The 72,089-nt window shown below is 35.3% G+C and overlaps 2 protein-coding genes and 2 non-coding genes across 7 annotated transcripts; 1 reads left to right on the forward strand and 3 right to left on the reverse strand.

Annotated features, from left to right (window-relative positions):
- Nucleotides 1-1,297: 1,297 nt before the first annotated feature.
- Nucleotides 1,298-1,371, reverse strand: TRNAN-GUU (transfer RNA asparagine (anticodon GUU)). The gene has a single exon. It is a non-coding gene; the product is annotated as a tRNA-Asn (tRNA).
- A 3,291-nt stretch (nucleotides 1,372-4,662) lies between these two features.
- LOC136203413 (probable sarcosine oxidase) lies at nucleotides 4,663-8,427 on the reverse strand. The gene is made up of 2 exons (XM_065994566.1): nucleotides 7,421-8,427; nucleotides 4,663-5,123 (listed from the first exon to the last, which is right to left on the reverse strand). The coding sequence occupies exons 1-2, from the start codon at nucleotides 8,349-8,351 to the stop codon at nucleotides 4,801-4,803; spliced, it is 1,254 nt and encodes a 417-aa protein (XP_065850638.1). The 5' UTR covers nucleotides 8,352-8,427; the 3' UTR covers nucleotides 4,663-4,800.
- Nucleotides 8,428-17,020: 8,593 nt separating this feature from the next.
- TRNAD-GUC (transfer RNA aspartic acid (anticodon GUC)) lies at nucleotides 17,021-17,092 on the forward strand. The gene has a single exon. It is a non-coding gene; the product is annotated as a tRNA-Asp (tRNA).
- Nucleotides 17,093-39,979: 22,887 nt separating this feature from the next.
- On the reverse strand, nucleotides 39,980-53,910 carry LOC136202430 (trans-Golgi network-localized SYP41-interacting protein 1). Of its 4 annotated transcripts, none has more exons than XM_065993041.1 (10): nucleotides 53,689-53,910; nucleotides 52,046-52,186; nucleotides 50,960-51,487; nucleotides 44,976-50,780; nucleotides 44,011-44,878; nucleotides 42,989-43,656; nucleotides 42,733-42,874; nucleotides 42,554-42,635; nucleotides 41,985-42,097; nucleotides 39,980-40,418 (listed from the first exon to the last, which is right to left on the reverse strand). In XM_065993041.1, the coding sequence occupies exons 2-9, from the start codon at nucleotides 52,094-52,096 to the stop codon at nucleotides 41,995-41,997; spliced, it is 8,247 nt and encodes a 2,748-aa protein (XP_065849113.1). In that variant the 5' UTR covers nucleotides 52,097-52,186; nucleotides 53,689-53,910; the 3' UTR covers nucleotides 39,980-40,418; nucleotides 41,985-41,994. The 4 variants fall into 4 exon arrangements, with proteins under 4 accessions (XP_065849113.1, XP_065849112.1, XP_065849111.1 ...); XM_065993040.1 differs by having other exon boundaries at nucleotides 50,951-51,487; XM_065993039.1 differs by having other exon boundaries at nucleotides 44,976-50,791; nucleotides 50,947-51,487.
- Between the last annotated feature and the right edge of the window lie 18,179 nt (nucleotides 53,911-72,089).

Raw genomic sequence — 72,089 nt, forward strand, 5'->3', positions numbered from 1 at the left:
TTTAATTTCGTCCTAAATTCCGTCACTAAGATGATTTAGTGACGGAATCAAGCAATTAACGGAAATTTCCGCACAGTTTGATGATTTTCTAGTAGTGTTTGTACGTAAAAATTAAATTTATTCTACGTAGCTAAATTATATATTTTTTTATCCTTCTATATAAGGTTTTGGAAGAATAAATTTTGTTTTATTCTTTTCTTTTTTATTGTAATTTTGTTTTATTCTTAAGTTTAAAATTCGGACTATATTATATGTTTTTTTTCAATTACAGTAAAAGAGAAATTAAAAAATGCATTAAAAATGTTCTTATAAGAATTTGGTAGAATAAATTTTGTTTTATTCTTAAGTTTAAAATTATGACAATATTATATGTTTTTCCCAATTATAAAAAGAAAAAGGATTAAAGTGTAAAAATACCCCTAACATTTTAGGTCAGAAGCAATTTTATTCTTAAGATCTAAAATGGTGCAATTTTACCCCTAACGTTGATAAATTGGGTCAATTTCAGAAATAATTCATCAAACTGTGTTGTCGGTCATGAATCTGGTTATCTACACTTTATATGTGCGTCATTTTATCAGTAACAAATTACAAATATATTTTGGGATGTGAAAAAAATAAAAAAAAATATAATGTATTTTTTTTGTACGAATTAGACAAAAATATTTAAAAAATTCACTGAATTTATAAATATTAATATTTAATCCTATTATTAAATTACAAAAAACAAGAAATCCTTTTTTTAGAACGAACTGATATGCAATTGGTGCAAAATAAAGAGTAAAAATGACTATGTTTTTTAGTAGTGTCTGAAATTGACCAAAATTATCAACGTTATGGGTATTTTTTCACCTTAACAAAAAAAAATGCATTAAAAATGTTTAGAAACAACCGCTATAAATTGGGTCAATTTCAGAAATAATTCATCAAACTGTGTTGTCGGTCTTGAATCTGGTTATCTACACTTCATACGTGCGTCATTTTATCAGTAACAAATTACAAACATATTTTGGGATGTGAAAAATAAAATAAAAAATATAATGTTTTTTTGAACAAATTAGACAAAAAAAATTCAAAAAATTCACTGAATTTATAAATATTAATTTTTAATTCTATTATTAAATTACAAAAAACAAATAATCCATTTTTTAGAACGAACTGATATGCAATTGGTGCAAAATAAAGAGTAAAAATGCCTATATTTTTAATAGTGTCTGAAACTGACCAAAATTATCAACGTTATGGGTAGTTTTTCACCTTAACAAAAAAGAATGCATTAAAAATGTTTAGAAACAACCGCTAGAAGGAGGGGTCGAACCTCCGACCTTGTGGTTAACAGCCACACGCTCTAACCAACTGAGCTATTCCAGCAATTGTTATGCATTTAAACTGTGACTTATTTATACGTTGTAAAGTACTTGATGCAAATTTGAAATTGTATGGTTTAAATAATATTAATTAAATTTTATATTGGCTTGATAAAAACATAAACACATCGTGTTAGAATTATTATTCATGGTCCTTTCGCTAAAGTGTATAACTAGTAATCTTGACCAGTCAACGTGAAATCAACGTATCATGTCAGCAAATTGACCTCTCTAAAAGTCAAAATTAATGATGTGGCGCATTGACTTCGCGTTGACCGGTACAATTACCGGTTGTACACTTTAGTGGGAAGTCACCAAAATGTTGTAGAATTTTATGTGTAAAATTAAAGGTTGTACACCAAATTGTGAAATAGAGCAAATATTGTACACCGCGTATATAATTTACATTTAATTTAAAATTATAAACTATATGTATATACATTACTTGAAAAGTCGAATTATTTTTTCAACAGCAGCCTAATAAGCTCCATGGATTCATCACCACCATATTTCAATCGGATTACAACAATTTTTGTATTCAACTATTAGTATTTGAGAGTTAAGCTTTCTATTATTTAGATAGAAAAAAATTCAGTAAAATTTGTGAAAGTAACGAGACTTAAGATCCAATTTTTTTTTTAAGAATAATAGTTGTTATTTTAATTTATTTTTTTACATTTTTTTGTTAAAAAAAAGCTAAGATCAATCCGATTTTGGTTGGATCGGGCGGTTCCAAGTTGATTCCAATTTTTGAAGGATTGTTGAAAATTAATAACTCAACATGACCAAGATCATAGACCTGGCCGGTTCCCGATCTAATCGGTTGGACCAGCCAATCCGATCCGGATCACATGCACATCCGTTGTGCAAGGCGATCTTATCAGACCGGGAAACTCCAACGCGGGCATCCACGTTACATGCGGATACAGGGGGGTCCGGGTGTGCCCGGGACCCTCCGGCCGCCAGAACCACCATGGTAACGAGTAGTTTCGGCCCCTCTAATATTAATCTATATATACTCTATGTAGTAATATTTCATGGTAACGCTTGCTTTTTTTTTAAAACGCCATAGGTTCAATTCCCTCCAATCTCAATTTATTTTAGAAAGTGTTTATTTATTTAAATTTTATTTTTCAATAATTATAAAACTATGTTACCATTATTTATTTATTTTCATAACACTTTTGAACTTATTTTTATTATGTCTTTTCCATTAAAAAAATTAATTTCTTATTTTTGAGACTCAAACAACTTAATTTCTAAATTAAATTTTAAAATTTTAAAATTAAAAAATTAAAAAATTAAAAAATGTTATAATTTTTTTTAGAAACTAGTATTGAACTAATAAAAAAAATTAATTATATCCCATTATGTGTTAGGCTTGTCCAAAATTCAAAATTTCAATATTTTGGACCTATTAGGTACTCCCTAAATCCAAATTTCTAATTTTTTTAGGCCGGTTAGGCATCTCTAAATCCAAATTTCTAATTTTTTTTTGTTTATTAGGTCTCTATAAATCCAAATTTCTAATTTTTTTGGCCTCTTAGGCTTTCTTAAATCCAAATTATTAATTTTTTTTGCCTTATAAGTCATCTGAAATCAAAAATTTTAATTTTTTTTTACATATTTAACTCTCCATAAATCCAATTTTTTTTTACATGTTAGGACTATAAACGAATCTAGCTTAATTTTGAGAAATTGTATATTAATACTTAAAATTGGTTCTTAACCATTCAAATTATAACACGCATATATCTAAAAAAAATTTAAGCAAATTCGATTTAGCAAAAAAAAAAAAAATTCCGGAACGTAAAATTGACTCCACAACCGAGTATTCCTGTATTGGCCGCTGTTGACGTACCATATATATATATATATATTGCTGACCGTAGCTAGCAAATGTCGGAAACCACAGCCTATAGTAAAATCATCTTCATTCCCTTTCTCTTAATCCTCCAATAGCAAACTGCTGTCTCCAAAGCTTCCACCGGAGGTTCAATTCCGCCGCTGAACTTTTTAACTAACTTTAAATTCTGTTGGATCGAAGGCTCAAGATTATCATAACAAAAATTAATCTAAAAATGTATTGTTCTATCAATCAATTCGTAACGTTTTGGGTGAGGAGTAATTTTACGCCTAACGTTTAAAATTGTGCAATTTTATCCCTAATTTTGGAAGCCAAAAGCAATTTTACCCCCTAACATTGATAAATTGGGTCAATTTGAGAAATAATTTATCAAACTGTCTTCTCGGTAATGAATCTTGTTATCTACACTTTGACTTGCTTTATTTTATCAGTAACAAATCACAAACATATGTTGGGATGTGAATAAAATATTAAAAATAAACTGTCTTTTGTACGAATTAGACAAAAAAATCAAAAAATTCACTGAATTTATAAATATTAATCTTCAATTTTATTATTAAATTACAAAAAACATTATATCTTTTTTTTTAGAACAAATTGATATGCAATTGGTGCAAAATAAAGAAAAAAAAATGATTGTGTTTTATAATAGTGTCTGAAATTGATCCAATTTATCAAAGCTATGGGTAAAATTGCTCTTGGCTACAAACATTAGGGGGTAAAATTGCACCATTTTAGACGTTAGGGGTAAAATTATTCAACGTTAGGGGTATTTTTGCACCTTAACTCTAAAAAAAAGCAGAATAGATAGAGGCAGCAAATCGTTTTCAAGCTATGATAGATCGTAGATGTCAATTGCCACCTCGTAATCGTCGATCTACTTAGCATTAGAAGTTTTTTTTAAGACATTTTGTATCGAATAGCAATTATGTACTAAAATATATTTTTTTCAAAAAAATATTTACACAGAGTTTTGCCCCTTCCTCAAATCCTGGATCCGGCACTGCATCTCACTCAGTTACATTTTATCTTCGTCTATTTTGTTCGATGCGATCAAGTTTATGTTCTGCTCTTCTTTTCATTTTTGCATTGATTGACTAATAGTTAGAATCAATAGCCCCATTAAATCGAGTCAAACTGTTCAAGTTGTAATTGAATTAGTGATCCGGGATGGCATGAACTTTAATCCAAATTCCCTAAATATGTGGATTAATTACATTAAAAATATGAAGATTTGGGAACTTTTTTGTGTTGAGTTCGGCCTTCCATAATTGATCTTACATCATAATATGTAATGTAGCTGCAAAATATTACTACATAGAGTCTATGTAGACTAATATTAGAGGGACCTGTATCCGTCCCTGCGGATGCTGTATTTTGTTCAGCTGTTGGTGTTTACCGACGGCTTATCAAATTTGACTCGAGAACTCATCAAATTAAAGTAACATCAAATTAGTAGAAATCACCATAAACTAATTGATCTTCATAAAACCAGTTCAAGAACTGTGTTAAAGACAAATTTTAATGGGTTTTTATTTTGGATTGAAAAGGAAATTTGATAAAGAGTTAATTATCAACTTGTATTTGATCAGACAAACAGCCAACTTGGTCCTCAAACTCTTTGAGATTTCCTTTAGGATTATGTTGAAACCTCTCTATCTTGAAGTACTTCATATCCACTCCTTTTGCCTCTCCATTCAGGGCCATGTCGGCCAGAATCCGTCCGACGATAGGTGCCATCTTGAACCCGTGACCTGAAAACCCACCGCCAACCACCACATCTTTCCCAAACCCGCTCTCGGAAAGAAAATCCAACACATAATCCTCATCGGGAGTCATGGAATACATACATAATTGAGTAGCTACCGGTCCTGCCTCATCAACAAGTCCTAAATAGGGGTGTCAAAACATTATAATCATGTTATGTAATCTATTGTGATAATACATACATATTTCTAAAAAATATATGAAATACGGGTACGGCAGGGATACGGTAAATTTTATATTATATTTATATATATATATATATTTATATATTATTTATAATGAAAATTCAAAAGATACATAAATATATAAATCACAAGTCACATTCATAGAGTCATTATAAAACCACAAATAATACTCATAAGTCATTATAAAACAAACAAAAATAGAGACGAGTCGCAGTAAAAAAAATAGAACTCGGACAAAATTTGAAGTTGTACGATGATGAATTTGGACAGAAAAAGTCGACCAAGTCGAAGAAGTCAAGTCGACTAGAAGAGCCAGTTATGTGAACCAGGAGATTTTTGATATAGGGTTCGTTCGATAAAAGAGAGAAGAAGACTAATTGATTTAGAAATTTCAATTTTTGTACCCGTATGTACTTAGTGGGGTAGAGTTAATTTAATTGTAATCCTTATACTTTCAGAGTTTTTCTAAAAAAACCCTATACTTTTAAAGTTTTAAAAAGAAACCCCTAAAGTATCTCCGAAATATTCCTGGCGTATCCCCGACATGTCTCCCAATTAAAAAAGAAAAGGAAAAAGGGGATACTTCCCAGTCGTATCCCGTACGTATCCCGCCATGTTCTCGTACTCGGAGTATCGGATACGTGTACGTTGACCTCGCTTCATTTTAGCTTAAATGTTTGTGAAATGGTACTAATTTGACAATAGATAACGGAACTTTAAGCTAAATTGATATCATTTCACAAACGTTGAGACAGGTCAAGTGGTGTTATTAGGACTAAATTGATATAATTTCACAGGCATTGAACGGTTATTTTGTAGCTTTGACTAAATTGACAATTCCCATAAATTCTTGAGATGAAATTTCTATCCTATCCCAAAATTTTCTACCTTAATGGATTTTATCAAGTGAATTAGTGATAATAAATACCTGTAGGAAAATTTTAGGGTACTCTTGGAGTAATACTTCCGAGTAATGAATTCACGGCACATGCATTTAGATCTAATACATCACCAGCTCTATGAACTTGTCCATAATAGTATATTGGCTCTCTGAACTTTGCAAGTGCCTCGCCAGCTCTTTGAACTTGATTATTCCGTATCACCAACTCTCTAATTTTGTCCATAAAAGTAGATTAGCTTCTTGAAATTTATAAATGTCTCACCAACTCCCTAAACTTACTTAGTCGGTAACAATTAAATACAAAAACCATAATACTAATTCTCAATTCTCATCCATTCTATCTCTCAAACCTGCAAAATCAACTCTTATAATAGGTTGAAAGATATGAGAAGATAAAAAAATTACCTCTCGGAATAAGCAAGTTTAGGGAATTTGTGAGACACTTATAAAATTGGCCTAATGCTTCCCCAACCCCCTTTACTTGTCCAAATTGGTCATTTTACCCCCTCAACTCATCGAATGTCCTATTTACCCTCTTAACTCCATAAAAGTGGTATTCCTCACCCCCTTAACTTGTCCATTTATCCCCCAACTCATAGAATGTTCTATTTATCCCCTTAACTCCATAAAAGTGGTATTTTTTACCCCTTACAATCCGTTATCGAAGCCTAAATTGATAATTTTTTTTAAACGTTAAACCAATATTTATGTTATTTTGTAAATGGAACCTAAATTGATACTTCCCCAAAAATCATAGGCCTATTTTGGTACATTATCCCTCCATATAATGTATTTAACTTGTTTATATTAATGTTCTTGTTATTAGTATTTTTATTCGTTCTTTCTCTTTTCAACTTTTTTTACTACTATAAAAGGATAAGAAATACCGTTTTTATGGAGTTAAGAAAGTAAATAGGATCATAAGTGGTGTAAAATACCACTTTTATAGAGTTAAAGGGGGTAAATAGGATATTCGATGAGTTGAGAAGGGGTAAAATGACAAATTTGGACAAGTGAAAGGGGGTGAGAAATACCATTTTTAGGGAGTTAAGGGAGTAAATAGGACACTCGATGAGTTGGAGGGGTAAAATGACCAATTTGGACAAGTTAAGGGGACTGGAGAAGCATTAAGCTTATAAAATTCAATGAACTAATCTACATGGATGAGTTTAGGAAGATGGTGATACGAAATAATCAAATTCAAGAAGCTGATAAAACATTTGCAAAGTTCAGTGAATCAATCTAATAATTTTCATTAGTCGGGAGTATTGTGTCGGACTACTGTAAAATTTCACCTGATTGTATTACTAAAACTGAAAATTATGTTAAATACCTGAAAATCTCTCCTTTATCCATTCCTTCAAGATACTCAATGAAATCCCAGGACTCCAAGGCCTCTTATCCGGATCACAAGAACATCCGCCGTGCACGGCGATCTTCATCAGACCGGGAAACTCCAACGCCGGCGTACCATATATATACGGCTGACCATAGCTAGCAAACGTCGGAAAACCACCGCCGATAGTAAAATCATTTTCATTCCCTTCCTTAATCCTCCAATAACAAACTACCGTCTCCAAAGCTTCCACCGGAAGTTCAACTCCGGCGCCGACCTTTTTAACTAACTTCCTAACCCAAGCTCCGGCTGTAATAACACATTTCTCCGACCAAAATCTCTCTCCACTTTTAGTCTCCACCCAAACTCCCCCCTTCTCTCCGGCATTGACTACGGCGTTGACTTCAGTATTATCCTTCAAAACGGCGCCGTTTCTGAACGCTAATTGTTGATACATTGAAACTGCCTTTGTAGGTTTGATGACTCCACCGAGCTCTGTATAAACCCCAACCCAATTCTCCGGTATGTTAATCTTGCCGGAGAATTTTTCCACCACCTGTTGACGGTTGAGGATTTGGTAGGGGATTGAGTTTTTCCGGCAGCTAGAGATTAGAGATCGGAGACTTTTGTCGTCCGATGGTCCCATATCGAAGTGTGGAGATTTGAAATAAACATTGAATCCGGCTTCTGATTGTGCTTTCTCCCAAAGGTGTGAAGATTTAACGGCCATGGCGGTGTAGTAATCCTCCGGGTAAGTTGATCGGATTGTTCTTGATTCGCCGTGAGATGATCCTCGGTGGTGTAAGAAATCGAATTGCTCTAGAAGAAGTGTTTTTTTCCCTCTTTTTGCTAGTTCATAGGCGGTGGAGCTTCCCATTATGCCGGCTCCGACGACTATGACCTCGTATTCTTCGCCGGAATACTCCATTTTCTGTTGATTTCTGGGTGGGGGAGTTTGAGCAGACTATGGAGCTTTTAAGGTAGAACTCCTTAAAAAATAAATAAATAAATAAATTTCAAATAAAACTCATCTGGTACTATTAATTTTCAAATAAAATACTATTGATTTACTTTTTTTCAAAGTAAGGACTCTGGTTTTCAACTTTAGTAAAATAAGGTCTTTTTCGATTAATACTATTAAAATCATTATTGACGATTTCAAAAATGACATATTTTAAAAACTACTAATATTCTAAGCAAATTTAATTCCTCAACTTTTTTATTTTGAGATTATTTAGATGATGTTTAGTAAAGAGAGAGAAAGTTAATGTTTAGAGAGAGAAAGTTTCAAAAATGATGATTTTCGAAAATCGAAAATGTAGTTCCATAGCAAATATGATATTGAACAACTTTAATTCTTGAAAATTTTTATTTTCAGGTCGTTAAAGATGGTTTTGATAGCATTAATTCAAAAGGTCATTGTTTTATCAAGAGTGTGAAACCTCAATACTCGTTTTGACAAAAAGTAAACCACAGTCCTTTATCTGAAAATTAGTGAAACCACATGGGTTTTATTTGAAATTAAAAAAAAAAAAAAAAAAAAAGACACATGTTGGGATTTAATTCCATGATTGGCCTTCTATTTTTCCAAATTAAGTTTATTTATTTTTATTATTTTTTGTCCAATAAGTTATTGATGATGTTCATGCATATGTATAGATAAGAACAAAAGAATAGTGGTTTGTTGTTGGGCATATTGTTGCTATTGATAATGCCAAATATGATGACCTAATGGTTCACCTTCAATGTGAAGGGAGCAGGGACCGTTTTGAAAAGAAAAAAAAGTTTATATGTAGTGTTTGGGTTACTCAATGGGAATGATAGTGTAGTTTTTAATTGACATAATACTCGTTAGAATCCTTAAACTAAAGTTTCAAAGTCAATTAGGACATTAACTATCAAAATCATCAATCAGAATTTTCAACTAAGCAAAAATCATCAATTAAGGCTTTATCGAAAATCATTCCGTTGAACAGTTTCATGTTCTCTTCCTCAAACCCATTTTGAAACAATACAAAGATTATTACAGTCTATATCAAATAGTCACAGTTTCTGATTTTAGGATAGGATGAGAACTCAATTAATGATTTTTGCTTAGTTCAGGGACTTGATTAGTGATTTTGATAGTTTAGGTTCTCAATTGACTTTGAAACTTTAGTTTGAGACCCAAATGGGTGTAATGCCAATTCAAATACTTGGATTTTTCTTTTGGATAAGGTACAAAAATACCCCTTAACGTTTATAGCCATGAGTAATTTTATCTCTAACGTCTAAAATGTGCAATTTTGCTCTTAACATTATTATTCAAGAGCAATTTTATCCCTAACGCTGGCAAATTTGGTTAATTTCAGACATTATATATATATATATATATATATATATATATATATATATATATAGTTCCTTATTCTGCATCAATTGTATATTCGTTGTTTCTAAAAGAAAAAAGAAATCATTTTTTTTATGATTTAATAATAGAATTGAAGATTAATATTTTTAAATTCGGTGAACTAGTTGAATTTTTTTATCCAATTCGTACAAAATACAATATATTTTTTTCCACGTCTAATTTTATAATTGTAATATGTTACTAATTAGTGATAAAAATAATGCACATATGAAGTCTAAATGACTAGATTCATGACTGAAAAGACAGTTTAGGACTTATTTCTCAAATTGATCTAGCTTATCAATGTTAAGGTTAAAATTACTTTTGCTTCCAATATTAAAGGTGAAATTATATCATTTTAGATATTAGATATAAAATTGCTTTTGAATGTAAACGTCAGAGGTATTTTTGTACTTTATCCCTTTCTTTTTCTCTTTTTTATTTTTCAATTACGATAAAGAAAAAAGTATTGTGATTTAGGCCCCTTTTTTATATAAAAAAAAATGAAAAAGAAAAAAAATTTATGGATAATTGAAAAAACGTGACGTAAAAAAGGATGAAATACGCTAAAAGAGGGGTGAAAAAATAAAAAAAAAAACGTGAAAAATTATGTCTTATGCTTATTTGAAACATAAGTATTTCAATTTAGGATTTGTTTATTAAATTGATGTATGACTTGTTAGATTTTATAGAAAATTTATATATAATATGATTTTTTTTTTAGAAATATGATATAATTGATTTTATTAATTTATGTGTTTGTAATTTATTTTTTATATATAATATAAATTTTTTTTTAATCAAATATAAATTTTTTTAGAAATATAATATGATATAATTGATTTATTTTTTTTTTTTTTTGGTAGAAAAGGAAAAGAAAAACGAATAACAACAAACTACCCAGGAATTTGCCTAGGGAAGCTAACCCCAATCCTATCTTCTAAGAGAAGATGAGAGATGAAACTAGGGGAAACAGGAAGGGTAGTAACGCCTAACGTCCCTTCATGGCCCGCCGCCGCCAAGCGATCAGCAACACGATTCTGCTCCCTAAAAATGTGTCTGAACTCTACGAACTCAAAGGAGGAGCAAAGCCTTATAATAGCTTTGATGAGGTTGCGACTGTTAAGACCCATAGAATGATTCTCAGAAATCATTTTGATTGCTTCCAAATTATCAGACTCCACAGAGAGCCTCTTAACACCCAGCCTTTTAGCAAGATTGATTCCAGTAAGAATAGCCCAGAGCTCCGCAGAAAAGGAAGAACCCAACCCTAAATTCTGGGAGAACCCAGAAAGCCAGACGCCCCCTACATCTCTAAACACACCTCCAGCCGCAATCTTACCGTTACTGAGGCAGGAACCATCAGTATTCAGCTTCACAACCCCCTCTCTTGGCCTGCTCCATCCCACGAGATGGACATCACAACACTGAGAGGCTCTGGCAAGGGACTCTCCTTTGAAACTATCGATAATAGAGAAAAGTTTTTTCGAGAAGAAATCAGCTAAGTTTGTCATAAAAACAGTTTTATCTCCAAAAATCTCCTCGTTTCTCCATTTCCAAACTTGGTGACAGATAATAGCAAAGAAAATGTCACCATGCTCCATGTATGGAAGCAACTTTCCTCTAACACCATCAGAGAACCAGTCGACCTCAGAATGTGCCATGAAGGAAGAGAAAATATGGTGTGGGAGAATTTTCCTCCAAACCTCTTTACTATTAGAGCAATCTCTAAGAGCATGGCACAAAGTCTCAACATGGCCTCTGCATCTACTGCAAGCTCCAGAATCAGCCAAGTGCCTTCTGTGCCTATCCGAATTAGTAAGAAGCCTGTCCTTAACGCCCAGCCACAGGAAACTCCTAATACGGAAAGGAACTTTAAGGGTCCAAATCGACTTCCACACATCCGAGGGAGGATCAGATCTAAAGAGAGAGAAAGCTTCAAAGGCCGATTTGCAAGAATAAACTCCATTGTTAGTCAGCGCCCAACAGTGCCTATCCAAGTCTTCCTCTTGATTACTCACCTTCACTCCCCGCATTCTAAGGAGAGTCTCAAGGCTAAAGAAAGTATCAAACTTTGACCAGATCCAGTCCCCTTCCGAGTCAACCATATCGGCAATCCTCCAGTTGCGTATATCACTAGGCGGGGGGGAAGAACACACCTCAATTAACGGTTTATCCCCAATCCAGTTATCAAACCAGAAACTAATGGACTTACCATTCCCCACCTCCAAGCCAACTCCCAAGCAGAACTCATCAAACACAGCACTAAGTCCTTTCCAGAGGAAGGAACAATTAGCAACTCTCTCTTTCGGGCCCCCGAAGATTTTGTCTTTCCGATACTTACCACAAAGGAGGCGAACCCAAAGAGAGAAAGGGTTTTGCCACATACGCCAAAGGAGTTTCAACTCTCGCATATACCCTGTCGCATTCAGAGTCATGTCGCATTTGCGGTCGCATTTGGTGTAGCATGTCGCATTTGCGGTCGTATTTCGTTGTATCATGTCGCATGTTTGTCGCATTTTGCTGTAGCATGTCGCATTTGAGTCGCATTTACATATGAATTGGCTTTATTATGTTTTTTATCACGTGTCCATTTTACTAAATGTAGAAGTATGTCAACCAAAGAGAGGTGTACGTGTTTTTTATCTTGGAACGGACTACGGGCCACATATATCATGTTGAAATATTTTGTGAGGTTAATTATTTTATTCTATTTTACATTATTATTATTAGAAATTATAATTTTATAATCTTAATATCATTTTTGTTATTATATACTTGAATATATTTTTCAGGTATGTGGAGGAAAAAAAATAGCAAGACATGATTTTAAAAATGGTACTTTTCACATGTGAAACATCAAGTCGCTGTAGTATAGTGGTAAGTATTCCCGCCTGTCACCCGGGTGACCCGGGTTCGATTCCCAGCAACGGTGTTTTTTTCATGATTTTTCTCCTTTTTTCATTTCGTAGATCTTACTATGTCCGAGTTTTTTTTTTTGCTAAATTCTTCAAGATTCGATAGGCTATTACGTAAGTGTTGGATAAAATAAAATGATGTTTAAAATTGATTTTAGTTTTAATTAAATTAAAAACAGTTTGATTTGAGAAGCTGTTTTATAAACTAAATGTTGCAAACTTATGCAACCAATTAGGATGAACAATAATCATTATAAAAGGTCAGATGGACCAGTTGATTTGGAATGACACAAAAAATGGGCATTATTCAGTAAAAAGCGCATATAGACTCGCAATGGATGTACTGGTTGATAACAGGGAGTTGCATATGGAGGGAGAGTGGCGTCTGATGTGGTCAGCAACTGTGCCTCTTAAGGTGCGTTACTTTTGTTGGCATCTGATCCGAAACTGCATTCCTACACGTGTCAGACTGCGTTGTAGGGGATAGACATTGGAGATGGTTGTGTTTTGTGCGCGCAGGACATTGAGGATGTCTGGCACTTGTTCTTGTTATGCCCGAAAGTTCAGGAGGTTTGACGAGTGGCGGGTCTATTCGATCAGATTCAATTGAAGGCGGCACAGGCTTCAAACTTTGCTTCACTATTTTTTTATTTATGCAGGTCTCTGAGTAGCAGCAGCTTTGAACGTTTCCTAGTGTTGATGTGGAGTTGGTGGCGTTCCCGGAACAAGTAGCTTTAGAAGCAGACGGTTAGCTCGGCTGAAACAATTGTGTCGGGTGGGCTATGGTGCTTGATGGAATGGCAGCAAGTGCAGTGCAGTCGGGGCTTTGGAAGGATGAACCTGACATTAACACCGTGCGAGAAATTTTGGCACCACCCGCCTGCTGGTAGCCTGTCGTGCTGTACTGATATGAGTACATTCACGATACTTGGTAAAATGGGCGGTGTTGTTGCTGTTCGTCGCACAGACGGTTCTTTCGTGAAGGCTCAGACATTTCTATTCGACGGGTTGATGGAGGTCTGGGAGGGGGGGCATGGGCTCTCTTGCAGGCTAAGCAATGGATGCAGGATCTAAAGCACGAAGCTGTTAATTTTGAAACCGACTCGCATGAAACCTGGAAGGGGATTCACTCCACTGTGGCCGACATTTCTGAGTTTGGAGACATTATCGACCAAATTCAATCTATCTTGGCCACCAGCAACAGGTTTACTGTCTGTTACATTAGACGACAAGCAAATGGCTTAGCTCATTTCTTGGTACGAGCAGCCTCATAACATGCTAGCCATGTTATTTTTGATGTTTTACCAAGTTTTATTCCCTTATCTGCACTTAATTTTTATCGTTTAACGACCCATTAATGCAATTTCCGTTCAAACAAAATCATTATAAAACAAAAAAAATATTTTCTAATTTAAAAAGAAAAAAATTGTAATATTAAAAAAAGTTGTATACAATTTTTTTTGCGTGTTTTCTTTATTATTAGCTTTAAACTTGTGCAATGCACGAGATTTTTTTTTCCATTTCGTAATTTATATATATATATATATATATATCAAAAAATTAATGAAAATATAAATTGAAATATTATTCGATATTTATGTTAAAGCAATATAATTAGATATAATAAATAATTTACTTTATATTATTAAAATATTATTGAAAATTATATTTTAAGTATAATTATATGTTTTAGTTTTTTTTAACTAAATTGATTATGTATAAAAACCAAATGAACATATATGATTTGACATGTTTTATAATCTTCTTTGGCTATTTTCATGTTGAAACAAATAATCAATAGATATTATTTTCGGTTAAATCTAATAAATAATTTAGTATTCGATTGAGTCAAAATAAATTAATGTTTGAAAACCTTTTATCTAATACTACAATCCATCAGTGTTCGTTTAAATCTTCAATTTAATATTAAATTTATAAGAAATAGATATTTAAACAACAATTTAGAAATGCTTAATATATCATTTGTCTCCTGAACTTGTCCAAAAAGCTTGATTCGTCCCCTGAACTTTTAAAGTGTCCCGATAACACCCTGAACTTGCATAAAATATTTAGTTAGCCCCTTGAACTTACGTAAAATGTAATCAATTAATCACTCGATTGTAAAAAAAAAATAAATTAAATGTGGAAGATATGTTGCACGTATCTTTAAAAAGTAAAACGATCAAAGTTAGGGTATCTTTTAGGGGCTGCACTTTTCAAAGATGGAGCGGTTGTTGTGATGATTGGAGCTAACCTTGAAATGGACAAGGAATTTCCTTTCGTGGAGCTAAACTATGTAGTTCAACAATTCCTGTAAGGTACTCAAAATGTGACGGTGGATGCTATGAAGTGGTAGAACATAGAAAGCATCTAGGGAAAGGTAGATTGCTATGTCCCTGTTCAAGGAACGACAACATTGTACCACTTCAAGACGAAGACATGAAGAGTGAACTTGAATATTAGTCGTTAGCTGAAGGAAGGTAACCATAGTTAACTAAATTAGAGTTAGCTCATGGTTAACAAACACTTAAAATTTGTTAAGATGTTAGGAGTAACATGACACGTGTCAAAAAATAAAAGAGATACACGTAAAGGGACACGTATCATAAATAAAGTTCGTCATATAAAAAAAAGTCAACAAACAAAAAATAAAAAGAGCGTAGGCTACATATCTTTTTATGGATTTGTTTTTGGATTTTGGAAAACAATACGCGCAAGGAGTGTGGCGCGATTTTCAATCGTGATTCTCGTCCAACCACAACGACACATCTTTCTTATTCTCTCTCTCTCGTGTGTGTCTTCACCTCCAACGATTCCAATTTGTCAGGAATGTCGCTCAATCCAACGACTTTCCAAATTTGAGAGAATTTCTAAATTCTCTCTCTAGCGGTTGGATGCATTTTATAAATTACAAATTGGTCCCTATTTGGAGTGAAAAATAGCGATAATAGTCCCTATTTGAGTGACAAATTACAAATTATCTCATTTTAATGGACAAACAACAAGTGGCAAACATGTGTTTTTTTAGAAGAGAAGAGTATGTAATGCATCTCTTAATTCATGTTACTTGTGAAGTCCAAATCTCCTCCCGGCATTGTTCTCTTCTCTGCCTCTTCTAATTTCTAAATAACTCGTCCAATTCGGCGAACTTCTTCAACTTAGCAACTCTCCGACCTTCTCCAGTGGTTGGTCATCTCTCAATTCATGTCAAGCGTGAAGTCCAAATCTCCTCTCGACGTTGTTCTCTTCTTCGCCTATTCTAATTTCCAAATAACTCGTCCAATTCGACGAACTTCTTCAACTTAAGAACTCTCCGACCTTCTTCTCTAGTGGTTAATCATTCCTACTTAATTACAAATTGGTCCATTTTTATCTCCACTAGAATTACTCTTAGAGAAACACTAAGAGCATCTCTAGTGGTTCTCTGGAAGGATTAACCTGCAAATTAAAAAAGTTGAAAGTTTGTATCCAACCCATTAGAGTATAGAAAAATATGTATATCTAAATTTGGTGGGTGATCAAAGTTGGAGGGTGTCCAAAATTTGAAAGTCCGAATTAGTGCGCCCAATAACATATATAGAATTGTATTTTTATTATTTATTACTCACTAAGTTGGATTTTTTTTTTCTCATATTGAATTATATTACTTGTTATTCTGAATTGTGATTTTATTCAATACAATTTTGATTGTTGGGCTCATTAGTCAGACTATAAAGAATATGTATTCTACCTTTTATAGCTAAATACTAAACTTTTTCATTCGCTATGTATATGAACTTAGTTTTAAATGCATTAAGTTTCACCAAAAAAATTAAACGTCTCTAGATTCAAGTAATACTTTAATTGATGTCTTTTGATTTTTGTTACCACATACAATGTATACATTTTACAATGAAAAATTATCTATAAAATAATAAATATTGATTTATCGATAAATGAATAATTTATTGATTTATCGATAACTAAATAATCTCGCTTAATGGATATTTTTTTCCGGTCCCAATGATATGCATTTATCGAGGTTTTACTGTATTGCCAATTTGCGGTCGTGTGAGATTTGAAGAACAAGATGTTACTTTCACATATATCATGTTCGAAATCTTTTTGTGAGGTTAATTATTTTAATTATTTTATTCTATTTTATATTATTATTAGAAATTATAATTTTATAATGTTAATATCATTTTTGTTGCTATATATTTTAATATAATTTTTAGGTATTTGGAGGAAAAAGAAAAGAAAAGCAGAGCATCATTTTAAAAAGGGTACTTTTCGCTTGTGAACCATCAAGTCGTTGTAGTATAGTGGTAAGTATTCCCGCCTGTCACGCGGGTGACCCGGGTTCGATCCCCGGCAGCGGCGTTTTTTTTCATGATTTTTCTCCTTTTTTCATACTATGTCCGTTTTTTTTTAAATTTCGTAGATCATACCTCGTTTTCTTTTCTCCAAATACTAAATTGTTCAAGATTCTATAGGCTATGAAGTGTTGGATAAAATAAAATGATATTTAAAATTAGTTTTAGTTTTAATAAATTAAACTTAATTAAAATTAGAAACAGTTTGATCACAAAAATAATTGTTTAATTTAAAAAGAAAAAAAATGTAATATAAAAAAAGTTGTATACAAAAAAACTTTTTTTTGTGTGTTTCCTTTATTACTAGTTTTAAGCACGTACAATGCACGAGTTTTTTTTTTCATTTTTTAATTAATATATCTATTTATAAAAAAAATAATGAAAATATAAATTGTAAAGGTACAAATATTATTTGATATTTATATTAAAGCAATGTAATTAGATATAATAAATAATTTTCTTTATATTATTAAAATATTACTAAAAATTATATTTTAAGTACAATTATATGTTTAGTTTTTTTTTAACTAAATTGATCATGGTTTAAAACCAAATGAACAAATATGATCTGACATGTTTTTATAATCGTCTTTAGCTATTTTCATGTTGAAACAAATAATCAATAGATATTGCTTCTTTTAAATTTAATATATAATTTAATATCCGATTGAGTCAAAACAAATGAATATCCGAAAACCTTCTATCTAATGCTATAATCCATCAACGTTCATTTAAATCTTCAATTTAATATCCGATTCATAAGAATTAGATATTTAAACAACAATATAGAAAATACACAAACTAACAACAGAATATAAATAATGACATGAATACTATTTGTGAAATTACAAACCAAAACGAAACGCAATTGAGATAAACCCAAACATTAATGAAAAGGAAGAGATGAGGAGGAGAGATTGCATAATGCAAGAAAAAAAAAAGGAAAAACTCTCCATGGGGTGGTTCTAAAGAGATTCAACATAAAAAAAAAAAAAAAGTAAAAAAAGACAACATTACATGAAAATTGAAGGGAATTCATATCGTAGAGCATCACGACATGTGAAATTAGAAATTGTTAGGTTATATTAAAATTTAGTAGAAAGCAAAGATCGAAAAAAGAACTATAGGGATTTACCATTCCTTCTAAGAGCGAATAACAAACTGACAGAAGCACCGGAAACGGAGTACGTGAAATTGAACCTGAAAATTTGAAAATACAAATGAAAAAATGATGCATCCTATTTTTTTTAAGTAAATCTTTGGAGTTCTTCCATGGTTCACTAAATCAATATTACTCAATACTAGTAATTAATGTGGTTTACTGAGTTAAGACAATAATTAATATGATTAACTGAATTAAAGTCAGTAATTAATGATGTTGACAGAGTTAATACTAGAATTATGTATCCGTTGCCACCTGATAGCTAGTACAACTATTTACATGAGGAACCACCATGATCAGCAGTTCCACCCCCATGTCTTTATAAAATTTAAGATTAAGGTGCTAAATTGACGATTTGATTAAACTTTGATTAGATATTTGATAAATTAGGCATTTGACCTAGAACTTTGATTGAGTTTTTGATAAATTGGTCTGATCAAGGGCGGTTTCAACCCACTGTCTCCAAAAAAATATTAATGGTGTGCTGGTTTAGCACCTCCAAAATGGTCCGAGAAGTGTTATAGACTCTTCCTAAATCCAAATTTCTAACTATTATTTTGCTTATTAGACCCCTAAATCCAAATTTCTATTTTTTTTTTACCTGTTAGGCTTCTCAAATCCAAAGTTCTATTTTTTTTATCTGTTAGTCTCTGCCTAAATCCAATTTTTTTTATTGGGCATAATTTTTTTACATGTTAAGAATCTTAGACACAATCTAGCTTTAGTTTGAGAAGTTTTATATTGATATTTAAAATTTGGTTCTTGAGCACTCGCCGTTATGAAATCAATGAATATTGGCTTAATACATCAGTTGGCCGTTAAACTTACATATTGTTTTATTAGTCTCATAAACTTGCTTAAAGTGTTATGATTGAGTCCTAAATCTAGAAAAACGCTCTAAAAACCTAAAAATAGAAAGTTAGTTTGTTTTAAAGATTTAGAATCACGAATTAGACCTTTATTTTTTAAGTTTTGAGTTTTTTTTATAGATTTAAACAAGTTGAAATGTATATCATTTTTTAAAAATTCAGAGGGCTAATAGATCTCTCTAAGTTCCAATAGGTCACTTTAAACAGATTCAGATTGATAATATGTTATTTTAAGCAAGTTGATAGGGCTGAGAGACACTTTATAAGTTTATAGGGTCAATCAAGATTTTGAAACAAGTTTTAAAGGCTCTTAATGTATTAAGCTATGAATATTCTATTTCTTTCTTTCCATCTCTTCTCTCTTTTCTCTCTAAGAGCATCTCCAATAGAGAGTACTTAAAAGAGTGTCAGTTGATGCGGCATTGAGTTTGACAACTTTTAAAGGGTGCTTACTATTGGAGTGATGGTGGGTACCAAGAAGAGTTGACACCCTTGCTTACTATTGGAGTGATGGTGGGTTGCTAAACTTTTTAATATAAAAAAGTGATTTACTTGAATACTATGATGCACTTTTTTAATGACTTTCTCTCTCATTTCACTATTGGTTGACAATATTTATAATTAAAATAAATTATATATTAAGTAATGATTTGTGGGTCATTGTGACAATTTTTAAAATTGCTTAGAGCATCTCCAACAACCTCTTAAATTGACTCTTAAGTTAAAATTCGAGAAGGGAAAATAAAAAATCAGCTCCAATAGCCTCTTAGTGGCTCCTCAAATCACTAAGAGTCTCTCAATCCTCTCTATTAATAGAGAATATCTCTCCACCTCTTAGTGCCTCCTAACTTCATTTTTTATTAATAATTTATTATTAATGAATCTCTCTCCTCACACTATTGGTAAATATAACAATAAGTGATAATCTTAATAATAAAATAATGAATAAGGAGTGATATAGAGAGTATTGTTGGAGATGATATATCTTAGTCACTCTTAAATCACTAAGAGTCAATTATCTATATTATTTTTAGAGAGCGCACTAAGAGTCTCTTGAAAATGCTCTTACTATTGAAGCATTTTTAAACAAAAGTTGCGAAGAGTGATGTGAATTATTAAATTAATAAAATATTATATTTTAGTATGATATGATAAGTTTTGACACTTTTTGAAGTAATCTCTATTGGAGAAGCTCTTCTCGAGGAATGGCAGAAAATGAAGAAGAAGAAAAGTGGGCTTAATACATATTTATCTCTTGCATTTGTTCAAAAAATTTAATTGTTCCTTACACTTTTTATGTGTCATAATAGCCCCTTCAACTTAAGCCGGAGTATTTAGCACTTTATTTGTGATGATAATTTGTAGTTGTTTGATTTTTTTTTTCTACCGAACCGATTGAATTCAGTTTTTCAGTTTGGTTTTTTCGATACTTCAGTTCGATATCGGTTTTAGTTTTAGGTGAATTTCGGTATTCGGCTTGATATAAAATGTAAAAAAACCGAACCGCACCGAATTATACATATTCTACATTATTTTATACATATTACAAGTTTAGTTTTTTTTATAATATTATTTAGATAATAAACCAATATAAATATATTTTGAAAAGATTTCAATTTTTTTGTTGAGATAATTTTAATAAGAAAATATAGTAATTTTATTTGTTATTTTTTATTTTTTAACTAATTCTGTTTGTTCAGTTCGGTTATATTTTGGTTTTATATATTATTCAGTTCGGTATCGTTGTCAATTATTTTAGTTATTTGAGTATTCGGTTATTTCGATTCGGTTCGGTTTTGAGCCGATACATATGTCTCTTTTTCATTATGATGAATAAAGGAATATTTGGAGGCACTCTTCTTGACTTAATACATCATTTGTCCTCTGAACTTGTCAAAAAAACTTGATTGATCCCCTGAACTTTTAAATTATTCCGATAACCCCTTCAACATGCATAAAATATCCAGTTAGCTCACCGAGCTTGCGTAAAATGTAATTAATTAATCACTCAGTTGCAAAAAAAAAAAAGTTAAATGCAGAAGATGTGATGCATGCGTCTTAAAAAAAGTACGACCAAGGTCGGAATATGCAATTCTAATATTAGAGAAGATAAGTTTATAATGGAGCAAGTAAAAGCTCTATTTTTAATATGTCTTAATCTATTTCGTGAATTATGTAATAACATTGTAAGACGTGTGCAACACATCTCCCATATGTACCTTTTTTGTGTGTAACTAAGTGATTAATTGATTACATTTTACGTAAGTTCATGAGACTAAATAAACATTTTATACAAGTTGAGGGGGCTCTCGGGATACTTTAAAAGTTCAGGGATCCAATCAAGCTTTTTGAACAAGTTCATGAGGCAAATGATATATTAAGCCAAGAAGAGTGCCTCCAATTATCATTTATGGTGTACAAAAATTAACCAACTCATTAAATATAACTATTCCAATCCAATCCGTATATATTTATCCATGGTTATAACTATTCTAATCCAAACCGACACGTATATATTTAGGGATAATTACTAATCTAACCCAATGAAGGACCCCACTTTACATATCTAACCCACCTTCCTTCCATTTTACCAAATTAGACAAATAAACCCATTTTGGACAAAACTACCCTTGTTTTAATTTGAAGGTTCATCTCCTACCTCCCGCTGCTTCCACTTCGACTTCCTCACCTGACCTTTCCCATTCAACTTCCTTGTGGTTCATCTTCTTCGGTTTCAGTTCGTTTGAACTGCATTTTACGTTTTAAACTCATTACTATATATAATCCGGGTTGTTCTTCTCTGCATTTTCATTTTTATTTTCATCTCCTACCTCGGCTCATTTCCCGTTTCCATCTACTGCGCGCGGAAGTTATGGCGAGAAAACAGAAGGTGACGGCGGCGGCGGCAAGCGAAGAGGAAGGACGGACGAAGCATAAGGTAAGCATGCATCTTCTTCCCTGTTGTTACCGCCATTAATGAATATTAAATGCGCTCGAATGCGCTCGAATGCGCTCGTATGTTAACTGTATTACATATGGTCGTATTTGTTACCTAAATGCGACAAATGCGATAAGAAATTATACGTGAACCTAGTGTCGCATTTGTTACCTAAATGCGACAAATGCGATAAGGAATTATACGTGAACCTAGTGTCGCATTTGTTACCTAAATGCGACAAATGCGACGAGCCATTTCATTAAACTGTCGCATTTATTACCTAAATGCGCTCAAATGCGACAATCTACACCCTTAAACATTGTCGCATTTGAGCGCATTCACAGACGAATGCGACATGATTGTAAGTGAGACTTATACATAGAATATGTCAGTTTTGTTAGTGAATTTAATGTGTGTATGTTTAAAATTGTTACAGCATGATTCCATTTTCAAATATCCCAAGGCGATTAATTCGGATGCTCAAGTAACAGTGAGGTTTAATGTTGATTCTAGGGTCATGATAAAGAAGTATTTAAGTGAAAAGCAGTTAGAAATGTATAGGAAAACATGTTTTGGTCAATATTTGGATATGAAGGTTGCTGGTTTCTCTTCTGGAATAGTTCATCATGTCCTATCGCGGGAGATTAAACATAAAGAAAGTAAACACAGGGAGATGTGGTTCAGGGTGAGGGGAGTTGATATGCGGTTTGGAGATTGGGAGTTTGGCCTGATAAGTAGTTTAAGGTTTGGGGTAAACATGAGAGAATTCATGGAAAGAATGTATGAATTAGAGATGCCGCATAGGTTGCGAAAAAAGTACTTCAAGCAATACGAGACAATAACGACCATTAACTTCTTTGAAGTTTTGCAAAGTATAGATTGGAAGAAGAACGATGCGACTGACAGATTTAACCAAGATGCGGTGATGATTGCCATGTTGTACTTTGTGCATGGCAATGTACTGGACAATGCTAACGATAGGCATGCAAAGAATTGGGTTTTGGATCTTGCAGATTATCCAAGACTGTTTAATGAGTTTCCATGGGGGACGTTGGCTTGGGAGGAGACATATAGGTCCTTGGACTAGGCCATTAGCAAAAGATTGACGAAATTAGAGGCAAATGCAATGGGGAAGAGGAAACGTGTTGTGTATATGTGTTTGGTGTATGAATGCGCCCGAATGCGATCACCAAACTTACATCTGTGTCGCATTCTGTTTGAATGCGCTCAAATGCGACAAGGTTGGGTTGCTAACCTTGTCGCATTCGAGCGCATTCAAATAGAATGCGACAAGATTGGGTTGCTAACCTTGTCGCATTTGAGCGCATTCAAACAGAATGCGACATGATTGGGTTGCTAACCTTGTCGCATTCGAGCGCATTCAAATGGAATGCGACAATGTTATAATTCTTATCAAGGGATAACTCTTATTTGCAGACTTGGATTCTTGAGTTGTGGAATGTGACTCATGCATATTACACAATGAGAAGTGGCAACCCACTTCCACGTTTGCTGAGATGGACCCAGAGAATAATCCCCTCAAACAACTTAGTCAGAGAAATGTTTTCTGTAAGTGGAATGAGATTTGTATGTTTCTCTTTATTTTGTATTAGTTTACCAATACATTGCTTTTTTTTTTGCAATGTAAGGTTGCTGATCCTCCAGACACGCGTCTTGTGGTTGAGGATGAAGAGAAAGAGTTCGATTGGTACACGTATTTGGTGGACCATGTTGAAGGACGGGAAGCTAATATACATGCAATATTTGCCCCAATAATGAAAGGTAAGGAGAAGGTTGAAGCTGAGGAAGAGGAAGGTGATGGGGAGGAGGAAGGTGATGAGGAGGAGGGGGATGATGAGGAGGGTGATGATGAAGAGGGAGGTGATGGAGGTGATGATGAAGAGGGAGGTGATGGAGGTGATGATGAAGAGGGTGGTGAGGAAGGGGATGATGAAGTTGATAGATATATCATTGCATCACGGTCACAAACGACCGAGATAAAACAACTTCAAAAAGTTCTAACGGATGTGCTTGATAGGCATCATAGGTGGTGCAAGGGACAATTTAGCAAGGTCGACAGTAGGTTGGGAAACCTAGATGAACGGGTATCATTGATTGAGGGGGATATAAAAGAATTAAAGGCGATGGGTCGACCCAATGCTAATGTGGAGAATGAGGAGGCTGAGACCAGTAAAGTTCGGGAGGATGTAGCCATGGTCCAAGAGGAGCCGATGAAAGATGGAAAGGAACAAGAGGCAGCTATGGTTCAAGATGATTTGACCAAGGGCGATGAGGAGGTTGAGAATGTTATTGTCGTACTAGACGATTCTGTGCCCGAGGAAGTTGCGCAAATAGATGAGGTTATCCATCTTGATGATTCTGTGCCTGAGAAAGTGGCACCAAAGTTGCAGTAAGAGGTACAAATTGGTAGAATTTATACATATCGTATCTCTGGGTCGCATTCTGTTGTGGAATGCGCTCCAATGCGACAAGATGTTGCATTATAGCTTATCGCATTGGAGCGCATTTCTCTCTAATGCGACAGGATGTTGCATTACAGCTTGTCGCATTAGAGCGCATTCATCTCCAATGCGACAAAATGTTGCATTACAGCTTGTCGCATTGGAGCGCATTTCTCTCCAATGCGACAGGATGTTGCATTACAGCTTGTCACATTGGAGCGCATTCATCTCCAATGCGACAAGATGTTGAATGCTTCAAGGATGAAGTATTCATTACCATGTTTTTCCTTTGTAGGTGGTTGCTCCAAAAGAAGATAAAGGTAGAGGGACTGGGAAAGATGAAGATAAAGGAAATACTCGAGGAGGTATAGTTCCAACCCGAGGTGGAGGCAAAGTTAGAGGTAGGGGAGCAGCACGTGGAAAAGGTAAACGGGTTCCTAAGGTTAGCAAGTATTTGAATTCGCCGTGGACCGATCCATTAAAGTACACCGATCCAGTAGCATTATATGGTGGCCAAATCATGTCCGGATTTGAGGAAAGACCAGCTATTTGTAATGTTGATGATCAGCGCCACCGAATAGATGCATGTTTGATACAGGAGCTAGAAGCGTGGATCAATGGGCCTGAATCAACTGAGGGAATACGTTTAAAAGGTTTAGAAATGTACAGTTTAGATGCAAAATTTTTCAATACACTTCGGGATGTGGGGACGTATATCTGGAATGAGGTAACATTAATCAATCCAATATATACTATTCATTTGTAATTATGTGACTTTTATTGTATTAATGGTTTACATAATTTTGTTGTAGCATATCAATGGTTGGTTGTATTTACTGAGACGACAGTCAGTACAAACTGATGTGGCTGCAGAATGGACTACTGTTGATACTGACATTGTTGGATTAATGTGCCAAGCCATGTATGTGAGGGGGTTCAATGAACCGGGGTGGGATAGTGAAGACTATTTCGTACGAAGAGTAAAAGGTGATGCAGATAATTTTGTACGCCCTTGGCACACAGTGAAGAGAGTGTTTATTCCAATAAATTACAAGCAAGAGCACTGGATCCTAGGAGTGTTAGAGTTGCAGTCTATGCACTTACATATATATGACAGTCTTATATCAAACATGTCGGAGCAACCTTTGGATGCGGTCCTCCAAACACCCTTGCAAGTCATTGTTAGAGTCATGGAATTGAGTGGCTATTTCGTAGATGGACGGGAAAATGTGCGACGGATGATCACTTGGAGTAGAGTTCCAGGGGTGCCACAACAAATGTCCGGCTCAAATGACTGTGGCGTTTGGACTTGCATAAACACACAATTCTTAAGTGGATTACATGATCTCCCGCATGACGACTCTTATGTATATCCATACAATTCGACGGATGGCACTTTCTTTCGTTTACGACTTACGGTTGAGTTGTTTCATGGACGTTTGTTAGACTTCAAATGATATTGTAATCTGATTCATGATCTTGTTATATATGCAATATTTATGTAATATTTGTTGTAAACCTTGTCGCATTTGTATGGAATGCGCTCAAATGCGACAAGAAGTAATCAACAAGGAATTTGTTGAACCGTATTTGAGCGCATTCAACACTCAAATGCGACTAGGATTGTTGTAAACCTTGTCGCATTTGTATGGAATGCGCTCAAATGCGACAAGAAGTAATCAACAAGGAATTTGCTGAACCGCATTTGAGCGCATTCAACACTCAAATGCGACTAGGATTGTTGTAAACCTTGTCGCATTTGTATGGAATGCGCTCAAATGCGACAAGAAGTAATCAACAAGGAATTTGATGAACCGTATTTGAGCGCATTCAACACTCAAATGCGACTAGGAATTCGCATAAGGACAAATGATATTAATCAACTCGATCATAAATTTGTCTGTCCCCAATAGAATCATACAGTATTAAAACAAGCACATGATAAGGACAAATGATATTAATCAACTTGATCATAAATGCTTCGAGGTAGTAGTGTTGGAACAACTTGCTGAACTTGAGATTACACTAGGAAGCCGAGTAGTGTTTGGAAGCATGGATGGACAATTCAAACGATTATGACCGATGCTTCCGCATCTGCTACACCTTGTGCAAATTACATCTTCACCCACGGATGGCCTTCTTTTTTTACCTTTTGGTCGACCAGCAGACCGCCCCTCCTTCTTAGGAGGAAGCACTTTCATAGGATTCTCATTCACTTTCCATTCTGATTGATGACCAAGTGGATATATCGACTCACCCCATGCCAACTTAAGTGACTCGTTGGTGTAGTAGCGATGCACCCACCTATAGGCGTTATCCATCCTATGTTTGGAAGCAACTTTGCATACGTGTTTACATGGAAATTGGGCTAGTTGCCATTTCCTGCACGTACATGTTCCTACATTTAAATCAACAAGTCCCCCTTTAACCCGATCACCGATTTGAAAGGTGTGATTATCCACAGGGAAATATGAACAACGTATCGCTGCCCCTACACGCTTTATCATCTTTTCTTCCGGCTTTCTTTCCAAATAGCCCACACGTTCTTCTGCAGAAACATATTAATCTCATAAATAATTACGTATGTATAAATAAAATAAAATAAAATAAAATAGAATACACGTTTATAACCTGCTTCTGTACGTCTCTCGTAAAACCATTTTTGTAGTGTCATGCGTATGAACTCAACCAACATTGTGATTGGTAGACGTCTAGCCTCCACCATTAACGCGTTGAATGATTCTGCGACATTCGTCGTGATAATGTTATACCGACGACCACAGAAGAATGCACGGGACCATTTGTCTTTTCCAGGTTGCAGTAAATATTCGGCAGCACCGGAATGTAGTGAACGAAGTGTTGCAAAGGATTCCTCAAAATCAGATACCCGATAGGATTTTGCACATTTCCAAAATGCCTCATCTATCTTACGAATTCCACAAAATTTGGCCTTAACATTTTGTTGCAGATGACGAGCGCACGCCCCGTGAACAGCATTAGGAAAAACCAAATTAACTGCATGTATAATGCTTTGGTTCCGATCTGATATAATGGCTAGATCTTCAACATCATTCAAACACTCTTTCAATTTATAGAAAAACCAGAGCCATGATTCATTACTTTCTTTCGGTCCAACTCCAAATGCAACAGGAAAGATCATTTTGTTCGCATCAATACCAACTGCAATGTATAATATGCCGGGATATTTACCTTTTAGAAAAGTTCCATCAACGGCAATAACAGGTCGAATATGAAGTTTAAAACCTCTCAATGATGCACCCATAGCCATAAAGAAAAATCTAAATTGATCATCATCATATGTCTCGATATGTGTCACGGTACCCGGATTTGTACTTTTCAACATCTCACAGTAGTCCGGCAACAACATGAACGATTCCTCCGGCGAACCACTTTGTGCTTCCAATGCCCAGTGTCTTGCTCTCCAAGCTTGCATATAAGAGAGATTAACAGAAAAATCTCATTCGAAATCGAAAACAATATCCTTTGGTCGATGCACCTGATTTTCCAAATCAAACCTGCTTCGGAGTAGTATCCCTGCAACACGTTTCCCCGCTTGCCTATGGTGCGGACATATCTGATCTCTCCCACAAGCGTGCATGTCCATACCATCTATTCTTGAAAGCCTGAACAAATTGGAACCTGGAATGACGATCCCTCTAGCCCTCCATTTACATTTGCCCACATCCTTACATTTCACCTCAAACAAAGACTTGTTTGATTTGTAAACCTTCCATTCAAACGAATTTTCAATTGCATATTTTCCAAGTGAATCTTGCAATTCAACTTTGTTTGAAAATATATCATTGACCCTCAAAGTAGTACCTCCGTTTGATTGTTTAGGTGCAATCATATTCACGGGCGCATCGCATGGCTTTGGACACCATCGAAATGGATCAGTCATCCTTTTCATTCTATCTTCATCGCCATCCTCATATGGGATACGTTGGACGCATTCAGATTGCTTAACTGTTTCATGAACACTTTTAACAGGAATTTCATTTTGAGTGGTATCTTCATTCTCCACATTGTCACCATTATCGTAACAATAATCATTATCATAATGCTCATCATAATGATCATGATTATCATTATTCATATAATCATCGATACCATTTCCACAATCGTTGTCATCCTTACCATGTATAGGGGCATCCAGTTCGATGGTGGGATCATTACTTACTACTTCCGTTGATTTGCTTTGACCAACATGTCCATCCTTGTTAACATGTCCAGCCTTGTTAGGTCGCAATGCTGAAGCTTCTTTTGTTCGCATGTTTAGAGTAACATACAATGGAATCAAATCGGTCGGATTCATTCGGCAATACTCTCAAAATTTAACTTAAAAGTCAAACTAAGAAACGGTTGAAGATGATCTTAGTTATTAGAAAGGAGATGTATAGAATTAAAAAGATTCCTAAATTTTTCCTTCTCAATTATTCTCTTCTGCAATTGTTTCTTACTTTCCAAACAGAAGAGTATTTCTTACTCTGTTACTTCATTCCTCGATCTTCTCTAAGAAATTTATTGCAAACTAATATTTGACTCACAACAAGTTTGTCAACGCGGATGCTAGATTTTGGTTCCATCTAATTGGTCCTTTTTGTGCAAGTATGATACGAATAGCCGATTCGCGGTCGTGTGAGACTTGAAGGACAGAAAGAATTAAAAATCAACTCCAACAACCTTTTAGTGGCTTCTCAACTCACTAAGAGAATCTCCAATGTAAGAACCTTTCAAAGTTGTCAAAACTTAGCACATTATCTCAAAATATATTATTTTATTTTCTCTGTTATCCATGTCATTTTTTGCAACTTTTTTTATAGGCTGCAATGCTAAGCAATTCTAAAATCATTATGGTCTCACAAATTATTATTTTATATGTAATTTATTTTTATTATAAATATTGTCATACAACTCCACTTATAGTATGCAACTAAATCATTTTTTATATTAAAAAAAGTAAGGGGGCCAACAATTGGCAACATTGTCCTAATCATTTAAGCAACTTTTGCTACTTCAATGCAATGCACTCTTTCAAGCACCATTCACCTCATCAAACACTCTTTCAAACACATTGTATTGGACCTTCATTCATTTTGTATTAATAATTTACTATTGAAAAGTCTCTCTTTTCACTATTGGTAGATAAAACAATAATTAATAATTTTAATGATAAAATAATAAATAATGAGTGAATATAGGAGTATTATTGGAGATGATATGTTTTAACCACTTTTAAATCACTAAGGGTCCGTTTGGTATGACGTAATGCAATGTAATGTAATCAACATTGTAATGGAATGGAATGGTCATTCCATTACTATGTTTGGTTGACAAACTAAAAAAATGATGAAACTTAATTACCGTTACAATACTTAATATTTGCTTAGTTAATATGTAATCATAAAATTTTATTTATACAATTAAAATCATCGAAAAACATGAAAACGTGAAAAATGAGAAAAACGTAAAAAAATAGAAAACATGAAAAAAATGCGATAAAAAAAGACGAAAAAAATCGTGACGGGCAATATTTCGTCACGTTTTTCGAGTTTTTCATTTTTCGTATTTTTGAGTTTTCACGTTTTTTTTTTTCATTTTTTATGTTTTTCTAGTTTTTTGTTTTGTCGTTTAATAAGAATTGTGCATAATAAATATTAATAAAAAATGCAAGAATTAGTCGTAATGGAGATTCATGTTCTATTATTTATGTAATGCTCATTATATAAATTTGTAAAGAAAACTTGAGTGATGTATTTGTGATTCCATTACGAAAAAAATAATATGACCCATCCAAACATAGTAATGAGCCTCCATCGTAATGGGCATTCCATTACGACACTTATTACGGCGTACCAAACGGGACCTAAGAGTCAATTATTTATATTATTTTTAAAGAGTGCACTAACAATCTCTTGGAGATGCTCTAAATACAAACAATTGCCACTCCAACTAATTAAGTATCATACAGTAGTGCTCACCTAGACTCTGAATGACCAAATCACCGTGAGATCTAGATCTCCACCACGAGATTTTTATCACCCTGGATTTAATCTAACGGTGAATGACCAAATTCATTTGGCCATTCAGGGTCTAGATGAGCACTACTGTCATACACTTCTCTAAGCTGCGATTTTATATTAATTGAAATAAAAATGGATAAAGTTTTTAAAAAAAGTTATCCTCTATTAACTCTCCTCCAAAATCAAAATCACTTTTTATGAAATGCTGTTATCCTCATTCTCATAATGAATCATACCACAACAATAGAGTTTGAATTACGGATTACCTAGTAGGAAGTGTACTAAAAGTATTCTAGAGTTCATCTTCAAATCCAGGAATGCCTCTTCATCATTCGATTCCTTGAACTTCGTTGAATACCTTAACTTTTTTACCTCTATCTTCGTCTCTGACTCTGTAAAAAAAATTCACTACTTCGCTAATGCAACTGTCTGTATCTCTCATCCAAAAACACACACACAACCAGTAATAATATTTGATTACTTTTTCAATTTATATTTTCATTAAGGTTTTTATAGGATAATTTTCATTAAGGTTTTTATTACATATATTCGAACCTTGGTGCAACGGTAAACGTTGTTGTCGTGCGACTAAGAGGTTACGGGTTCAAGTCTTAGGAGCGACCTCTTGCCAAATAAATTGGTAGGGGAAGGCTTGCTCCCAGTACACCCTTGTGGTGGGACCCCTCCCTGGACCCTCGCTCAGCGGGGACGCGTAGTGCACCGGGTCACCCTTTACATAGTTGAAAAAATGGAAAAGAAAAATCTTGTACATTTTGCGGACCTAAAGCTAGAGAATTGAGTTTTGGAAAAAACAAAGACTATAAGCCTATTTTAGCACTTTATCCATAAAATTATAATATAGATTAGTTGTTATTCTTGTATATCTAAAAGTTTTGCTAGAAGCGAAGAAACCAATTGAACTAAAAATTCAAGCTAATAGTTAAGGTTCAATTACAGATCTTATATTAATATTTGACATGACAGGAGATATGTGGTATTTGTTGTTGTGTACAAAGGCAAAGGCAGTCTTGCACCATTATTAGAAGCCTACTTATTATTGTTGGAATGTTTGTGTAGTCTGACTATCTCAAACTTTACACGTCAGGATTGCAGTACTTTTCACTTCGTGTCAGTGATTGATTAAGTGAATTTGATTAGTCACTGTTAGATCTAAATTTATTAAAATCTTATAGTATAAGGTTTAAATTTAATAAGTCTAGATCTAATATTGACCGTTCAATTTCATTTTATCAATCACTGACCAGGTGAAATCCACCTGTAAGGATTAAACATGCCAAATATGCATAATAAACTTTACATAACCATGATCAATATATGTGGCAATTATATAATTGCTAATATGTGGCAATTAAAATATAATTTTCAATAAAGTTTTAATAATATAAAGTGAATCATTTATTTTATTTAATCGTAACAATATTTGATTACTTTTTCAATTTATATTTTCATCATTGTTTTTATAGGATAATTTTTTACAAATACTCACAGTTAAAAAAAATCTCGTGCATTTTACGGGCCTAAAAATATAGAATTGAGTTTTGTTAGACAAACTATATGGCCCCTTAAATATGTGAGGCATTCTTTACTTTTTGAGGTACCTTTTGGGGTGAGTTAGGTCTTTGTTTATATGGTAATAGAGTCATGGTTCAATATTGGGGCTCCCGCTGATATTGACGTCACGCACCAAATGAATTGGTCGTGAGGAGGACGTGTTAGACATTCCACATTGCTAAATGAGGAAGTTATAAAACTCCTTAAATATGTGAGGCAATCTGCATCCTTTAAGGTACCTTTTGGGGTGAGTTAGGCCTTTATTTACAAACTAGTTTTGGCCCATTCGATGCACGGATTCATCTTAATATATAAATATTAATAAAAATACAATCTAATAATTACAATTAATGACATAAATGTGTTATATAAATTAAATATTATTATTTGATTTTCACATTTACTTTAAATAATATTTTTATAGATAAATATAATAATAAAATAAAAACTAATATATTATATATTATATTATATTTTTTATCAGTAAAAAAAGAGGAAGTGACACCTCAGTTCCATCGTTACTGTTTTATATTATATATAGATGTGTAGAGAACTAGAGAGATTTTAGGAATTAATTTAAATTCTGTAGAACTCTTAGATATACTACGGATAAAATAATCTTTTTATAGATAAATATATATAATAAAATCAAAATTAATATATTAAATTTTTTATCACTAAAAAAAGGAGGAAGTGACACCTCGGTTCCATCGTTGCTGTTTTATATTATATATAGATTTTGGAAAAAAAAAACACGCAAACACTCTGCCTTGAATTGATCTCTATTTTTAAAATTAGAATGCTAAATATGAATCACTCATAACGTGGAAACAAGGCACAAGAGCATATAAAATGTTACCGAAAACAGAGCTTCAACATCACTGAATACAATCAAATGAATTTAGGTTACACGAAAGTGTGGTAGGATTTTGAATAGACGAACAAAGTCAAATTTGAACGACTTGGAACAGTTATTTTTTATTTATTTTTTTTATTTTTTATTTTTTATTTTTTTTAATAAAAATACCATATTTCATTCCATTAGATTAAAACGTGCAGATACAACAGATAAGACTTCCTACCCATACAGGCTAAAGCCAGTACAAGTTCCACAAAGGGAAGAAAAGAGACTACAAAGAGCAATAAAAGGACTACAAAGAGCAATATTTCTTATTGAACTTCTTTTTCCGTCGGATCTGCACTTGTTAGCTATATTTCTTTCATTTATTCTTTTTTCGGTCTTAGCAAGAGCGGAAAAGGTTCATCTTGTCCGTAGATCTATAGATCTACGTGGTTGCAAAAAAAAGAAAGGACTCAGATCCGAACATCCGGAAGAGCCTAAATGATGAAGTATGGGTTACAATGTTTTTTCAACGAGAATCGATTTACGAGAAGGATATGATTTCTATTTTTATTGTATTTTTACTTTTTGTTGGAACAGTTATTTGTTTAACATATAAACTTGGCTGATTAAATTGGAGCAAATCATACATGTGTAGTAGACCTGTTCATGGGCTGGACCGGGCCGGGCTGGGTTTGGGCTGGGTCTAATCGGGCTTGTCACATAATTACTTTGTCTAAGCCCAACCAAGTCCGCACTATATTACATCGGGCTCGGGCCGGACTGGGCCAAGCTAAAAGAACTAATTCCCAAGCTCAACCCGGCCCGGCCCAACTAATATCTTTGTATTTTTTAAAATTTAAAATTAAACTAAAAAATTATACTATAAATATAAATAATAAAATACAATAAACTAAATTTTAGAGAATTATTTTAATAAAAATCAATTAACGCAATCCTAAATAAAAGAAATACTCTTTTGATAGTAATAAAAAAATGTACATTTTCACCAATTCTAAATAATATATGGTTTGGAAAATTTTATGTTGAAGAAATTTAAATTTTTTATTTTTGGAATATAAAGTTTATTAAACTATAAAAGTTATTAAACTAAAATTATTATTAAATTTCGGGCGGGGCTGGGTCTGGATTTTGAGACAAATTCCAAGCCCAACCTACTCCATATGCGGGCCTAAGCGGGTTTGGACCGTGCCGGGCCTATTACGAAACATATACGTCCAAGTCCAGTCTTTAAAGAGCGGGCTTGGACGGGCCAGTATGCTTTTGAACAGGTCTAATGTGCAGTAAAATTTTGTGTTTTGTGAGCTTATTTTTTCGTTATTTTTGTATCAGGTATCGTCATTTAATTAATTAAATGGAGTTTTTGTTTTATCGTAAAGTTTTTCCATATAAACACTCAAAATAGCTAGTAATAACATTTTTAATTAATTTTCATTATGGACTTAAACCATGCAAGAACTCGAAAGATTTACTTAAAAAAATCGAATGCATCATTTTTCCATTTGCATTTTCAAATTTTCAGGTTCAATCTCATGTACTACTTTTGCAGTGCTTCTGTCATTTCGTTATTCGCTCTTAGGAATGGTAAATCCCTATAGTTCATTTTTCGATCTTTGCTTTCTACTGAATTTAATAGAGTTAAGGTGTAAAAATACTTCTAACGTTTTGGGTCAGGAGCAATCCCCTAAAGTTGATAAATTGGGTCAATTTGAAAAATAATTCATTAAAATGTTTTCTCGGTCATAAATCACATGTATATCATTTTATCAGCAACAAATCACAAACATATGTTGAGATGTGAAAAAAATAAAAAATATATATATTGTCTTTTGTACTGAATAGGTTGTGATGTTCTACGATATGAATTCCCTTCAACTTTCATGTAATGTTATCTTTTTACTTTTTTCTGTGGGTTAAGGTGTAAAAATACTCCTAACGTTTTGGATCAGGAGCAATTTTACCCGTAACGTCTAAAATGGTGCAATTTTACCCCTAATGTTGAAAGCCAAGAGCAATTTTACCCCTAATGTTGATAAATTGGGTCAATTTGAGAAATAATTCATCAAACTATCTTGTCGGTCATGAATCTTGTCACCTACACTTCACACATGTGTTATTTTATCACTAACAAATCAAAAACATATGTTGGGATGTGAAAAAAATAAGAAAAAAATATTAAAAATATACTGTCTTTTGTACGAATTAGACAAAAAAATTCAAAAAATTCTCCGAATTTATAAATATTAATCTCCAATTTTATTATTAAATTATAAAAAACATTATATCATTTTTTTAGAACAAATTGATATGCAATTGGTGCAAAATAAAGAAAAAAAAATGACTGTATTTTATAATATTTCTGAAATTGATCCAATTTATCAACATTAGGGGTAAAATTGCTCATGGCTACAAACATTATGGGTAAAATTGCACCATTTTAGACGTTAGGGGTAAAATTGCTCCTGATCCAAAACGTTAGGGGTATTTTTGCACCTTAACCCTTTTTCTGTTGAATCTCTTTCATAAAATCACCCCTTAACGGCTTACACGAAGGGTTTTTCCATTTTTTTCTTGCATTATGCAATCTCTCCTCCTCATCGCTTCCTTTTCATTAATGTTTGGGTTTATCTCAATTGCGTTTCGTTTTGGTTTGTAATTTCACAAATAGTATTCATGTCATTATTTGTATTCTGTTGTTAGTTTGTGTATTTTCTAAATTGTTGTTTAAATATCTAGTTCTTATGAATTGGATATTAAATTGAAGATTTAAATGAACGTTGATGGATTATAGCACTAGATAGAAGGTTTTCGAACATTGATTTCTTTTGACTCAATCGGACGTTAAATTACTTATTAGATTTACACGAAGCCAATATCTCTTGATTATTTGTTTTAACATGAAAATAGCCAAAGACGATTATAAAACATGTCTGATCATATTTGTTCATTTGGTTTTCAACCATGATCAATTTAGTTTAAAAAAAACTAAAACATATAATTGTACTGAAAATATAATTTTCAATAATATTTTAATAGTATAAAGTAAATTATTTATTATATCTAATTATATTGCTTTAACATAAATATGGAATAATATTTGTACTTTTCCAATTTATATTTTCATTAATTTTTTTATAAATAGATATATTAATTAAAAAATGGAAAAAAAACTCGTGCATTGTACATGCTTAAAACTAATAATAAAGGAAACACACACAAAAAAAAGTTTTTTTTGTGTACAACTTTTTTTATATTACATTTTTTTTCTTTTTAAATTAAACAATTATTTTATTTTTGTTTTATAATTAAACAACTTCTCAAACCAAACTGTTTGTAATGTTAATTAAGTTTAATTTATTAAAACTAAAACTAATTTTAAACATCATTTTATTTTATCCAACACTTCATAGCCTATAGAATCTTGAACAATTTAGCATTTGGAGAAAAGAAAACGAGGTATGATCTAGTATGAAAAAAGGAGAAAAATCATGAAAAAAACGCCGTTGCCGGGGATCAAACACGGGTCACCCGCGTGACAGGCGGGAATACTTACCACTATACTACAACGACTTAATGTTTTACATGTGAAAATTACCCTTTTTAAAATCATGTTTTGCTATTTTTTCCTCCAAATACTTGAAAAATATATTAAATTATATAGTAACAAAAATGATATTAAGATTATAAAATTATAATTTCTAATAATAATGTAAAATAGAATAAAATAATTAATTTCATAGAAGATTTCAACATGTACATGTGAAAGTAACATCTTATCCTTCAAGTCTCACACGACCGTGCGAATTGGTAATATATCTTTCATATTGGACACCTCAATCAAGTTATCAACATAGAATTTTCTTACATCTTCTACAAAATTTCTCTCATTTATCTTCTCTTACTGATTGCAACTGTAGTTTTATAGATCCGCATTCTCCCCCGTCCTATTTGCAGCCTCATTGTTGGATATCAACATTAAATTACTCGGATAAAAATGGGATAAATTACACCTACAGCCACTGAACATTACTAATTTTTACCTTATGATCACTAAACTTCGATACATAAATATCACTGAACTTTACACTTTCTAATATTATGACCACTAAACTTTAACTAATATCTCAAAATGGTCGTTACCGACCTCAAAATGGAAAAATTCAAGAAATAAAATTGTTGCAACGATATTTACCATAAAATTTTACATTCTCTCTAATAACCAAACAACACCTAAATGACCTCAAAATAAAAAAACTTGAACAATTAAAATTGCTTAGAATATCATCAACTCTTGGAATTTTTTATTTTGTGGTCGTTAACGGTCATTTTGAGACATTTATTGAAGTTTAGTTACTATAGTGCTAGAAAGTGTAAAGTTGAGTGTTTTTTTTTTTTTTGTTATCTTTTAAAGTTTAATGGTTATACCGTAAAAATAAGTATAATTAGGTGGTTATGGATGTAATTTGCCCGAATAAAATGTAAAGTTAAGACATTAATTCTTTGATTGTTAAAAACAACCAAACAATTTTAAATGGAATTTGATTTCAATGTCATATTTAACTAAACAATATATATATATAAAGGCTAAGTTTGGATTGCAGTTGTCTTTCTACATGTTTAGATTTAACGAGAAATATGGATATGTTTTATTGTTGTTTTGTGTTTTTTTATGCTTTTTATGAGTGTTTTTTTGTTCTCTGTAGTCATTTTCATCCCTTCATAGATATTGTATTAGTTTTAGCCTGTAATAGTGTGAGGTTTTATTTGTTTGTTATACTTCTTCTTTTTTTTTCATCTAACGAAATTACAAACATTTTTCTTTAAAAAAAAGTTATTTTTTTAATCTGAATTAAGGTACCGCTTTGATTATTTTAGAATTTTAAAAAAAAAACATCGGTCAATTTTAAGCATTTCTCTCCAAAATAATAAATATATCTATCAAACATAACTTAAATTCAGCATATAAAAAGGGTTAATTTAAATAAATGACATGTGGTTTCACGTTTTTACAAATCGGTTCCTGTGATGTGGCACTTGAACTTCGCGTTGAGCGGTCATAATTACCGCTTGTACACTTTAGTGGGAGGTCACCAAAAGATTGTGTAGTTTTGTGTACAAAATTAAAAGCTGTACATCAAAATATGAAAATGACAAAAATTGTACACTACATATATAATTTATCCTAATTAATTATATATCATATTTTCTTGTCAATCCAAAATAAAAAAAAATAAAAAAAAAAACCCCAATGAAATTTGTTTTTAAGGATATCGAACAACATCAACTTTATCATTATCTTATAAATCTACCTAAGTCACCGGTCTGGATACCGGTTTAGACTCTAGTTTAATGGGTTAAACTTAGACAAGCCAAGACCGGTTTAGGCTCTAGTTTAATGGGGTAAACTTAGACAAGCCAGACTTGACCGAGTTCACTTAAGTTTACATATTTTTATATCATGTTTGATTTATAAAAATAGAACAAATCAAACCGATTCAACATGACCTATATAATTTAAAATAAAATAAAAAATATGTAAGTGAACTTTTTGAGTTGTAACGAGATTGGACTAAGTTAAATTGTATTGATAGTCACAAAAATTTGAGATTAGATTAAAAAAAATTGTTTTAATAAAATCATTCCGGCTATTTAAAATAGATAAAAATAACCGAAATAGTGACTATATAATCACGCTGAAATTGACAGACTCGCATGTATGCCATGATATTCCTATAATGAAAAAATAGAAAATATATTTTTATTTACTTAATTCAACTTTTCAAAACTATCAAATAAAAACTAAAAATATGCTTCTTTTTTATGTTACATTACCTGCACGTTGTTATCATATTATACACAAAAGTGAGAAATAATTCAACATGGTTGTTGCATTACTAATCCAATAACATTTTCTGTTTGAATTAATTTTTATTTTCTGTTTGAATTAATTTGAATTGGTTGGACGACTTTATACCCCCATCCTTCAAAACAAACATAACCTAATTGATCTTTCCCAACATATGTAAAAATGACACTTTTTTTATCAGCCTATTTGGTTTGCTTTACTCTAAAATAGAACAGAATATTTAATTAATAGGATAATACTCCCTAAAATATCAGTAATTTTCACCTGATCAATGACCGAACAAGTGAATTTGACCAGTCACCATTAGGTTTAAGCTTAAAAAAATCATGTGGTGAAGATTAAAAGCATCGTAAGGTTTAGATTCACACCTTGACGGACCAAGTGAAAACCACCACTAAAATATATAACTAGTCATTCTCACTAGCTAAATTTAGCTAGTCATTTCTATTTTTTATTCATCCTCCCTTTTTTCTTTGTTTCTTTGTGCTGCTTTTCCTTTTTCTCTTTAAATTTAAATTTATGCACTTTTAATGATAAAATAATCAAATAAAATATCAAAAAGCTAGCATGAATGGTAAAAAAACATAAATTTGGCTAAACCAATATTTTATATTATTTTAGTTAGAAAATAACTAAAATCAATGTAATACCTACATAACTAGGGTAAGTTACATTCATGCCCTCTTAACTTTGTATTCACTTTCTTTATTACATTTGAACCTCAAAACAGAACATTATACTCTCTAAACTTTGCACTTTATTCACATAAAGTGCTCTTTTACCATAGAAAAGTTCAAAAACTAAAATTGTTTAAAATCACATTTCTCATAGAACCACCATTTTCGATTTTCTAAATCACCATTTTCAGAACACTATCTCTAGACAACCACTTACCAAACAACCTAAATGACTTCAAAACCAAAAAATTCAACTAAAATTTCTTAAAATATCATTTCCATCAGCTATATAATGAAAGGTTATATGCTATTGCAGTGATCATTTTAATCAATGTTAAAAGAGATCATTATGTTACTAAAGTGCATAGTTCATGGGGTATAATAATATCAAGTTTAAGGGCCATGGGTGTAATTTACCTAATATAAAAATCAACAACTAATGTAAATAATTCCAAGCACAAAATGCACCAAAACTTCCTTCATATACTTAAGTTCAGTACCATACAAATAATAAATGTGAGTGTATTTCATTTCTATAGAAGAACCCTTGAGGCTAATAAAGAAAATACTGTGAAAATGACAGTATCTTATCTTGTTGGGTTCTCATAAAAAAAACTATTTCCTAAAGTAATGCCAACATATTACTATTTTCCTGTGTCTTATTGGGATGCAACCAAGCAATCTGAGATTTGTGCAAAATAAAAATGACAATCACAGAAGCCTGGTTAAGTTAAAAATAGTTCAATTTTAGCCAAATTGAAAGAAGAAAGAAGAAGAAAAGCAAATTACTATACAATAATAAGGCTTCAAACACTTTACTTGCATAATGCTGGAGTTTGAGCCACACCTACTCTTTAGCCTTCAAAATGTATATGGTAAACCTGCAGATTAGGTGAAATGAAATTCAAGAGTAGGCAGACATATAATAATCAATTAAGGTAAAAAAGCATGCTCTTGATCTTTTCGGTTTTGGCATAATACTCGTTTGACCCCCTAAACTAAAACTTCAAAGTCAATTAGGACCTTAAACAATCAAAATTATCAATTAGGTCTCTGAGCTAAGCAAAAATCATCAATTGAAACTTCATCCTATCCTAAAATCAGAAGCCGTGACTATTTGATGTGGAGTGTTCTTTGGCTCAAAATGCGTTTGAGGAAAAGGATCTAAAACTATGCAATCGATCAAGACTCTTGATGATTTTTGCTTAGGATGGGGACTCAATTGATGATTTTTGCTTAGTTCAGGGACCTGATTGATGATTTTGATAGTTTAAAGTCGTAATTGACTTTGAAGCTTTAATTTGGGGAGCCAAATGGGTGTTATGCATTTGGTTTTTGTTGATTGATTTGTTGATCTTTCAATTTGACACATTGAGCTCTTGATTAATAATAATTATATACATTAAAATCATGTTTGCCAGATTAGTTAGTTTGTAAACATATTATTAAGCTAAAGGAACGTTACTAATTTCATGAAGATCTGAAATTGTAATTTTTTAGGTAAAAAACATCATGAGGCCCCGATCTTTCACTTTTTGGTGGATTATGTCCTTGATCTTTTGTTTGGACACATTAAGCCCTTGATCTTTTATTTTTAGTTACATTAAGCCTCTAATGAACAAAAAAGTCAGACTTTGAACATAAAAAACTCGGTTAACGGGGTGCTGTTCATTTCACATGCGTTTTAAATTTGTATTTTAAATGTTTAGAAGCAGTTTCTGATATGTGTAATGTGACTATAGGAAAACTGTAAAAACCTTATTTCGAATTGTATAAATAATAATTTCAGACACCGATAAAATGAATAACATCTTTTTAAGTGAATTAGATGTTCACAACTAACTAATTCGGAAAGCAACCGTTTAATGTGACCAAAAATAAGTGATCAAGGATCTAATGTGTCCAAATAAAAGATCAAGGGCTTAATGCATAAAAAAATAGAAGATTAGAACCTCAGAATACTTTTTGCCTATTTTTTAGGATTCGAAATAAGTTTTTACAAGTTCTCTATACCATAGCCAAATCAAATATATATAAAAGAAAAAAAAAACAATTTTTGAACATAGATAAAAGGAATAACGGTTAACCGGAATTTTATGTTTAAATCTCGCTTTCCCGGTCACTAGGAAATTAATGTATGTAATTATAACTGATCAAGAATTCTGTGTCAAAATCAAATATAGATAAAATGAAATATATATTAAATAAAAAGAACAATTTTCGAATTCAGATAAAATGAATAACTACAGTTAACCGAATTTTATGTTTCAAGTCTCAGTTTCCTGGTCACTAGGAAATTAATGTAAGTAATTATAATTGATCAAAGACTCAATGTGTCAAATTAACAGATCAGAAGCTTAATCAATAAAAATTGAAAAGATCGGAGGCTTCATAACGTCTTTTTCATCAATAATAGGTTGAAGAAATGAGGAAAAAAGATTACTAACCTTTGGCTTCTCAAACTACAAAAGCTGCAAGTAATGCATGTAATACAGCCCAATAAATCATGATACCAAGCCTTAAGCCAGGTTGTCTCATTAATGCCCGATCACAAGAAACCCTGAAATATTCAATGTGCAACCTATGTTACATGGAAACGGAAACAGATATATCCATCAACAATTTAAATTAGTAACTATGTATATTTAGCTTTTATATATATACATTAGAAAAATACATAAAAGTTACATAACTGAAGGGGGGAAAGAGATTTTTTCATTACTAAAGCTTGTATATTGTAATCAAGAAAATATTTGAAATTTACTGAACATGTGATTAACATTGATCCATTTCTAAAAAACACAACGAGTTTCTAAATTTTAAGGAACAAGTTTTAAATTTGTTTAAAATACAATAATGTTTCCCGGAATGTTTTGTACAAGTTTCCAGAAAATTATGGTTTCCAAAACATGAAAACGCTTTAAAAACAAAGTTTCGGTGACTTCAGTTTTCTGACTAAGTAATCTAGGTAAGATTTGGTGAATTCATGATAGAGAAGTAAAGAGAAAATACATACCATAGACCATCAACCATGTCAGTTAAGGGTCTTGTAAATTTCGGGACGATTCTTGATGAGGTGAGTGACTTGAAACCATGAACTGTTGGCAAATCACAAAGAAGTTATTATTGAATTAGATGTTTGTATGAGAGAAAACAACAAAAGACATCCAAAAAAACGAAAATTAGAGCGTTTACCTTTTTCATCATCTTCATCCTCTAGTTTACTAGTGCCAACAGGTCCCATATCTATAGCAATTGCAACTTGATCGTTATTTGCTTTGCGCAAACTGCGAACTTGAGAAGTGGTGGAGGCCCCAGGCACCGTCCATTTGTTTATCTACATGAATCATGGATGTTAAGGGTGTCAAAACAGGATTTTGCTATGTTATAGTCGTGTTATGATGTCCGAAACTGCTACTTATAAATTCATTAATGGATTAGAAAAACTTACCACAGGTTCAACTTCCACAATTTCGGAGTTTGCACTGGTTGACATACTCAAATCTCCATCAACTCCAAGCATATTCAATTGTGCTTCCTTCTCATGCAAAGATTTCACTAGACTCTCTTCTCTACGCGTCAATTCATCTATTTTACTCCTTTCTATTTGCAACAATGCATCCCCAGTTTGAGTTGCTGCTCTTAAATCCGTCAATTCAGAAAAAATAGAAGTTATTTTTCTTTGGATTATATCCCTCCACTCCTCAATTCCAGTACTCTCTTCAAATTTGACATCTAGAGAAATCAGTGTGCCTAACCACGCGAAAAACTCATAGATCTCGTCTGAATTTCTCTTGTTGCTCATTTGAGAGGCAGTAAGAGCATCATTTGTGGATCTAGTGACCTCTTGCCTTAAGAAAGAGATCTCACCATCACGATCTTGCAATTGTGACTGAAGCTTTTCAACCTCAGCTAGTAGACTTTCAGAAAAATGATGAAGCTCGTCAAACTTGCTAACAGTGATAGACAATTTTTTCAGGGCCTTCCCACGAGATGTTTCAAGGTTTTCAATATCTAAATTTTTTTGCAGCACAACCTTTTCCAATTCTTCAATTCTTTTTGTTAAATCTTCCATCTGAACCTCCTCCTCATCAAGAGCTTGCATAAGCGATTCAATTTCTATAACCAACAAATGAAATTTATTACTCTGCAATGGCAAAACTAACAGAAAAAATAGTACTCCCTCCATTCCATTATATAAGTCATTCTAGGATATTTCACACAAATTAAGAAATATATTGGTTAACTAAAAAAAATTCTCTCTCATGTCACTATTGGGGAATAAGTATTGGAATATTAAAAAACACGTGTACCAATACAAAAAATTTAATATTTAGACCAAAAAATTAAACTAAAATTCCTTGAAATCATAGAATGACTTATATTTAGGAAAAAAACTAATTTGTTAGAATGACCTATATAATGGAATGGAGGGAGTAATAAATAGCTATATTTAAAAATTCATAATCTAACCTTGGTCCTTGGAAGAGAGCACATCAGTCAGTGATCTGATTTTCTCCTCTAACCCTGTAGATATGGTTTGCTGGTCTTGAAGTTCCTTCACTCTCCGCTCCAACAAATTCCGCTCGTCTTCAACCATTTCCACTCTTTTCTCCAGATCATGCACACGAGATTTTGTAGATTGTAGATCTTGTGAGTAACTTGTTGCAGTAGCTTCAGCTTGCTTAATTTGACTAACTAGATCCTTGCATATTCTCTCTCTTTGAATGTCTTTCTCTTGAAGCTCCTTCTGCAAATTCAATATAGTGATCTTCATCTCTTTTCTGTCACTCTCTGCCATCTCACCCTTTAAGGTAGACAAACTTTTCACAGCTGATAACAGTTTTTCTGCCAAATTCTTGACATCTTCTTCAGATGAAAAATTCTGTCCAACAAAAGAAATTCCATCGCGAAAAGTTGGTGGTTTCAAGTTCAATCCCTGATCTTCAACCGTCAAAACCTCCATGTCTGCTGCTTTTCTATTGTCAATTTCCATGAGTGAACAGGAACAGGCTTCATAAAGCAAGCCCATATTCCTGCGCAATGAAACAATTTCCATTTCTTTTTCTTTCTCAACAGTATCTTTATGCTTAGCATCTCTCTTCAATGCCTCAAATGATTCTTTTTGGGAAGCCATGTCCCCGTGAATCAATCCCATTAATTTGAGTAGATTGCTAGCTTGTTTCTGATACATAACCAAGTGTTCACGCAATGTTACTTTAATTGCCCCAATCTCCTTCTTGAAATCTTGCAAAGAACTATAAACTCCAGTAGTAAAATCATCTTCAAAATGGTATGGCATATCAATTTCCGATGAAAACTCCTCAGCCATGAAGCTCTCCTAAGAAGGAAATCACATATTAGAGGAATAAAATGACATTAATAAAACAAAAAAAAAATGATAAACAATGCTATGGCATACAGAATACCAATAATACCTTGTTTTCCAAATCCCAGGAAATAATACTATCAGAGGTACTTGAAAGAGGCACATGAGCCAGGTGATCAGCTTCTCGTCTTTCAAGACATAAGTTCATACTAGACTCCAGATTTTGCAGAAATTCCAAGTCCTTGGAGAAAACATTGGCTAACAAATCATTCATATAAGAGTAGCTTTTTGTTAGTTGATCTGCAGCAGATTTTAGTGACAGAAGTTCAGAATTTCTTTTCTTTTGCTCCTCAGCATGAACCAATGACATCTTTTCAAGACGAGAAAGAGCCACAAATTTTTCAGCCTCTATTACATCCCTATCCTTGTGGAGATGCGTAAGTTCAGCAGTCGCTTTGGCTAACTCCTCCTGGAGACTATCATTCCTGTCTTGAACCTCGTTAAGCTCCGCAAGCAATAACTCCGCTGCCCTTCTAGATTTTCTAGATTCTTCTTCACAAGAAGCAAAGGCAGCATGAAACTCATTGCACGATTTACCAATGTGCTCCAACTTCTTAATTGGGTCACTGTGATAAATTTCACCACCAACATCAATTTCTCCTATACTATTCAAAATTATGGATAATGCATGTTCTTTCTCGTGTAAAGCCTGACCTACTTCAGCCAAATGATTCTTCATCATCAAACTCTCAGATTCAAGGACTTCTACCCTTTCAGAGTAGGTAATCAGGTCTCTCATCTTTAGTTCATAGTCCGCAATAGTACTTTCCCGATGCTTAATATTAGACTTCAAGCGCTCCAACTCAGTACTCATCTCTTCAATAATTTGTTTCAGACTATCTCGGTGTTGAACCAAAGACTTGCCTTTTCTTACTGCAACATTCAACTTTTCTCTCAAAGAAGCAGACTTCTGCTCCTCCTGTTGAAGTAGCTCTTGGAATTCAACAGCTTTTCTTTCAAGTGCTTCGATTTCCCTGACCAAAGTCTGTTGCTTTTCCAAATATCTATCTCTTTCTTCCTTCACATGTATCAGTTCAGTCAAAGTCTCCTCCAGCTCTGTCTTCACAGTATCAACATTTTTATCATCACTAAGTGCCGTCTCTCTCTTCAGAACAGCAAAATTAAATTCTGAATCATCCATGATGTCTCTAGTTCTCCCTTCATTACTATTGTCATCAGCTTCTTTAGCATGGTGCTCTTCAGCTGCATCTTGAAGTACAGGTTTCAATGGAGAAAGACTCATGTAGTTCTCAATAAGCTTCTCCAGTAATCCTTCCAAGCATTCAACAGAATCACCGCCAGACATCAAATTTTTCATACTAGGATCTTTCAGTGCATCACAAACCAAATCTTGCATTCTGCAAATCCTGTCATTAATCCTCTGAACATGCTCCTCGTTCTGAACTAATTTATCATCCAAATCAGTAAGCTCATTATGCAGTTTTGCATTGTCTCTTCCAACTTGCGCTGCCTTCATTGAGAGATCCTCATGATCACAACTCAGAATCTTCAATCTTTCAGAAAGTTCCTCTCGCTCTTGGGTAACTGCTTGGACAGCCATCTCCAGGTCAGATATTCTCCTCCGAGACTCTTCTAACTCAGCCTTTAGGTAAGATGCTCTGTCCTGATACTGTTCCAGATCTGCAGTTACTAATCCACAGTAGTTTTCGAGTTTATCAATGTTCTGCAGCAAAGTATCTCTATCATTATGAGCCTCTGAGAGTGCATTGCCTATCCACTCAATCCTATCCTCCGGCTCCGCAGATCGCAAGTGTCCAGGCATATTGATCCTGTCTAAAAGTTCTTCCCATCTCTGAACCAACTGATTCCTTTCCATTAATGATTGTTCCAGCATCTCATTTTGTTCAGCCAAACCATAGAACTTACCTTGAAGATCCTCATATTTCCTTCTCAAGTCATCTGAATTTGAGCCTGGCTGTGCATCCTCCTTCCAGGCATCCATGACAGCAAAACCAGTATCAGAATACGAACCACCCACAGGACTCTTCTGCTCCCAATCAGCAGGAGGCAAAGAATTGCCAGTTGCTGACCTAGCTAGCCAATCAACCTTCTCAATTATACCTCTTGAATGAAAATGCTCTGGCAGATCTAGATCTTCTAAAATCTCTTCAATCCTTTGAAGCACCGAGTCTTTGAGAAGAAATGATTCTCTTAGTGCAGTAGCAGAATTGCGAATGTATGAAAGTTCAGATTCCAGAGCCTCCACACGTTCACCTGCTTCTGAATAAGTTTTCAGTTTTGTTTCTAGCTCATGTAACCTGGCATCTTTCAACTGCAACTCCTGTGAACACCTTTCCAATTCACTGGATGTCTCTGACAGGGACTGCTTGAGGCCATCTCGCTGCACTACTAGACCTTTACCTTTGGCAACTGCGATGCTAAGCTTCTCCCTAATTGAAGATACCCTCTGCTCTGATTGCTCAAGTTCTGTTACTTTATCCTGCAGTTCATGTTGCATACTAGAAAGGACTGGTTCAACCTGGCTCAACCGTTCGTTTAGAAGGCAGATTTCAGTTTCATGCTGAATTTTCAAGGCACTAAGTGGATGTATCTCTTCCTGCAATTTAATTAATTCCTCCACCTTGGATCCAAACTCTTCCTTGGAATAAACCACTTTCTCCTCAGCCTTCCGGTATTTGTGAACAAGAGTAGACACCAACACCTCCAGTCGAGATATAGGCATTCCATCTAAGTCAGGGTCTTCGAGTTTCACTACACCCTCGACAAGTTCAATTAACTTCTCAATGGAACTTAAATCAACACATCTTCTGTTGACTTCCTCAAAATCCTTTGTTCTACTAGTCAGCTCCAAACTCAATTCATGATTAACTGAATGAAGCTGTAGCCTTTCAGCCAGAAAATTCTCTAATTGCTCTACAAGGCTTCTGTACCTACTATAGTCTATAGGATCAGACCATTCAACATCTTGTAAACCCACCTCAAATTCCCCCACAGAGCCACATGAACCCATCACAAGTTTCCTAAGGTCACTGTACAACATATGCAATGTCCCACTGGTTAATTCATCCCTCCTGAGTAAATCGCTCTGCTTCTCATTCAATTCTTCATATAGATTGACAGTTGCTTCATGATCTGAGGACACCACTTCAAGTTTCTCCTTCAGCTCTCCAATGATCTTAATAGCTGCATCAATGGAAGCAGTAGTGTTGTTACTGACATTTATAGAACTATCACCACCAGCTGCAATGGTGGAGGAGGCCAAAAATCCAGTGGCGCTATCAAGCCTCTGGACTGCCTTAATAATTTGAGAAATAGTAGAATTCCATTCCTGCTCAACTGTCAATGCTCTATCGGATGCTTCCTTCTGGAAAGTATCCAATTGACTATTTAGTCCAGAAACCAGCTGATCTGAACTTTTCTGTAAATCACCCAATTGAGTCTGCAATTCAGTAACCCTTTCTTCACACACTGACAACTTTACACCGAGCTCATCATTGTCTGCCTTGAGATGATTATCTTCTTGCTTCAAGGTTTCATAAAGATCTTCAACCTTTTTGTTCTTCTCATTGACATCAAAAACATGTTGTTTTACAGCTTCATAAAGAACCTCAAGCTCAACGTTGGCAGCTTCCAAATTAAGCGTGTGTTCCTCCATGGCTTCAAGCTGAAACTTGAGCTCCATTGTTAGATTATCAGCACTTCTAATTTCTTGTTCTGCTTTAAATGATAAACTTGCGTTAACAGCATCTGAAGTTAACTGCTTAAGAACTCCCTTCAAATCTTCCATATGCTCTCTTATTGAAGCAAGAGGATCTGCTGCTGGTGATCTATCCTCTGTGATGCCTGTTTTCTCTGCCTCAGGCTCATCATGGTGGGTCTTTGACTCAAAAGCATTAATCAGTCTAGATACTGCAGAAGCTGACATTTTAACATCAGATTTACTCAAATTTATTCCTTCTATTGCCTTTTCAAGTTTTTCCAGAACCCTTTCTGCCTCCTCCAGGCGCCTCTTCATGATGACAAACACCGAAGTATTTGGCACTTCCAGCTCAGATGGCTTGCATCCTGAAAGGCTATCAGACGTAGACTTCTCCAGCATAGAAATAGTAGCTTTGGCATCTTGTTGTCCAGGCATTAGCTGAGACTGCTCGTGAACAGCATCATTCTCGCACCCCCTGCTCTGTCCCAAACTTTCAATTTGATTAGGAGGCTCCCCTTCAACTTTCAATGATCTTTGTGCATGCCTATTATCAACTTCTGTCATATAAGCTTTACATAATTGGAGACTAACTTCAAGAAATATGTTCTCTTCAATAAGCGGTTCAAGATGCATTGTAGCTTCTTTTAGCTCAACCTTCAACTGCCTGCATTCCACCTGAACGTTAGGTAGCCTCTCATGAAGAACAAGAAGCTCAGATGAAAGTCTCTGCATCTCATAGTCCGAATTTTCTTTCTCCTTTTCAAGTTTCTTTCTCTCTTCCATTGTCATAGCAAGGTCTCCCCTTATGTTGTCATTTTCCAACTGCAGAGCCTCCATTGCACCCTTACAATCAGACAACTCCAAAGTCAGCTTCTCATTTCCATCAGCAAGATGCTCCTTCTCCTCTTCAAGCTTCTTGCACTTCTCTGCCGATGAAGCAAGAGTTTCACTTAAGCATGAACTCTCGGCCCGTAAGGCTGCCACTAAATTCTTGCACTCAGCTAAATCCATGAACAGTTTCTCATTCTCATAAAAACAAGCAGTTTTTTCCTCTGCAACTTTCTTTGTCTCCTCGGTTAGTAATGAAATAGTCTGTTTTAAGCTCTCATTTTCCACATGTAATGCCCCTATCAAACCCTTAGATTCCGCTGACTCCTTTGAAAGGCTCAATAAATCTAATTGTGACCTTTCTAAACAGTTCTGCAACTCAATTTCTCTGGCATAAACATCTTCAACCTCTACTTTTGCAGCATGAAGCTGGACCTGGAGCTCCTCTTTCCTACTAATAATAACCTCGAGTTCAGACCTGCTTTCTGCAAGCTCTTCAGCAAGGTAATCACACTTATGACGAGCTTCGTTGAGTGAAGCATGAAGTACACCTATCTGATCATCCAACTGCTGAAACCTGTGATCATATTCAGTTTGCAGATTTGACTGTTCAGAAAGTTGCATGAGCAGTATATCCTTCTGACAGCTTGCAACGAATAACTCTTCATTGAGTTTCTCAACTAAAACAGGAACATCATGCTGAGATGAGATGACACTCCTCGTAGATTCCCTTGACGTAAGAAGCAACCTATACTCATCTTCACTAATCACTTTTATAGCCTCAACGAGTTGCAAGAAGCTGATTGGGGTTGCATCACCACGAGGAGATGTTGTGCAGACATCATATAAATTTGTTGATTTAGTTAGCAGAGGTTCTTCATGGCTTTCACCCACAAATACAAAAGACTCCTCAGTCATGTATTGCTGCTCATATGCCCCTGCAATGTTATCAGCCTGGCTACACTCCTCACCCTCTTCATGCTGACCAGTCCTAGGAAGCATCTCAGATTTTTCGATATTAGCTGGGGCTGCATCAATGGCATCCCCTGCTTGATTTGCGACTTCATCAACAACACCCAAAGTTTCATCTGCCTCAGGACGAGATAAACCAGATGTCAAGAGTCCTTCTACAATGTTCATAGCACCGGTGGAAGCAGATTCACTACCTGCCCCATCATTCTGTATAACTTGAGAGGCAATACCTTCTGTATCAATATGTTCCGAAGCTTGTCTTTCTGCAGTTCCAGCATTTTCGCCAGGCTCAGATGCAGAAACTTTACTATCTTCTTCAAGTTCTATGACACGGTTATCACCATGCTGCTTCCAATCCAATCCATCAGCTTCCTGCATTGCCCCTACCCAGCAACAAATGAGAATTTAGTTATACATCTATAGCACAAAATTACTAGCCCCGATCTTCCCAACAGACTCCAAAATGTATATGCATGTATATTTATGTGCGTGTATTAAAATATTAATAAAAATGGTATTGAGAGAATAAGAGCACAACCTACATCCATTACCTGATCTCCCCTTGCATAAATCAAGGACACATCAGGTGTATCTTCTTTTGATGGCAATGATTCCTCTATTTCCTTATTTATGCTCTCCACTTCAACTGTAACAATGGTACCATCTGGACTGTCAACCATGGTAGGGGAGACTGACACATGAACACTTTCCTTGTTATTAGGCTCCAAGGAATCAATAGCATTCTCATGAAACCCCACTTCCTTATCCTCATTAGCATTATTAGCCAATTCTGTTTCAGGTAGCATGGGAGTTGTTGATTGATCAATAGCTTCAGTACTAACATCAGAAGCCACTAATTTCTCCACTGGATGAGAAACTGAAGAATCTGAAGCTTCCAAATCAGAATCAAGGGGCAGCATAATTTCTACTTCTGGAACCTGTGACAATGCTGTTGAGGTGGTAAGATTTGATACTTCATCAACTTCAGAGTCATGCCGATCAGATTTGCTGGACTTCTTTGACGTTTTTCCATGACTGCTACTACCTTTTCCATCCTTTTTCTGACGATATTGTTGAAGCTGGTGATGAAAAAAAAAATAGCCCATTAAGTGCATTCCCCCTTGATTAATTGATGTAGAAGAGTAAGAGAAATGCCAAATCTTTGTTCTAGGGCATAATCAACAAAATTAGGAGCAGTCAAGAGTGCTTACCACAAAAACTTAAGATTATCAGAGAAAGATTTTCAATTTCAAAATAGAAGCACAAAAAACCATTTTCTTTTCAACTTATGTCTGACGTCATAGCAAACTGAATATAAATAAACTCTAAAACACTAACAGCCAGGTAACTACTAGAGAAGAAAATAATAGAAAGTTTAAAATGAGAGGATGACTGACTGTCGAATGTGTTTTTGTTTTTCTCCAATTATGCACCAAAGTAATGACCAAAAAAAAAAAAAAGTTCACATCCTTCAGTGCTTCACTTCAATTCCAAATCCATTCTCTCTCTTGTTGCACAATAACAGTTCACAGATTATTTGGCAGAGTAAAAAAGAAAAAGAAAAAGAAAATAGAACATTGAAGTATACACCAAATCAACCCTAATGAATCAAAATGCAGCATAATTGAACCTATTACCTTCTTGCGACCAGCAGCAAGTAGATCGGTACGGTTCTTATTCTTATCCATCCGATCCACCCCGTGTTTTCAACCCACACTGCTCCTCACCAATCACCTCCTCTTCCTCCAAGTTTTAATCACCACCATTAGATCCACCTCCTAAGCATATTCAAACACAATAACTGATAAGCATAAGATACATAACAGTATAGGCTCACAAACAACGAAGAAGAATTTGACAGAACAATCACTAGAAATTGCCTAGCAAAAACGGATCTCTTACAAAGTGAATTAGGAAATTGAAATCTGGTGAACTAAAAAGAAGAAGCATAGCAGAGATCTAAATTCTGGCTTCGGGAGGTTTCTTTTCCAATCATCAGTTAAAACATTACAATTTTGTATTTTGCAAGAAAGTGAGCATTCCTTCAAAAGCGTGTATAAAACACACAGTAAGATAAAGTTATTACTGGAAAGGAGAAAGATGGACAGTTCGTTAATGCCCTATCCCTAGCTTACAAAAAGGATCCTCCACCCCTGCCACCCTTGAGAAAACACAACAGTAATGGGAACTCCAATGAAGAGTTCAATCCTCACAAAAGCAAAGATGGACTAGATCTTTTCTGCTGGCTAACACAGATAATGTCTCTTGACAATGTTGGTATGATGGGTTTGTTGTCTCTTATTGGAGCGGGAAGAGCTTGAAGAAAGGCTTTTTGGGTGATGATAAATTATATAATCAACCTGCTGGAACAAAGAATTCGAACTGACATCTCAAGAACATGCTAACCCAATATTGTTTCTACTACCAAGACTAGATTTGGTTCTTCAGGGAAGTTTGCAATTTTGATACATATGGAGGCCCTATTTATTTAGTGAAATCCCATTTCAGTTTCCATGTGATCTTACCATTCTATTCAGACAGGGATATATGCTCTAAAATGAGTGAAACTGAGGAATTAGGAAGTATACATACTGTGTTTTGTAACAAACAATGTAATACACAAGGAATACATGGGATACCTGTAGATTAAGAGACTACATTGAACTTAGGAGCAATACACACACACATATATATATATATATGTATACAAGTAGCTCCTGATACTACTCCAACAATCAAGGAGACATATTGACCCTACCAGCAATCCTTCTACAGCCTTAGGCATGCTCTTCATTAATTACATTGACTTATTATGTAGCATGTTTGAAGCTCAAACTGACTGTAATACAAATAAAAGAATGCTTCAGATATACTATCACGTCAAATATCCTAGAGGAACCAAGAAAACTAGGAGCAAATTAATAGACACCATTACCATTATTAATTTTTTGAGTAGAATTGAAGTTTTTTGAGCTAGAATTTCAACGAATCTTAAAAATGCAAACCCCGCCTCAAATTACAATCTATTAAACTCTGATAAAACAAAATGAATAGACTCCATTATTACCATTGATCACATAACCTAATTTTTTGAGCAATAATTGAAGTTTTCTGAGCTATAATTTCCGCTAATCTCAAAAATCCAAACTCCACCTCAGTTTTACAATCTATTCACACTCTGAGAAAACAAAATGAATCGAAACTCAAAAGAAAATGCAAACTATAATGATATATTCAGGAGCTCAGTACAGGAAAAACCGATTGAATAAATGAAGAATACCTCGATTCGGCTTGGATCTAATGAACGATTCGGCTTGGATCTAATGAACGAGATAGAGGAGAAACTCGGGACCAAATGATTAGACTGCAAAAGGAGGGCCTTCTTCTTCTTGTTGTGTTGTGTGATTGAATTGTTTCTCTTAGATCTGACGCAAAGTTCGTTTTCTTCTCTGCAGGTGAAATGTCGGAATAGGAAGAAAAACCATTAAAAGTGCTGTTTGGTGTAACAAACGGTTGAGTTTTGTTCTTGAGCTCCAACCCCACTCCAAACACTGCGTAAAGCGGAAACAATCAATGGATTCGGAACCGGATTCGGATCTTACCCAAAATGACTCGGGATAATGAGGTAATTTCTAACATGATAATTAGGGATGAAAACGGATACGGCATCCACGGGTGTCCAGCGCTACCCAATCCTAATAGGATTATCCGTATATAAAAAGTATGGGATAGGTATGGGATCAATAAAATTATAAGCGACCGGTATGGACTGTGCCGGCCTAGGACCCAGTGCTGGAGGGAGCTCAAAAAAAAATTTAGTTTTCTATATATGAAATTTAACTTTTTTTTTTTTTAATATAAATAGTGATAAAATTATATAAGAGGGTCTATTTCTTTCTGAAACCTCATTGATAAAAAAAAAACTCATTTTGTTATGTATAAATTTGTTATTATGAAAGGGCCCTTATAACTTATTTTGCCTAGGCCTTCTAAATTGTGAGGACCGGCCCTGGGTATGGAAATATTCCTAGGTTACCCAGTATCCGTCATATACTTACGTATTTATTTTTAATGTATTTTAATTTCTTTATAATTTGAGTGATTTAGAATCTAGAATTTAGAATTTTGAATATTTATTAAATTGGTAGATAAATTATTTATGAATGGTTTATTAAATTTGTAATATTTTTTGTTTTATCTATTAATTTTTAATGAGTAAAAGTACCTGCGGGTACCCGCAATTCAAATGGGACGGGAATGAGATTCATGAAATATACTTACAAATAATAAAAAATAAACAGATAAAAATTTAGGATTCACACTATCCGCGAATACTCTGCTATTACCATTCCTAATGATAATCAATAGTGTCTACCTATAACTCAATGTTCTCCATAGTAAAATCAAAGTTTTTTTTCCAATTGAATCTCTTAAGCTCAATATCATCGATATCAATTTAGAAGTTTTTATATTTTGGACCCATATTTCTCATTATAGCCCACTCATTTTATGGTTTTACTTTTATGGGCATATAGGGCATATGTTTTACATGTATTTTGATAATTTATGTATAGTTTTGTATTTGTTGTAGCGGTTTTACTTGATATCATCCGAAGAAACAAGCATTTAAAGATGTTGTCAACAAATTAACCAAAAAAAATGTTGTCAACAAAACTGTGTCGCATCATTGAGGTTATTTGTGTCATTTCATCTCTTTTGTTACCTTAATTTTAGTCTTTCGTCTTTGTCTAGGTCTGTTTGCTCCCCATTTGCGCCCAGAAACGGATCCAGTTGAGGGTTTGGAGGCTTGGGGGCTTGAGCATGCACTAGTTGCCAATTTAGGTGTTTTTAATTTTATATGTAAAAACATTAAAAATATCAATTTAGCACCCATAAATCACATGAGAAAATGAATCATGAATCTGTCACTATTTGTGCCCTTCTCCTCCTACCTTATTCTAATACAATATCCCATGTCGTGCTTCATAACAAATCATGCAAATCAAGACGCTCCATGTCTTCTCGTTCCATTTGTAATTTATATGTCTCTTTCTAAATGCTTTGCCTTCAGTCGCTAAGGAGATCATATTTCCCCTTATGTCTACGCTCTTTGTATGGAGAGACTATATCACAAGATTATCTCTTTTTGCATCAACCAAGGTTGGAAGGCTCTTTCCTTCAGTAGTAATTGTCCCGAGATGAGCCACCTCTATCGATGACCTCTTACTTTTTGCTAATGCCTATGTTTCGTCTAGAAATCGTATTAGTGAAACCAAGTCCAGCCTTTTTCTCTCTGTAAATATGCCTAATTTGGTGAGTATGGAGGTTTTTTACATCATCGGTTTTCATACCCACCTGTGATTTGGGGAAGTACTTTGGTGTTCCCCTATTTCATGCTCGGATAACAAAAATGCCTATCTTTACATTCTGGAGAGTATTTATAAGAAGCGTTCAGGCTGGGTTGACTGCCCACCTTTTTTTATTGCGTCTATCTTACAATGTGTATATTAAGCAACTAGAAGTCGAGACTACGAACATCTCATATGGAAAATTCAATTTTCTAAGCTTCTCCAATGTTGAAGCACATGTTGGATTAATTAACTACTTAATTGGTATATAAACATGCATACCTTTTCAGATAAAACATTATGATGTTTTGCAAAATGATACGCCTGGCTATTTTTAATTTAACATGGCAAATGCATTCAGTTTAGTTATCAGCATTAGCAATATTGAACAAGTCCCATTTATACTTCCTGGGCATTTGTATTTTCGGTGTCTAAAGACATGTCAATTGTAACTGCTTTTATTTTTATGATACTCAAACCTTTCAACGGTATTATATACGATTTGTCTATTGCATACTCAAATAAGAATATTGGTTAAGTTACATCTTAGATTTATTATGTAGATGGATTTTTACTTAAAGTTCTACTATAGCCAAGTTTTTCATTTTTTTTTTTTTTTGGTAGAAAAGGAAAAGAAAAACGAATAACAACAAACTACCCAGGAATTAGCCTAGGGAAGCTAACCCCAATCCTATCTTCTAAGAGAAAGTTTTTCATTAATTCATTAATTCAGAAATCTCAGAGATCACTTCCTTTCGGGAAACATTGTAACGTCCGTAAAAATCTATTCTTATTTTTACTTTCAAATTTATTTCTTTCGGGTTAGTTAAATCTGTTGATTCACTTATGATATTCTATATGTAAGTCTACTATGTGTCTTATTATCGGTATATTTTCTTACATATAGTTGGTATAATTTCAACATATATCACTTGTGAATTTCGAGAGCGAAACTCTTTTACGAGGCAAGAACTGTAACATCCTAAAATTTAGAGTATAAATTAAGTATAGTGATAATATTAATTTAGAATTTTAATTAAAGGAGTTACTTGAAATAAATATGATAATAAATTAAATCGGTTATTTATATAAAAAAAACGAAGAGTTTTGAAATTTATATGCAATGCAATAATTATTAGATTTGATTAACATAGATTTTTATTTTAATTTTTTTGTAAAAGTGGTAATTTCGTAAATTACCATAAAACTTGTCTTTTTTCTATTTAGTTCCAATTAACACTAATTTACCATTTTTGAAAAAAAAAATCAATTTTGAAGAAAGATCCACTTTTATTGTAAATCTGGAATTTGAGGGTTGTATTTTAAACATGGTTTTAAATTAGTGGATTGGATGTGAAAATCAATTATAATATTCAATTCTAATTTATTAGTTTCTTGTAATAATTCATTGAATTAATTATGGCCATATACTAATGATCATCACTAAGATATGTATAAATTATAGAAAATGCTGAATAAAGTTTTAAATTATTTATTTATTATTTTTAGAAGGTAATTAAAGAGTAGAGCTTTAATGAACAAGAATTGAAGTTTGATTCGGCTATTGGAAATTTTCACGTAAGTAGCTAATTATATACATAGTTCTTTGTTCCACCCAGTGGCTATCAATAGTTTGTCCCCAGGTTACTCACTTATTCTTTGCAGATGATGTCCTAATCTTCCTGGAAGGTAATGAGGAGCAGTTGAGTGTTATTATGGATATTCTTGATTGTTTCTGTTCGGCCTTTGGGCAGAAGCTTAATGTCTAGAAGTCTAGGATGATGTGCTCTAAAAATATGAACCAGAGAGTCTGTAAAAGGTTAAGTGATCTGTCGGGTATTACTCTAACTGGCTCCCTAGGGAAGTATCTGGGTATTCCCCTCCACAGTGAGAGAGTGTCTAAGGTGTCTTTTAAAGATACTTTGGATAAAGCTAATATGAAGTGTGCCACGTGGAAAGCCAAGACTCTCTCTCTCACTGGTCGCCTTACATTAATTCAATCTGTTAATTGTGCGACTCCCAATCATATTATGCAGGCTTGTCATCTTCCGGATCCTGTGCTTAAAGATCTTGATAAAATTAACCGTAGGTTCCTGTGGGGGAAGCTGAGGAGGGGAGAAAGATCCATCTTGTGCCTTGGAGTGAGGTTTATCAGCCTAAAGATTCAGGAGGTCTGGGCATTAGGAAAGCTAAAGATAATAATAAAGTCTTATTAATGAAACTCCTGTGGCGAATGTGGCAGTGTCCTACAGCTCTTTGGGTCCAGCTCTTATGCGGGAAGTACCGGAAGGATAAGGTGTTGGGGGGGCCTAAGGAGAGAGTGGTTAATTGTTCCTTTCTTTGGAAAGGCATTAGTGTTGTGTTTGCTGAATTTTGTTCTGGGATTGGGTGGAATGTGGGTAATGGCAGGTCCATCAGTTTCTGGAAGGATATTTGGGTAGGTAAGAAGCCTTTATTGGAGGTTTGTACTTCCTTGCCTCCGTTGGATGTTCAGGGCTGGAGGATTGCTGATGTTGTGGATTCTGAGGGTGAGTGGATTTGGGATAAATTTGATTCATACCTCAGTCTGGAATCGCTCCTTTCTATTAGAGGGGTTCACATTAGTAATCAAATTGAGGATCAGGATAGTTACTGTTGGGCGCTGACAAACAATGGGGCCTATTCGTGTAAATCTGCTTTTCAGGCATTCTATCAGGGTTTGGATTCTTCTTCCCCAGGGGTGTGGAAGACGATTTGGGGCTTGAAAGTACCATACCGCATTAGGAGCTTCCTGTGGCTTGGGGCTAGGAATAGGTTGCTTACTAACTCGGATAGAAAAAGGAGGCACCTGGTGGATTCTGGAGCCTGTGGCAGATGCAGAGGGTTTGAGGAGACGTTGTGCCATGCTCTCAGGGATTGTGAGAAAAGTTTAGAGGTTTGGAGAAGAATTCTCCCTAGGGATGTGCTTCCTTCCTTTTTAGCCCATTCTGAAAATAATTGGTTTGTTGATGGTATTAATGGGATTCTTCTGCCTGGGAATCAAGGTGTTCTTCTTTTTGTGGCGGTGTGCCATCAGATTTGGAGGTGGCGGAACGAGGAGATCTTTGGAGGAGGAGTGGTTTCTATGCCAAATGTCCTTGATTTCTTTTCTAAGAAGATTAGTACCTGGGTTAAGAGTTTTGGTGAGGACCCCTTAGCTAGGGTGGTTCAGAGGAAGGAGGTCAATCTTTTAGGCTGGTGTAGGCCGAGTGAAGGTGTGGTTAAGCTCAACACTAATGGTTCTTGTCTGAGAGACGGGAGAATTGCTGTAGGAGGGGTCCTTAGAGACGATGGAGGCAGGTGGGTTTCTAGCTTCTCTCAAAATTTGGGTATTGGTTCTTCCTTTTCTGCAGAGCTTTGGGGGATTCTCTCTGGCCTGAAGCTGGCTAAGGATCTAGGGGTGAAGAAGCTTCTGGTTGAGTCAGATAACCAAGAAGCTGTTAAAATGATTTCTGAGGGCAAGTCTGTTTACCGGAATAGCTTGAATATTATTAAAGGCATTAAAAGGATTGGGTCCTCCTTTGAGTCTATTAAGTTTGATCATATTTATAGGGAGCAGAACCGCGTCGCGGACCGTCTTGCAATGGAAGGGCACTCTGGTTTGTTGGGTCTTTCTACCTTTTCTTCTCCACCGGGCTTCATTTCTTCTTTGATCTTGGAGGATGTGGTGGGGGTCAGTTGTTGTCCTTAGATTGGACTCTAGCAAGTGCACTAGATACAAGTAATAAAGTGATAAGTTAAGTATCGTCTCCACAGGGATTGAGATTCAAATGCATATCAGAAATTGTTGCTTAACAGCGTGTGTGTGTCAAACAAGCTTTCTTCCTTAAAATTGATTGTGTGATGTTGGTTTAGTAAGATGTAAGAGGGCTGATGCAGTAAGAAATGAGATAGCTTTGTAATGATTTAGAGAATAGAACAGGCTCGACACGCCCGAACAGGTTGTGCTTCGTCTTACAATATTCACATGAAATAGAAGATAATGCCAATGAAGCCAAAGTATCAGTTTTGAAGTGAGTTTGAGTCAACTTTCGTCTGTTCTCAAACTCCTAAGACTTACTAGCACCTTTAGCATCCTAAAGATACGTTCTTTCTAGCATTAAGAACAAAACTGCATTTCTGGTTAAGAAAACCCTTGACACAACCATCTAACTTGTCAGCTTCGAGGTTGTGAGATTAATAGAGATATCAGTGAAGATGAAAGCAGTGTTCTATCATCCATCTAACATATAAATAAATGCCTAGGCATGAAAGTTAAATTCTCATTAATCACAACATTGGCGAAATACTAACTATTCATTAAAAACGATTGTAAAACTTACATAACCAGGTCGGCCTGGCCGTGCCCATTCAAAATGGACTACTCACTCATATCGAGTAGTGAGCAGTCGGTAGTTCTTGATACAGCTTGAGACTCCATGGGAGCTCTCATTTTCTTTCTTTCTACCACTATTCTACTTGTTTAAAAAACTACTAAAAATCCGAACTCCCCATCTTTCCTTTGCTTCACCTACTTAAAGAGAAAGACAGGGGCAAAAATCGATACAACTTTCATACCCTTCCAGCAAAAAAAAGTCAACTTAACACTACAACCGAAATAAAATGAAATGATTAAAAATCCATTGACCCTTGAACACTCAAGGGGTTGATACTTCATGTCATCTTGCTACTTTTAGAAATCCCATCGCAACACACTTTCACCTGCCGCTCTGCCTCTGCCTCTGCCACTGATCTGTCGCTGTCCATCATTGGATAATCCGGCGTTTGACCGCTGGATACAAGAAAGGCTCCACTCCTCTTTGGCATTAGCGAAACAAGCTGTTTCCAGCGAGTTTAGCATTTATCTTTGCTTATCTGCACAAGGACAATAATTAGCCCTTATTCTTCACCAAATGATATAAAAAAAATACCCAAATTCCCTTATAAATAATATGTTAAACTTAGTCAATTTCATGCCTAACAAATACCCCCAAATTGAACCTTTGCATGTCCTCAAGCAACAAATGGTAAGAAGGAATCAGAAGAAGAGTTAGGAATGAAATTTGTTCAGAGAGTGAATAAGGGAAAACAAAGATTGTTTTGTGTAATAAGGAAATGAACAGATGCACGCTCAGATTTCATTGATGAATTAACGCTTGTTATAAACATTGTGTCCTTTTTGCTCCAGACTTTCCTTAAATCTTAAAATTTAGATTTCCTCCTTCACAAAGAGCTACCTACTTGCCAGACATGCCTCACTAAGGAATGGAATAATTCACTCACTCTCGCATGGCATTTACTTACCACAGGAAAAAGAATGCGATTTCACTCCTCAGCTCAGACACCACACCCTTAGGGTGCGAGTTTGCCTAACGGTCCCGAATCTAAGGGTCAAAGTTCCTCCAAACACAGTCCAAAGGACTTTATAATGGTTGTAACGTAAGGCTTAGGTTCAGGTTTGACATTGAAAGGCTATTTCAGTGTATTAACTCTAACTTCTACGATTTATTTAGCCTACACAGCCTATATTGATTACTTTTATTCCCTCATTTAGCTTATTTACACAACATGTTTCCTCATGGCCCAGTATTCTTTTTATCAGGTTCCTCCCTCCCACATTATATTCCCCAGTCCTTTCAATCTTTTCCTAAGCAATGTCTGCTCAATCGCTTATTTCTGTTTAACTTAAGCACGTGATTTTATTTTAAACAATTGGCTTTTCGAAGCATAAGACAGAATTCGGGGTGTTTTAGAGTTTTAAGTGAAGGGAGAGGGCTTATCATTCGTGGTTCTTTCAGAAAGAGCAAGTCATGGCTCGACTTGGCTATCCTAATCATTGGAGTGCATAGCACAGGTGCCTTTTGTGTAGCGGAGGGGATAACTAAATGCCTTTTTCCTCCTATGAAAGTCAGAACTAATCACCAAATCAACAGGGCACCAAGGTAAATTCTCCCTAAAGATAGTGAGCGCTGGCCCACTCAAAAAAACGAATGCATACCATAGATGCTTTCTTAGGCTCAAGATCTCACTATTTTTGGGGAAATGCAGTAAGGCAATGGTTACTAATTTTGAAAGAGGAATTAAAAATTAAAAAAAATTTGGAACTTCCTGATTTAGGGACACACAATGCAAACAAGCAAGTAATACTAAACTACTACATCAAAACATGCACAGTCTGTTCTTTGATTCCCGCCGAACACAAAACAATTTACTAGAAGGTGAATAAATAGGCAGAAGAGAAAATGAACACAATTATCACAATAAGTACTGAGGATATATGCAACAGAGATTCTCAAGGGATATTTGTTCTACATCAAATTACTAAATACATAGGCAAAATTTAAAACATTTATCATGTCAAGCCCGCATAAATTGTGATATACAATCCCCACCCCCAAATGAAAACCAAACATTGTCCTCAATGTTATGAACACGGCAGTGAAAGCAAAGATATTCATGCAGAGCAAAACATGATAGAATAAGGGTGTTAGAGGTTACTAGATGCTAGGACAGCGACAAATTTTTTTTTTGACAGATCAGGCGTGATGGGAGAGAGAGGAGTTAACCTCTCTATCCACAGTGGCAGGAATGCCATCCTCTTTCGAGGGCGTACCAGCATTAGCATTAACATGAGCACTAGAAAGCGTTTCAGGCACTTTTCTTACCGGACTTTTTTCAGAAAAACTAGAAGGACTTTCCTTTCCATGCTCCTCAATACAAATAGTCTTGAGCATATCGATCTCGCCTTGTTGAGACGCGTATTTTTGCTCCATGGCGAATATCATCTCGCGGTTTGCCAGACTCTGGGCAAACAGGGCATTGAATCGATCCATTATATCCTCGCTGGAAAGCTTTGCACACTTCTTATAAAAATCCAGGTCTTTTGGCTTCTCGACCTGTTCAGAGTCAAAGGATACTGACACTGTTGGCTCGCTTTTCCTTTTTCGGCACTCATTCTGCCTAGATGTAACAAAGTCAGACATCCATACCCACTTTCCGTTCACCATTTTTCCGAACAGCATCTTCTGGAGGCTCTTGAGGTCAATCGGGTCTGGGTGATTCACAATCGTGAGACGAGAGTGGTCTTCTGGCTTAAAGACCCCAATTGATTCCGCGATTCTGGTGACTATGCTCCCACACCAGATGATCGACGAGTTTTTCTTGCAAAAAGCGCTGATGTATTCTCTGAACCAGAACCCCAAATTCATTCTCGGTCCAACTGCCATACTCCACAACGCGGTGAGATCTGCATGTGGCATGGTGGCTTGGTTTTCCTGGGCCAAGATTGTGCCGGAGATCAACTTGTGCAAATACCAAACGGCATAATCATCGATATTGGAAGCCTTGTACGAACTACCGTCGTAATGTTTCTGTCCCGAAAGTGAGTCCCAGAAAGCCGCAGGGTCGAAAACATCAGGCGTTGTGGTGAATGCCTCTTTATAGCTCTCAGATTCTAGATCGTCATCATCTGTAGCACCTAACATTTGATTGAATAGGTTGAGCGACGGCCGCTGGGAGTGACCCATGAGTCGAAAACTGAACTTTCCCTCTTCCTCAGGATCGGTGATCTCCACGTTGTGCTTAAAAGTGGCCAAGAACTCGAGTGTCAATTCCCGATAGGCAGGTTCCATCATTTCAAAGAAACATTCAAAGTGTCCTGCCTTCATTAGAGTGCGCACCCGATCTTCGAGCTTCAGCCGCCTTAGGGTTTCCCAACAAACTGTTCGGATGGGTCCGAACTGAAGTTTTGCTAACTCTTCATAGTAAGCCTGCACAGTTGTGTCTTTAAACTGTGCGAGTTTCTTGACCAGCTTTTCGTCTGGGATAAAAGCTACAGTGCTTGGCTCGGTCATCTTTGCTTTCGCTTTTTCTTTCTTGGAGGATCCCTCAATTTTAACGTGTTTGCCTGAACCACGGGTTCTCATGTCGTTCTCTTTTTTAAGTAAGGTTTTCCAGTGGTACAGGGCACAGAGCATGAACTGCCTCGGTGAAAAGAAATATCAAAGAAAAGAAAGAAGTATGGTGAATGACGGACCGTCATGAGGTAGAGCTTCTTTAAGTAGGGGAGAAGATACGTCTTCTCGCCAATCCGTCATTATTAGGTCGAATCAGCGTATGCCGCCTGGACAGATTGGCATAAAGGCGCGTATATTCGAATTGGAACGAGGGGCAATGAACGGTCGTGATTTGAATTTAGAATTTATTGCCCCCTAGCCGTTCAATCTTATCGAGGAAAAACAGGCGGTATGAGTGCCTATGGGTATAGGAGTGGACGTTTCCACTTTTACCTACTTTTAATTTTCTACCGACCTAATTTCCAAGATAAATCCTTCCCTACTAAACAGGTACAATTGTACTACCACACCCTTTGAAATGAGTTTTGGGTTTTACAATTGTGCCTGGCCAGAAGATACTCATCAATAATCAAAATTCAACACATTTGACACAAAATTAAAATAAATAAAATGCAAAGTTACTTGTGCTACAATTGGTGTTTGTAGCGGACACCCTGTTCTCGTGCTTTTACTGACTCGGGGGGTCCTGGAAATGAACAGTATCGATCTCCCTTGTGTGATCGTTCTCTAAATATGGCTTTAATCTCTGCCCATTCACTTTGAAAGGTTCCTGACCTTCCCTGCCAACCTCAACTGCTCCATGACTAAACACCTTGTGCACCGTATAAGGTCCCGTCCATCTTGACTTTAGCTTCCCAGGAAACAACCTGAGTCTTGAGTTGTACAGGAAGACTCTCTGACCTTCGTGGAACGTTTATTTCTGGAGTTTTCTATCATGCCACAGCTTAGTCTTGTTTTTGTAATTCACAGCATTCTCATATGAGAACAGTCTAAATTCCTCCATTTCGCTCAGTTGCAAACTTCTCTGTTCACCAACAGCCTGCGTCTCAAAATTTAAAAATGTTAACGCCCAAAATGCCCAGTGTTCCATTTCCACTGGTAGGTGACAAGATTTCCTGTACAACAAACGAAACGGAAACATTCTAATTGGTGTTTTATAAGCGGTGCGATATGCCCATAGAGCATCATCGAGCTTGTTTGCCCAATCCCTCCGAGAGTTGCCTACAGTTTTCTCCAAAATTCTTTTTATTTCTCTATTGGAGATCTCCATATGTCCACTGGTTTGTGGATGGTATGGTGTGGTAACCCTGTGGGAGACTCCAAGTTTTCCCATTAATTTTTCAAATTTCGCATTACAGAAGTGGGTCCCTTGATCACTGATGATCGCTCGCGAGACACCGAATCTGGCAAACAGCCTTTTCAGAAATTTTACTACCACACGGGCGTCATTGGTGGGACTAGCCATTGCTTCGACCCACTTGCTCACATAATCTACAGCCACTAAGTTGTATTTATTTCCTAAGGATGTAGGGAATGGTCCCATAAAATCTATGCCCCAGATGTCAAAAATTTCGCACACAACTATGTTGTTGAGGGGCATAGCATTCCGAGCCGAGATGTTGCCTGTTCGCTGACACTCATTACAAGTGCTAACAAACAGATGGGCATCTTTAAAAAGTGTTGGCCAGAAAAAACCTGATTGAAGAACCTTAGCCACAGTTCTGCTAGCGCTATGGTGTCCTCCGGCTTCACGGTTATGACAGTGGCTTAGAACATCCTGTCCCTCTTCTTGCGATATACATCTTCGAATGATTTGGTCCGCGCACAACCTGAAAAGATAAGGGTCATCCCAAAAGTAATATTTGACTTCGGAGAAAAACTTCCTTCTCTGATTCGTGGATAGGTTGTGTGGCTTGAGCGAAGTTGCAAGGTAATTAGCTATATCGGCGAACCATGGCGCAGACTGTGCAGAATATAGATGCTCGTCGGGAAACCTCTCAACAATTTCTGCTTGTTCCAAACTGCCCTGGTGATCAATCCTTGACAGATGATCAGCTGCAACATTCTCCGTTCCCTTTTTATCCTTAATTTCCAGATCAAACTCCTGAAGTAATAACAACCATCGGATCAACCTGGGCTTAGCATCTTTTTTCGCGAACAAGTACCGCAACGCGGTGTGGTCTGTGTGAACAACAACCTTGGATAACACTAAGTAAGGTCTGAATTTGTCGAAGGCATACACAACTGCAAGAAGTTCCTTCTCGGTAGTTGTGTAGTTCTGCTGGGCCTCATTTAATGTCTTGCTTGCATAGTAAATGGGTCGGAACTTCTTCTCAATCCTTTGTCCAAAGACAGCTCCCACACAAGTATCGCTTGCGTCGCACATCATTTCAAAAGGGTGCTCCCAGTCTGGTCCCACTAGTATCGGCGAGTTGATCAGCTTGCTCTTCAAGAGTTCAAATGCATGTACACAGTTTGCGTCAAATGAGAATTCGGCTTCCTTATGAAGTAAAGCCGACAAAGGAAGTGCAATCTTTGAAAAATCCTTGATGAACCTGCGATAAAACCCTGCGTGCCCCAAAAAACTTCGCACATCCTTTACATTGGTGGGCACAGCAAGCTTTTCTATCACCTCTACTTTAGCCTTGTCCACTTCCATCCCTCTTTCTGAAATTTTATGCCCAAGGACAATTCCTCCCGTGACCATGAAGTAGCATTTCTCCCAATTTAAGACCAAGTTAGTTTCCTTGCATCGCACAAGCACAGCTTTGAGGTTGTGTAGACAACTATCAAAAGAGTTTCCATAAACCGAGAAGACATCCATGAATATTTCAACGGTTCGCTCCACCATGTCATGAAAAATGGACATCATGCATCGCTGAAAAGTGGCAGGAGCATTGCACAGGCCGAACGACATTCTTCTGTAAGCATAAGTCCCATATGGACATGTGAATGTTGTTTTCTCCTGGTCCTCGCAATGAATTGCGATCTGATTGTATCCTGAGTAACCATCGAGAAAGCAGTAGAAAGCATATCCTGCTAAACGCTCTAGCATCTGATCAATGAAGGGCAAAGGGAAATGATCCTTCCTCGTGGCTTCATTTAGCTTTCTGTAATCAACACAAACTCTCCACCCTGTAATCGTTCTTGTGGGCACCAACTTGTCTTTCTCGTTGAGGACTACTGTCGTTCCTCCCTTCTTTGGCACAACGTGAACAGGGCTTGTCCACACACTTTCAGATATTGGGTAAATAATGCCAGCATCGAGAAGCTTGAGCACTTCTTTTCTCACAACCTCCTTCATGTGGGGATTTAGCCTTCGTTGCGGTTGAACAGTCGGTTTGTGGTCCTTTTCCATCAAGATTCTGTGAACACAGACTGCTGGGCTGATTCCTTTGATGTCATCTATTTTCCATGCGATTGCATTCTTGTTTCTTCGCAAGACCGCCATGAGTTGCGCCTTTTGATCAGGAGTTAATTTTGATGATATGATGACCAGACTTCCGCTGGGTGGTTCAAGGAATGCATACTCGAGGTGTGCAGACAATGGTTTCAATTCCGGTTTAGTCACCGGCACAGTTGGTATCTCTGGTGGTTCTTGATGAGTAGGAACAGTAGGATCGAAAGGAGGTGCCGGTAAGCTGGATTCAATGGAACAGCTTGTTTCTTCGCATATGTTCACCTCTTCTCCTAATAAAGTTTCTAAAGTGTTCTGTTCCTGCAAAGTAGAAAGACTTTGAAAATCATCCAAGAAACAACATGTGTCATCATTATTATTTGCACGTCTCATTGCCTCGTTCATCTTAAAGATGACTTCTTCCCCATTAATTCTTAAAAATAATTGTCCCTCACCTACGTCTATCAATGCCTTTCCTGTGGCTAAGAATGGTCTACCTAGGATGATAGGAACATGCAAGTCTTCATCTATGTCCATTATAATGAAATCAACGGGCAAAATAAATTTCCCTACTTTGACTAGCACATCTTCCACAACCCCTCTAGGATAGCATACTGAACGATCAGCTAATTGAATAGACATTCGAGTAGGTTGGGGTTCTCCTAGTCCAAGTTTTGCATATACAGAATATGGCATGAGATTTATGCTAGCCCCTAAATCACACAGTGCATTTTCAATATTTAGTTTTCCAATAGAACAAGGAATCAAAAAACTCCCTGGATCTTTTAGCTTCTTGGGCAGCTGCTGCTTGTTTTGGAGTATTGACGAACAATCTCTATTGAGTTGTATCATGGAAATGTTCTCCAGTTTCTTTTTGTTCGATAGGATGTCTTTGAGGAATTTGGCGTATGTCGGCATCTGTGCCAGTGCTTCCACAAAAGGAATGTTTATGTGTAACTTCCTTAAGGTATCCAACACCTTCGAATTCTGCTCTTCCAACTTCTTGTTGATTAGATGCGTTGGATATGGCACAGGTGGTACATACGGCGGTGGTGGTTTATACGTTCTTTCCTCCTCCTCTTGATCTGGCTTACTTACTTGGTTAGCCTTCCTTGTTTCTTCATTACTAGGAACAGCCTGTTCCTGTTCTCCTTCAGCTTCTTTGGACGTTCCTGCACACTCAGCATTCTTATCAGACAAAACAACTAGTTGAGTTTCCTTACCAGACCTTAGGATGATTGCCATGACGTCGCCTTTAGGATTTGGCTCTGTGTTGCTTGGCATTATCCCCTTTCCTTTTGATGTGGATGCGGCTATCTGGTGAACTTGTGTCTCCAGATTCTTGATCGACGCCTGCGTCTGTTTCATGAACTGCATCATCATTGTTTTCATATCTGGTTCGACATCTTCCTTTTGTGGCACAGGTTGCTTGTATTGCTGCTGAGGTTGTCTTTGGTAATGTCCTCCTTGCTGTTGTTGATACCTCGGCTGATCTTGATACTGTGGTTGACCCAGCTGGTCCGGTTGGCCTGTCCATCCAAAATTTGGATGGTTCCTGGTTTCAGAGTTGTACGTGTTAGAATAACGGTTAGGCTGGTTCCTTTGATTATACCCTGCGTAGTCACATTCAGCATGTTTGCCCTTTCCTGACTTATCTCCGGGACAATTTATGTTGAAATGGGCTCCTCTGCAAAAATCACAAATGTCATTGAATGGTGGTTCATTGTGAATGGACGAGACATTTATCTTTCCCAGCTGTCGAGTAAGCTGTTCTACTTGGCTAGTCAATTTTGCCACAACATCTTCGTTTCCTGTCCTTTTCCCTTCACTTCTGGCGGAGTGCCAGTTGTAGCTTGTGCTTACCACTTTCTCTATGAGGTCATATAAAGCCTGTGGCTCTAGATCTTCTGGGTTACCATTCGTGATAGATTCAATCTGGATTTTGTAAATGTTGGTCGCGCCATTGTAAAAGTTCTGCATCTGCATCCACATAGGGATACCATGATTTGGCACCCTTCTGAGCAGCTCTTTGTACCTTTCCCATGCTTCTGCCAGCGACTCGTCTTCGTCTTGTATGAAGCGTGACACTTCATTTCTCAGTTTGATGGCTTGTCGAGGTGGGAAATATTTCATAAGGAAAGCTCGTGCCATCTCTTCCCAACTCGTGATTGTTCCTGGCTGTAAATTTTGCAGCCAGGTTTTTGCTTTATCTCTCAGGGAAAAAGGAAACAGCTTTAGTCTGATTACGTCGTCAGAGACACCCCTGTTTGACCTGAATGTGTTGCACAACGTGATGAATTCTTAAATATGCCCATTTGGATCTTCAGATTGAAACCCATTAAATTGCACTGAGGCCTGGATCATCTGTATCATGGACCCTTTTACTTTGAACATGTTGTTCCCCTCGTTGGGTAACACGATACATGATGAGTGTCCCTCGGTGGTTGGCCTCGAGTAGTCTCTGATTCTCATAACAGGAGGGTTATTATTTTCTCCTTCTTCTTCTTGGTTTGGTGGAACTGGCTGTTCTGGGCCTTCCCTTCCAGCCATTCTTCTCTCTCTTTGCCTTTCTCTCTATCTAGCACGTCGAGCTCCCGCTCTGTTTCGTCTACACATCCTCTCTAATTGGAGATAGATAGGAAAAACAGGAGGTCCAACTCTGCACATAAACAGGTTAATAGCTTCTTTGTTTCCTGCACACCTAAGCAAACGGATTAAAAACACCCTGTTTCACAGAAATTTCAGATAGATTTGTTGCTTTCAATCCCCAGCAACGGCGCCAAAAACTTGTTGTCCTTAGATTAGACTCTAGCAAGTGCACTAGATACAAGTAATAAAGTGATAAGTTAAGTATCGTCTCCACAGGGATTGAGATTCAAATGCATATCAGAAATTGTTGCTTAACAGCGTGTGTGTGTCAAACAAGCTTTCTTCCTTAAAGTTGATTGTGTGATGTTGGTTTAGTAAGATGTAAGAGGGCTGGTGCAGTAAGAAATGAGATAACTTTGTAATGATTTAGAGAATAGAACAGGCTCGACACGCCCGAACAGGTTGTGCTTCGTCTTACAATATTCACATGAAATAGAAGATAATGCCAATGAAGCCAAAGTATCAGTTTTGAAGTGAGTTTGAGTCAACTTTCGTGTGTTCTCAAACTCCTAAGACTTACTAGCACCTTTAGCGTCCTAAAGATACGTTCTTTCTAGCATTAAGAACAAAACTGCATTTCTGGTTAAGAAAACCCTTGACACAGCCATCTAACTTGTCAGCTTCGAGGTTGTGAGATTAATAGAGATATCAGTGAAGATGAAAGCAGTGTCCTATCATCCATCTAACACATAAATAAATGCCTAGGCATGAAAGTTAAATCCTCATTAATCACAACATTGGCGAAATACTAACTATTCATTAAAAACGATTGTAAAACTTACATAACCGGGTCGGCCTGGCCGTGCCCATTCAAAATGGACTACTCACTCATATCGAGTAGTGAGCAGTCGGTAGTTCTTGATACAGCTTGAGACTCTATGTGAGCTCTCCTTTTCTTTCTTTCTACCACTATTCTACTTGTTTAAAAAACTACTAAAAATCCGAACTCCCCATCTTTCCTTTGCTTCACCTACTTAAAGAGAAAGACAGGGGCAAAAATCGGTACAACTTTCGTACCCTTCCAGCAAAAAAAAGTCAACTTAATACTACAACCGAAATAAAATGAAATGATTAAAAATCCGTTGACCCTTGAACACTCAAGGGGTTGATACTTCATGTCATCTTGCTACTTTTAGAAATCCCATCGCAACACACTTTCACCTGTCGCTCTGCCTCTGCCTCTGCCACTGATCTGTCGCTGTCCGTCATTGGATAATCCGGCGTTTGACCGCTGGATACAAGAAAGGCTCCACTCCTCTTTGGCATTAGCGAAACAAGCTGTTTCCAGCGAGTTTAGCATTTATCTTTGCTTATCTGCACAAGGACAATAATTAGCCCTTATTCTTCACCAAATGATATAAAAAAAATACCCAAATTCCCTTATAAATAATATGTTAAACTTAGTCAATTTCATGCCTAACATCAGTTTTCCTAGGCTGATCCCGGGTTGAGTTGTTTTGTTTTTTTTTTTTCTTTCTTTTCCTACCAAAAAAAAACACATAGTTCTTTGTTTGCTTGTTTGTATATCTATTTTAATTGACTGTTATACTTGTAATGAATGTAAGTGGTTAATTAAATGTATAGTATGTGTACTTGTATGTTTGGGTGCTATATTTGACTTGGTGTAATAATTGCTTATTGATTTAATTTATATGTTTGACATATATACTTGATATATTTATGATGACTACGATGACGTGAAAGAATTGAATTTGACATTGATGGTTGTGAAGACATGAATAGATTTTAAACCGAGACTATTGGGGATAGAATGGAAATTGATTGTGGTATATTTGATAAACCTTGCATAATATGAAAGGCTGAAAAAATTATGAGAATAAGAGCTTAAACTAGGATAGTATATTCAATTGTTGTGATTGAAATGAGAAAAGTGAATATTGTGATTACATGAAATATTGATACCGGATATTTGTTATGATAGGGCGTCTGGTACCGGGTATTTGTTACGATAGGATACCTAGATGTATATTATTGGGCTACCGGGTATTTGTTACGATAGGGCATGCCCATGATACAGCTATTATGGTCACACAACCATTGAGTATTACTAGACTAGAGTAAGCAGGACCTTTTGAATAAATTAATAGTAGATTATTAGTTATTGGATATTTTGCTTGATAACAAATAAATATTAAATGCATGTAAACTCAGTTGTATGCACGTGTGGTTGTGTTATGTATATAGTGAGCTATCTTACTGAGCCCCCAAAGTTCACCCTACTCTCCACCAGTTTTCTTTTTAGGTTAATGTCATTAAATGCTTAGTAATGCTCATTTGGATCGGCCAGTATGTGGAGTCTTCAGTCCTTAAGTGTTTGCTTTTATTTCATAAATGATGTTATTGGGTTTGTGCGCATCAATTTGATGATACATTGAATAAAAAATTTATTATTGTCTATATATTTATGGTTTGT

Source organism: Euphorbia lathyris, chromosome 8 (genome assembly GCF_963576675.1).
Source record: "Euphorbia lathyris chromosome 8, ddEupLath1.1, whole genome shotgun sequence".
Lineage (NCBI taxonomy): Eukaryota > Viridiplantae > Streptophyta > Magnoliopsida > Malpighiales > Euphorbiaceae > Euphorbia > Euphorbia lathyris.

Coding starts and splice junctions, on each gene's coding strand:
- LOC136203413 (XM_065994566.1), bottom strand. CDS start 8,351: ATGGAGTATTCCGGCGAAGAATACGAGGTCATAGTCGTCGGAGCCGGC. Junction 5,124..7,420: donor GATAAAGGAGAGATTTTCAG/GTATTTAACATA, acceptor ACCCCTATTTAG/GACTTGTTGATGAGGCAGGA.
- LOC136202430 (XM_065993039.1), bottom strand. CDS start 52,096: ATGGATAAGAATAAGAACCGTACCGATCTACTTGCTGCTGGTCGCAAG. Junction 50,792..50,946: donor AGATCAGGTAATGGATGTAG/GTTGTGCTCTTA, acceptor GTTGCTGGGTAG/GGGCAATGCAGGAAGCTGAT. Junction 44,879..44,975: donor CCTGGGATTTGGAAAACAAG/GTATTATTGGTA, acceptor TTTCCTTCTTAG/GAGAGCTTCATGGCTGAGGA.